The sequence below is a fragment of the Oratosquilla oratoria genome, chromosome 4 (assembly GCF_046742065.1).
Source record: "Oratosquilla oratoria isolate Oo_2021 chromosome 4, ASM4674206v1, whole genome shotgun sequence".
Lineage (NCBI taxonomy): Eukaryota > Metazoa > Arthropoda > Malacostraca > Stomatopoda > Squillidae > Oratosquilla > Oratosquilla oratoria.
Window position 1 is genome coordinate 56,388,777 of NC_134780.1, and position 72,089 is coordinate 56,460,865.

At 38.9% G+C, this 72,089-nt stretch overlaps 2 protein-coding genes across 2 annotated transcripts; both read right to left on the minus strand.

The window, feature by feature from the left end:
* Positions 1–2,091: 2,091 nt before the first annotated feature.
* LOC143024869 (macrophage mannose receptor 1-like) lies at positions 2,092–7,246 on the minus strand. The gene is made up of 5 exons (XM_076184205.1): positions 7,089–7,246; positions 6,392–6,568; positions 5,359–5,696; positions 3,962–4,070; positions 2,092–2,966 (listed from the first exon to the last, which is right to left on the minus strand). Exons 1-5 carry the CDS (start codon positions 7,168–7,170, stop codon positions 2,740–2,742), a joined length of 933 nt encoding a protein of 310 aa, XP_076040320.1. The 5' UTR covers positions 7,171–7,246; the 3' UTR covers positions 2,092–2,739.
* A 19,388-nt stretch (positions 7,247–26,634) lies between these two features.
* On the minus strand, positions 26,635–49,341 carry mRpL23 (mitochondrial ribosomal protein L23). Its single transcript, XM_076184206.1, has 4 exons — positions 49,202–49,341; positions 39,435–39,640; positions 37,822–37,895; positions 26,635–27,720 (listed from the first exon to the last, which is right to left on the minus strand). Exons 1-4 carry the CDS (start codon positions 49,213–49,215, stop codon positions 27,559–27,561), a joined length of 456 nt encoding a protein of 151 aa, XP_076040321.1. The 5' UTR covers positions 49,216–49,341; the 3' UTR covers positions 26,635–27,558.
* Positions 49,342–72,089: the final 22,748 nt, after the last annotated feature.

A 72,089-nucleotide genomic window follows, 5' to 3' on the forward strand; every position in this document is an offset into this window, starting at 1 on the left:
GGAGAGGACGGGGAGAAATCCCTTCGGGCTGCGTCAAAATTTACTCACACATACTACCCCACCCCCCACCCCCCACCCCCCGCCCATTTCTCCTCATGCAGTCACAACATCATCCATATATATATAATTAGATAAGTAAAGGAACAAATTAATAAATAGCTAAATAAATGTATAAACAAATAAATAATTAAACAAACAAACAAATAAATAAGTAAATAAATGAGTAAACAGAATACAAAGAGGAGCAACTAAAGAGGTAGATCGTATGAGGAGATACGAAAACAGCGGCTAGAGGAGAGAGATCTGAAAGAGGCATATTTGTCGTGCCCAAAACTATGAAAGGAGAGGCCAAAATAGTTAGAGAAGGGACCTTATTTCAGGACGAAAGACCAGCGACGTTTGCTGAATCACTTCGAAGATGAAATATTCCAAACAACAAATCCCAAGTCAGGATTAATCTGTGGAGACACAGGGACGGGGCCTCACGAGTAGAGCTCTTTTGCTGTACATTGATCATTATAAATGTGACCTCGAGGACTCTACGTGCTCCCAGACTATCGAGACATCTGCAATTTCCCATGACAGAATCAATGCTGATTCCCATCCTGGGAGTCCATCTGGGCGGCGGCGTCTCATCCGAATCTCTTTCTTCCCTCCATCGTCACTGATTGCATTTCAACTGAACAAAATGGTCAGGCGGGGAGGCGACCCAAATGTCGGGAAAAAAAGAGGCTTGCCGCAACTGGCAGGGCTTGTCCTACCAGGGGTTTCTTAGTTCCCACTTCGTGATGGTGGATGATGTGAGTGGGTTGGCAAACAACGATATATCTACAAAATGGCATTAGATTGAAGGAGTTCAACGAAACGAACCAAGTTCCTTCAATCCAGCATTAAAGGAAAAATAGCCCGGTATTGTTCCAGGTTCTGCTGGAATCCCCGTGAAGCCGTGGGCGGTGTTCTTACCTCAAAGAACGTGGAAGGCGGCCCAAGTTCGATCCCCTGGGCAAAAATTTCATGCCACGCTCCGATATCAAAGGTGCCGGATACCAGTGTTGCTCGACAGAGTTGGCTCCTCATCAGCGAGACTGAACTGATTACACTGCTTTAAGACCCCACTCACCATCGCAGACATACACACACACACACACACACACACACACACATATATATATATATATATATATATATATGTATATACATAAATATACTCTGTGACTCGAAAAACTTTCCAAACAACAAAGGATAACGAAACAAAAATATTCATAGATATAGAATATTTATATGTATATATATATATATATATGAAGACATCCTGACAGGTTGTAAGAGGAGTAGAGGGAAACACACAAGTAGAACAGGAGTTTATTCCTTGACTAGTTTCGCACAGTGATGCTTCTTTCTGAAGAAGCATCACTGTGTGAAACTAGTCAAGGAATAAACTCCTGTTCTACTTGTGTGTTTCCCTCTACTCCTCTTATATATATATATATATATATATATATATATATATATATATATATATATATATATATATATATATATATATATATAGATATATACAGACATATATTGCCGAAATGAAAGTTCATTCACTACAGTTTTTATTTATATTTTTTCAAAGATGACATTCTCGAAATTAAATCAAGCATATCAAAAGAAATTTTATTAAATTTATTTTGTTGTATTTCGTCTAATTTCATTCTATAATGTCTTATTATATTTTATTTGTTTATATTTTGTTTTGTGTTCTCTTATCCCTAGAATCTTTTGTCTTAGGGACAGTTCCTCTGGAGGTAGATTTTGTCCCAAGATAGATACTTCGGTTTTTGACACTTGGTCCCACCATGTTGACATCTCTCAATATATATTTTTTTTTTACCATTACTATACTCTCTTTTTTTAATGTCCAGTTTTTCATCATCATGTCCACTACCACTCCAACAAATTTATCTGTAATGTAGCACTATCATTCTGAAAAAGCTTGTAGCGAAACTAGTCAAGAATAAACTCGGATTAAGACTCCAGTCTTTCTTCTTCTCACCCACTTCAACTTGTTACAATGTCTCAACAATATATATATACATGTGTATGTGTGTGTGTGTGTGTGTGTGTGTGTGTGTGTGTGTGTGTACAGTATGTATAGAAGACTTGGTAGAATATCAAAACTGAATATGATTTTGAGACCAGATGGCGATATCGCCGCCGCCAAAGTCAGTGAGGAAGCTCAAATGAGGGTTAGCGCTTCTCCAAGTCATCTTCCAATGTCTAATATCCATATTTGGAAATATCCCATGCCCCGAGTAATTACATAACATGTATATGCCAAAATGAGAACACACTGCCACTGAGTAGTGCTCCAAAAACGGCCCATGATATATATATATATATATATATATATATATATATATATATATGTGTGTGTGTGTGTGTGTGTGTGTGTGTGTGTGTGTGTGTGTGTGTGTGTGTGTGTGTGTGTTCTTTTTTTATCTATTTTTTCTTGACTGTGTGGCCACCAACAAATACTGTGGCTCTTGGTGTCTTCACATGTTTTCCTAATCTCAGGTATGTCATGGACACATTAGTATCCAGGTATCTTGAGACGCTTGACATGGTTCAGTCAGCATCACTGTAGGATATACGAAAAATGACCTAAGGAACTCGCCGGCCTACAACACAAGGTCCACCAGGCACCGTCGGAACAGTACTTGTGCGTGCACCCTGTTCAAACGCTGATAGCATTTACTCTTCAGGTGGGAAGTACTGGCACACTGCATAGGAGACCTCGGAGCATTTCAGGTCCCTTGCATAAAAGTCGTTTCCGTAGAAGAGTTCGACACAGCCGTCAGCTAGTTTAGGAAAGCCGGGCTGCCACAGGGAAGGCCCCAACTTCACCGGCTCGCCCGTCACCCACTCGTAGAAGCTGAGGGCTCCTTTCGCTCCCACCCAGTAGGAGCCGTCGGTTTTCTCTGTGAGGAAAATCAGAGAGAGTAAAGATCATTTGATGAACTGTGCTTATACATTCTGCTTCGGCAAAGCGTATCTATATGTATGCATATTTGGATAATATAATGTCGTAGCACATTTGTAAAATGAGACTTGTTAAACCACTGTGGTCCTCTTTAGAAGGTGAAGAGGACCATAGATATTGGTCGAAATATACGGATCTTATGTTTTCCTTATTCTCCGACAGTGTATTAACAAGTCTCATGCATGCATATGTTCATACCTGGAGCCAGACATAAGACACGAGGTGAAACGGTTCCCCTCAACTGACTTTAATCGACTAACAAAAACAGCGCAGAGTATAGGGATTATCACAACGGACTATTTTTCCTCCTACATCCTACCTCCAACCTCCGTTTGAATAACTAGATTATAACTTAGCTTACAGAAATTTAGACTTCTCTTAGAAAAATTCAACAGTATGTCTGACATTGGTATATGTTTACAATCTCTTAGACCATCATTCATCTTTGCTATACATGACGGAAAGATTAATTATTTGACATTTGGATATTTGAAAAATGAAATATTGTAACTAAAATCGTATTTTACTTAAACGAACTCTGAACTGTCGGCGCTGGTGAAGCCCGTGGAAGCCCAGTGTGATAACTCCTTAAACACAATCAAATGACGTCACTTCAGAATGGACCAATCCTTTCTGTACTGACAAGTCTACAGGTTACTTCAAGCTGGCTGGTGCCCGGCAATTTCATTCATTTGGGTGGTACCCTTTCGGTTTTGAGAGGAGTCCGTATATAATAGAGGGCAGGATAGATAAGATGGGGGAGAGGGAGGGAGGGGGAGATTTGGGGATTTAGTGGAAGGAAAGAATGAAATGGAAGGAAGTTAGAGATATGATAGATGTGGGGCAGATCCACTTGCTCAGTTATTTTTGTAGTCTTATGGAGTTTTTTTTAGTTTTTTTTCTTTTTTTTTTTTTGGAGTCAGTCGCACTCACCTAGAGCTTTTATCCTCCTGACGATTTTGGCGTGTTCCTCACAGGTAGTAATGGCAGCAAGGTCACCTCCATTGTTCCTGCAGTACTCTCGTGCGCTCGCCCAGGTAGCCTGAAACAGTAGACAGGTGAATATATGAATAGATAAATAAGTAAATAAGTGAATAAAAACAATTAGGAACAAATAAATGAATAGATGAATAAATGAATAAATAGATAAATAAAAATAAATAAGAACAAATAGATAAATATAAAATAATTAATATATACATACAGAAATATATGAGTAAATAGATTAATAAAAAGTGAAAAAATAATAAATAAATAAGTAAATAAATGAATAAATAAATAGAAAACATGGAGAGCAGGCCAGGACAAAGTCCTATCCACTGCTGAGTCCAAATGAACGATTTTATTCGTCCGAGAGACACTCCCCCCCCTTTGACGTTCTACGAGGGTTAAGCCAAATTCTTTACATCCACTTCAACTGTTTTCTTAAATACCTCTGACTATTCACCCGTGGCCCCACGGCAGCCGCGCACGGTCACCTCTTCTAAAAAAAAAAAAAAACCACTTCCTGATTTCCCGAAAATTTCCCTGTCAGTGTTTCTATAGTTAGGAGGTCTGTATAGGACGCCAATAACATATTTCTTATTCTTGCATATAATCTCCATCCAAATAGATTCCGTACTTTCCTCTTGCTTAATCGAATTGTTGGTAATAAAATTAGCTGTGTTTTTAACTAAAAGTGCTACTCGTACGTGAAAAAAAAGATAAAAAAAAAAAAAAATGAATAACAGATACTGGAAGTAGACCGCGAAAGAACGATTTTGGTAGCATTCCGAAGACTGGGTGCCGACACTCTGTGGTCTGGGAACAGACAAAGTGAGGATCCTCTCTGACGTCTGTCCCCTGCAACCACCTCGAGCAGGTACCCGTCATTAGTTCGCTGGCGTCCTACCTCTCAGAGGAGTAAAATCATTTGGTGTTAGAAAGAACAAAACATACAAAGTGTTATTCGATCCTAAAAACCTGAGAAGGCCTTATTTTCGTCTAAACGGATATTGCAGGGAGTTATTATCGCGGCCAAAACTCAACATGAGAATTCATAAGGCCTGTAAAAAAAATCCCATTAAGCGATAAAATTCACTACATTATTGACCGTGCATCGATACCGGTAATGGCACGTTGAAAATATCAGTGTTTATGATTATAATCCCGTAATCAAAAAGGTGTTTGTCCCCACAATTGGAGCGACCGTTACCCATGTAAGTGTAAACATAACCGAGTGTTCATGTCGATGAGTGCTTTCCAGCTGGTGACATGTTTTACTCTATTCGCTCTAACTCAAGGAAAGGCCCAAAGATTGATGGAGTTCAATATATACAGATTGTACTTGCCTTTTCTTCGTGGAAAAGGATACAGATCCCTTGAAGATCGTGGAAAGGCTTTGGACACTTCGAAACCTTCTGCGACTCCTGTGACGCCCTCTGCTCGTCCTGGCGGGAATGTCCCTCTTCTCCTCTGGCGAAGGGTTCTTCGCAAAGGCACATGTGCGTGCTGGTTGGGCTCGCCTCGTAGAACTTGTAATTGTCCTTTCTGACCATTATGAGGCTAGTTTGGTCTTGGCCGGGGTGCCCGTATGCCCACTGGGGTGGGCCCAGGGGAAGTGGTGATCCGCTCACCCAAGACCACTGCTTGGTCTTTACGTCAAGCACGCCACCTACCATAATATTAGCTGAAATAGTAAGGTAGATGTATGTGAAAAAATACGACGGTAGTATACTTTTGGATTAAATAGACAATAAAAACACACACATATATGTGTGTGTGTGTGTGTGCTTGTTCTTCGCATGCAAATATACTGCACATTTGCTCAAGTTGTACGCTCAAAGTTAAGTGGTTAGATATAAAACAGGGACAGTTTTACCTCGTTCACTCGAATCACACTCGTTCCTTTCACTTCTTCCTATTTAAACAGCGTAAAAATTGCACCTCAGCATTGCTGGGGGGGGGGAAGGTGCAATTTTCATATGTTTAACAGACACTTTTTTAAGTCCACATGTACATACATCAAGGTCTTGGATGATTTTTCGTGTGAGACCATTTTCTGTGGGTGATTATGTGTGACATGCATTCGTAAAAATGCATCTAAAATGATAGCACACTCGCCGGTAAAAGTACAAATCTTTGAATATATGTGGACTCTGAATTTCATCATGCAAATGCAACTTTCGTTGCAGAGTATTTCGTGTATCTTTGTACATACTTCTAGACTCCTATCTAACACTTCGACAAGTGTTGGGACACCAATGTTGTGGAACAGAAAGTTATATATTAGCAGGATCTATGCATTATCAGAATTAACTTCGGGATGATTACAGGAGTTTGGTAGTGATGCGAACTTGCTAAAATTCAGACAGAGCCACCTACCTTCATTGGTGTTTAGGAGAAGGTAGTCGGCCAGGGATTCGTGTTCGGAACACGACTCAAGGCTTGCCATGCCTGTGTTCAGAGTAGCACAGTAGTCTAAGCAACTCTGGAAGTTCAATTTGATCCCGGTGTGGTAGCAGCTGTCGTATACTTTGTCGAAACCCGGCGAGCACAAGGCTGTGGAGAAGAAAATGGGGATGACAAAGTCTACAATGAACCACTAATATTTACGCGTAGAAAGACCATAAGGAGCTTCGCATCCTTATTCAATGCAATTCTTATTTTGTTTATAAAGTTACACTGATACAAAATGTCAGTGAAAACGTCTATTAGACTTTCGCAAGAAAATTTCAACATATTCGTATAGGTCTAATTCTCTTAATTCGTCATTCAGCTTCTCACATTATGGCACAAGAGTAATTTGACATTTGAAATTTGAAAAGCAAGAGATTTTAACCAGTCATTTATGCTAAAACGAAGTAGCAAAAGCAAGTAGCATGCTAGCGAGAAATGCCGAGTGTGCTGCCACTTTAACTCTTTTCCGTCACGCGTAAGGTAGTGTTTAGTATTAATTATGTGCAATCTGATATTAGCGCCTCCGATGAAACAGTCAAATCTGTGCATTCGTCTGCGGTGACTTGTGCTTACGGTATAGTTACATCGATTGTTTCGAGGAAATTGAGATAACTTTGCTCACCCGTTACTTCCCTCAACTGCAGCGCTACCAAGACGACGCCGACGACGACGACGCCGGGCGCAGTGATGAACAAGGACTTCATTTCGGACCGAGAGTCAGAGCTGCTGTGAGTCCTTACAGCAAGAGGACGCACACAAGCAGTTTTTATTTCGTGGCTACACGTTTCCACGTCACTGAGGCCTAGTGATAAGATTTTTTTCTTTCTCTTGGGAACTTTATGCCATTGTGTTTTCATTGGATTGGCTTAGTTTCAACAAAAGAATACACAAACACACAGTGGCATTTTTAAATCTACTATTATACAGTAGTTCTCCCTCCTTCCTGATTTTCTCTGACCGTTTTGTAGCTGCTGTTGCAGGCGGTCACCACTCTTCTTCTATGACTATAAACTCTGGCGTCTCAGAGTTCTGTTCTATCTCCTGTTATTTCTCCCTTGTTCAAAGACGATTTACTTCCCTGCACATCTTTCCCTATACACTCATAATGATGAAATTAAACTACATCTCGACCTGAGCTCCAGTCATGTAAACTCCAGCGTTTCCCAACCTAGGGGTGCTGAAATTAATTCTAGGGGGTTGTTGGGAAGCGATGCATACATACGTTTTCTTTTATCCTTCTAGTAATAAGAAATTAATTAGGGGATGCTGGACTGCTTAGACCTGACTACAGGGGGTGCTAGGTTAAGAAAAGGCTGGGAAATGTTATTTTAGAGGGATCACTGCAGAACACTTAACCTATGATGGTCACAATCTCCTGTAGTGTCTTTCACTTCCACCACGATTTAATTTCGCCACCTGTCTAGTCAACAGGCAAGTACTCAACATCCTCCTACTCTCTTCTTCAATGGCGCACAACTTTTTCCCTCTGATACGTTATATTATATTTTCCCTCTGGTAAATTCAACTGGAAGAATCGTATTACTGCTACTGTGTGTGTTTGCGATTATCAAATTGCATTTACCTAATTGCAGTATAAAGGGAGGGAGCAACGATCACCTGTTTCTTACTCTCCAATTTATCATAACTTGCTCAAATTGGTATTTCTCAGTTTTATTGATATTATAATTATTTTCTCTACGAGTTTTTATTTTTCATACGCTTTAGCCATCTTGTTTGCTGCTCATTGAAAAAATCTTAAAAATTAGACCTCAGAACGAAATATTTAAATCCTTGTCTCATTCCAAAACAGTATCATTCACACTATCTTGCGGCTTTTCTTTACCTTGTTGGCTGATATACATTGCACAGATGGTGTATATTTAAAAAATATTTCTTCACCTATAGATCAATAAATAACTGGAAATAAGCTCGGAGCGCCCACCAATATGGCGCCCAAACAAAGGCAAGGCAGCTGTTTGTCCGGGGTGATGACGTCACGTGCAATTCATCGATACTCTGCATCCGAGTAACCGTGTTGCTGTTGTACTACAGTACAATTCAAAGATGTGCCATTGTGCAATATCGCATTTGAAAAAATTCCCCCACTACATGAATGCATTCTCTCACCAAGAGGCAATGTCTTATCTGCAAGTTCACACAAAATACATACCGCCTTTTCTCGCCAGCTGACAGATTACGTGCACATGATATTTTTTTTAACAAAAATCGAATCCCATTTCCGCCATACTTCAAAACAGGGCCAGGGGCTTCTTTTATAGAAACTTTTAAAAGATATTTCTAACTGCATTGCCTGAAATTCCCCTATCTGTATATGGAAACGGGTATCCATTGAACGGATTCATCGAGATCTAACCTTCGCGCAGTAAAGCGCATCTTCCATCTTGTGCAATGGCGTATAGAGAGGAAAGGGCCGTAGGGACGGTAGCCCCGGGCATCCAATCAGATCATTTAGGGGGAAAGAACTTTAAGATCAGAGTGCAATAGGTGAAGTAATTTTTCTACACCATCCACTCCCTTTCAGAAATGGTTTTGTAAACTATCCCTGTCGATTCCACCATCGTAATAGTCATATTTCGATTAAAATTAATGTAAAGCGGATTTCCGAAGATTTACGAGGATTTCCGAGACGCGCATCTGTTCATCACGCATCGACGGAACGTCACAGGAGCCAACATTGTAACCAAGATCTAGATATAACAAGATCTAGATATACCAGGTCTAACCACTTCCGACCGAATTTCGAGAGAGTTGGCGCAGCGGGCCCGTGACATCACCTGGCTGCTCAAAGTGGGCTTCGCACGTCCCGTTGTTGTTAGTTGTAGCTGGCTCGTCGTACGGGGAGTGTTGCTGCCTCCGCTCGCACCGCTCCACGCAATTAGTTATATTCTGACAATGAAGATCTATATATACCGGTATATATAGATCTTGACAATATGGCTTATTGTACCATAAAGGGTTGTGGCTCAAACCAAAGAGGAATTAAGCCAAATGTTAATTTTCATCGTTTCCCTGCAAATACACGCACATGTGAACGTGTACACATATAAGCACACACGACGATATCTCCCCGTAAAATACAAGTATATAAAACACACACACACACACACACACACACACACACACACACACATATATATATATATATATATATATGTGAACGTGTACACATATAAGTACACACGACGATATCTCCCCCTTTCCGTAAAATAAAATTATACAAATACTATCCACTCTATCAAGTTTCTCGGTGGCGTAATCGGTGGAGAGTCAGATCTACAAAGTCAAAGTGTCGGCGATAATTGGTTCGAAACCAGTCCAAGTTTATTTTTTTTTTTTTTTTTCAGTCTCGCTGCGCTTCGAGTCGTTACTCCAACTCTCGTGGGCGGGGAGTTGGAGATATGTGTGCGTGTAAGTTCATAGATCGGACATACGAGCTCTGAGCTCTCTTCCGGGAGGGAGATAGCTGTCGATCACGAGTCCAGTACGTGATCCAAAAGACAAAGATGAATCACACACACATGTGAACATGTACACATATAAGCACACACGACGATATATCCCCTTCCAATAAAATACACGCACACACATATACACACACATACACACACACACACACACACACACACACACACACACACACACACACACACACACATATGTGAACGTGTACACATATAAGTACACACGATGATATCTCCCATTCCCGTAAAATAAAACTATATAAATACACACACACACAAATTAAAAATTAATAAATCGGTGGCGCAAACGGCTGAGAGTCTGACATACAATGGTAAGATATTGGCGGTACCTGGTTCGAATCCTATCCAGGATGATTTTTTTTTTCAGTCTCGCTGTGTTTCGAGTCGTTACTCCAACTCTCGTGGGCGGGGAGTTGGAGATATGTGTGCGTGTAAGTTCATAGATCGGACATACGAGCTCTGAGCTCTCTTCCGGGAGGGAAATAGCTGTCGATCACGAGTCCAACACGGGATCCAAAAGACCAAGATGAATCACACACACATGTGAACATGTACACATATAAGCACACACGACGATATATCCCCTTTTCATAAAACACACACACACACACACACACACACACACACACACACACACACACACACACACACACACACACACACACACACACACACACACACACTTCAACGAACGGACGGCTTAGAGGACGTTCTGAAGAAAAAGTGAAATTTCGTGGATCCCGAAGCAAAGGAAGTACCTATTGTATTTACAGGGTGGGGGGGAAATTGCTCGTGGTGTAGGGGATAGTGAGGAAAAAGGAGAAGGGGAGGGATTACTGAGGGAAATGGAAGGAAATGAGGAAGGAGAGGACTTGGCCCAGGCAGGCAGACGCCATGTAAACAAAAGAGGTCCCGACCAATTTAGTGACGACGAAATGTCTAACAAAAATGTAAAGATTAGAAACATAGATAAGAACAATTCAATGGAAGGTGAGGATAACAATTTCCAAGGATTTAAAGAGGGGGAGGCGGATACCAACCTCCCCCGACTAGCAAAACTGGAGGAAAGGCTTGAACAAATGACTGAACATTGGGAGGTTAGGTTCGGTAAAATGTCAAAACTTGCAAAAAGTTTGAAAGTTTGGAAGAACTAGAGAAGGCGAACAAAAACTTAACTGATGAAATAGAAGAACTAAAAAGACATTTAAGAGAAGTAAAAGAGGAGAATAAAGAATTAAAAAGGAACAATAAAGACAATAAAGAAACAATAGCAAAAGAGGCACAGGGGTGGAGAAAGATACAGGAAAATAGTAAAGTTGCATTTACTGATATAATTAAACAGCAAATGAAAGAACAAACTGAAGACTCAGTTATCAAAGTGATGAGACAGAAGGAGAATATTGTAAGAGACTTAGCAGATAAAAAGAAATGTATAATTATATTAGGAATGGAAGAGAAACATAACCCAGATAGAACCTCAAGAATCAAAGAGGAAAATGAAAAAAGTAAGCAGTTTACTACAATTAGTTCAGGAAGATGAACCAGAAATAATTAAACAAATCGAAGAGAAGTTCAGACTCGGAAAGTATAGTACAGATAAGACCAGACCAATTAAGATTAAATTCAGGTCACAAACGACGGCAGAGAATATCTTATCCAAAACAGGGAAACTAGCAACAAGTGAACAATATAAAAAGGTATGGATAAAAAGGGAAATGAATAAAGAAGAAAGAGAGGAAGAAAAAAAGAAAAGACTTGAAGCTAAGGAAAAAAACGAGAACAGAACAGAGTCAGAAAAAGAGAGATTCTATTGGAGAGTAGTGAATATGAAACTAAGGAAATTCGACACACAAGAGAAAAACAAAAGGGAAACAGAGAACACAATGGAAGTGGCAGAAAACTAAGAGTGTCTTACACAAATATAGATGGATTAATAACAGGATTGAATGAGCTGAATGATTATTTGAAGGAAAAAGAACCGGACATAATGGGAATTGTAGAAACAAAATTAAAAGGTCCACTACCACCCAACAGTGTAGGACACGATGCATATAATTATTGGATTAGAAACAGAGAGACAAAACAAGGGGGTGGAGTTATGTTCCTGACTAAGAAGGATATAAACGTGAAGTGTGTCACATATGGAAAGAATACAGTAGAGATGATTATGATCGAAGTGGAAGACAGAGATAAGAAGAGCAGAAAGTTTGTGATAAATTATGTGCCTCCGAAAACAGCCTCGTGGGAAGAGAGTGAACATAAAAGTATGTTAGAGGACACAAAGATAACATTAAATAAGATAATGGAAGATGGAGGAAGAATAGTTATGATGGGCGACTATAATTGCAAAGAAATCTGCTGGGAAGAGATGACAGTAAAGGGTGGAGACGGCTCATGGGGAAATGCTCTACTTGAGATGATTACTGACAATACAATGACACAGTGGATACAGGAGAACACTAGGTATAGAAATGAGGAAGAACCATCGAGACTAGACCTAATAATTACATCTGAACCTAGAATAGTGGACAAGATTGAATATAAAACACCAATAAGTAAAAGTGACCACATATTAATTGAACTGGAACTAAATGAAGAAAAATACATGAAAAGAAATTAACAATATAGAAAAGGAAGAATGATGTATGAAAAAACAAACTTTGATAAAATAAGAGAATTCTTTCAAAAAGAAAACTGGGAAGAAATATACAAAGAAGAAACAACAGTGGAAGAGAAATGGAATATTTTGACAAAAATTTACAAAAAAGGAGTGGAAAAGTATGTCCCAAGACAAAAACAAGAAAAGAATATGTAAAATGCTGGTACAATAGAAGTTGTAGGGAGTTAAAAGACAAAAGAGACAAAGCTTGGACCAGATGGAAAAAAGACAGAAGGCCTGAAAAATGGAAAATATATACTTGTTATAGAAATGAATATGTACAAGCATGCAGAGAGGAAAAGAGAAAATATGAAAAAGATGTCATAGAAAAGTGTAAAGATCAACCAAAATTATTTTACAGATTTGTAAACAACAAATTGAAAAACAAACAAGACTTGGAGAAATTAAGACAAGGAGGAGTTGAATACACAGAGGAAATAGAAATGGAGGAAATTATGAACAAACATTTTAAATCAGTGTTTACAAGGGAGAACATACAACCTGAAGAGATCGAATGGAAAGAGAAAGTCCCTCCCATGAAAGAAATAGAAGTAACAAAGAACGAAATAATGAAACACTTGAGTAATCTTGATGTCAGAAAATCGTATGGACCAGATGAAATAGCAAACTGGATTTTGAAAGAATGCAGGAATGAACTGGCAGACAAAATACATAGCATAATAAACAGTTCCTTGAAAGAAGGAAAAGTTCCAGAAGATTGGAAAAAAGCAAATATAGTACCCATATATAAAGGAGGAAATAAAGAAAACCCTAACAATTATAGACCAGTCTCCCTAACAAGTACAATGGCAAAAATTTGTGAAAGAATTGTCAAAAGTAGATGGGTAAAATATTTAGAAAAAAAAAGAACGTGTTAAATCCAAGGCAATTTGGATTCAGACAAGGACGATCATGCGTCACCAATTTAATATGTTTCTATTCAAGGCTAATAGATATAATACAAGAAAGAGATGGATGGGCTGATTGTGCATTTCTAGACCTAAAAAAAGCTTTTGACAAAGTACCACATAAGAAGTTGCTTAAGAAATTAGAAACTGAAGGAGGAATACAGGGCAAACTGCTTAATTGGATGGAAGATTTTTTGCAAGAAAGGAAAATGAGAGTAGTGATAAGAGACAAACACTCAAAATGGGATGAAGTAATAAGCGGTGTTCCGCAAGGAACAGTTCTGGCCCCAATAATGTTTGCTATATATATTAATGATATGGATGAAGGAATTGAAAGTTATATGAGCTTCTTTGCAGATGATGCAAAACTACTGAAAAGAGTGAACACGGAAGAAGACTGTGAATCACTACAGAGTGATCTAAATAAAGTACAGGAATGGAGTAGGAAGTGGGAGATGGAGTTCAATACAAAAAAGTGTAGTATAATGGAATTTGGAAAAAGCAAAAACAGAATAACAGGAGCATATAAATTGGGAGAAGAAGGAATAAAAAAAGTAGAAAATGAGAAGGACCTGGGAGTCATTGTTATGAATAATATGTCACCTGAGAAACATATAAATAAGATTTTTGGAGAAACTTATAATTTAATAAGAACAATCAAAGTCGCATTTACATACCTGGATGAAGAAATGGTGAAGAAAATTCTAATCACCCTGATAAGACCAAGACTGGAATATGCAGCAACGATATGGTCACCAACTACAAAAAAAATGTATAAAAAAAACTTGAAAGAATACAAAGAGCAATTACAAAATTGGCACCAACACTCTCAAAACTATCATATGAAGAGAGACTGGCAAAACTTGAACTACAGACACTAGAGCAAAGAAGAGAGAGAGGAGATTTGATAGCTATTTACAGAATCATGAAAGGCATAGAAATTACTGATAGGGAGAATCTGATAAAATGGGATGATAGAAATACAAGAGGACTTGGAAAGAAAATCAAGAAAGACAGCTATAGAAGAGATCTGAAAAAGAACAGCTTTCCTCACAGAGTAATAGACAGTTGGAACAAGTTAGATGAGAAAGTGGTGTGTGCAAAAACAATACATGAATTAAAAATAGTTTAGATAAAATGAGATATGAAGACGGGACACCACGAGCATAGCTCCCCTTCCCGTAAAATACAACTAGGTACAACTAGGTAAATACACACACACACTATAATTTAATAAGAACAATCAAAGTTGCATTTACATACCTGGATGAAGAAATGGTGAAGAAAATTCTAATCACCCTGATAAGACCAAGATTGGAATATGCAGCAACGATATGGTCACCAAGTGCAAAAAAATGTATAAAAAAACTTGAAAGAATACAAAGAGCAATTACAAAATTGGCACCAACACTCTCAAAACTATCATATGAAGAGAGACTGGCAAAACTTGAACTACAGACACTAGAGCAAAGAAGAGAGAGAGGAGATTTGATAGCTATTTACAGAATCATGAAAGGCATAGAAATTACTGATAGAGAGAATCTGATAAAATGGGATGACAGAAATACAAGAGGACACGGAAAGAAAATAAAAAAGACAGCTATAGAAGAGACCTGAAAAAGAACAGCTTTCCTCACAGAGTAATAGACAGTTGGAACAAGTTAGATGAGAAAGTGGTGTGTGCAAAAACAATACATGAATTTAAAAATAGTTTAGATAAAATGAGATACGAAAACGGGACATCACGAGCATAGCTCCCCTTCCCGTATAATACAACTAGGTAAATACACACACACACTGATAATAGCAATGAGCTAGAGAGAGAGATATAACAGGGGGAGGGGGGAAATATAATAATTCCAGTCTTCCTTAGCGCTTCACAGTTTTCTTCGGTGTTTCACAAAGAGAAAACGGAAACATCCAAATGACGTCAGAAGCAGCGCAGAACTGCTCAAGCGGTCAGACCTGGTATATTTAGATCTTGATTGTAACGAGCCTGAGAATTGATTATTGCGTACACATTCATCATGGTTTCTACTGAAAAAAAATACAAAATTTAATTGAATATAAAAAAGATGATTTAATCATTGGAGGTCGTTCATTAATTATCCTTCCAGCCATATATGTCTGAGGCCAAAATACGACGTCAAACGTCAAAAGATGACCAGGAAATGATTGAACATGCCGAAGACCTTGACAGTGGTGACGAAAATAGGAAATCCAACCAGAGCAGGGAAGAATGAGTGGAGGAACAGGATCAGGGAGAGGAAAACCGGGGATATAGGGCAGAAACAATAGGAAATACCGACTGGTATTATCTAAGGGTAGGCAGGGGCTAAGGCGAAACTAGATAATCTTATTCTTAGTATTATTTGTATAGGCTGCCATGCACATTTTGTGAATCTGCATGAGTATTAAAATGTGCGCCACCAATAATGAATTCATAATTAGGTGGACAGATAAGAACTTCATAAGACATGCACACATTATGAACCTAAGCTTTTTATTCATTTTCATAATGTGTGCATGCTTAAATGGATTTATCTATACGTCCAATTATAAATTCATTATTGGTGCTGCCCATTTTATGGATATTCATAATATGTGCAGATTCACAAACTGTGCGTTATTTAGGATACCTAGGCCTATAGTCTATTGGCTGGGGGGTGTTCTCGTGTGCGCAGAATGTCCTCTAAGCTACTCTTCAGAATCATGAACCCGTGAGAGATGACAAAAAAGTTTGGGTAGACTTTTGTTACCCCGGCAATAACTGAGAAAATTACTCTTTTTTATGTAGCCCTCTTATATTAAAAAATGCATAAATGTATGTAGATGAAATTAGCAGCCTTGCATAATTGAAAAATTCAACTAAATTATAATTTTGAGATATAAGATTTATGAGAAAGACATTTATAGTGCCATTAATGGATCACATTGGACTATTAAATGAGTCAGTATAAATGCCATAACCAAAAATCTAAAATATGTATTTTCCTGTCTTTGTAATATGCCTTGTCGAATATCCCGTAGTCATGTTGCATTTATGTCAGGATACTATATATTACAAGGGAGGATCCCAGAACATCAGAAATAGGATAGGGGCAGATCAACAGGTGTTGGAGCCTAGTCTTAAAGATGTGCAAATCCAAACTATTTACATTGTTGGATTTGTAGGTACATTTCTTAACCGTTTTTACACTCGGCAACCACACAACAGACCATAATTCATTATTTTTTCTTACAGCTATTCAATTGATTCATGTTTACAACGGCGCGTGAGTAGCGATGTACAACTTAAGCGTCACACTAACGATGTTTTCAGGACTTGTTTTCGGAGTGCACAATTATTTTTCCGCTGAAAAATAGCGGTTTTTTTTTTACATTCAATTTTAATAGAAAAATATTTCGTGGGAGAGGTCGGCAATGCTTTTTATTTACTTTGCTTGGAGTTTGGAGAAAAGTGTAGATTTCGTGCACTTTGACATATATTCTAATCGAATAAAGTGTTTATTTTATGTTTCATATGTGTTTACATATTAGAAATATATTCCTTTCTCATAATATATTTCTCATTATTAGGTCTTATCTTTGGGGCCTACAATCAAGGTGTTGTCCCCAGGCATAACCAGACCACTATACGACACTGGCACACCAATTGTGTGGTGATACTTTATCATATTTGAGTATAATCATCTTGTGACAGGCAGAACGACGTCGTCCTCCCCAAATAACTCAACTCTCTCGACATGTAAACTCAACTGTAAATATTTTGTTTAGACTACCGAAACACCCATTTGCCACAGCAGAGATTAGAATTCCAGATAGATTAGGGTATTATTCCTTTCATATATATATATATATTATATATATATATATATATATATATATATATATATATATATATATATATATATATATATATATATATTTGTGTAAGTGTGTTTACCTAGTTGATTTGGGGTTGAAACATTGTTTATTGTTTCTTTTTATCCACTCAAACTTTCATCCAATTTATTACATAGGAACACTTCCATGTGGAAAGATACATTTCCTACCACGTTTATTATTTTTTTTATTCTCCTACGACCTCATGGTAATCTTTCATCCCATAACAGCAAATAATCATGTCCGTTTTTTCTACACCTTTCTCTGATCTAGATTTATACTATCAATTCGCTTCTCTTCCCTTTTCTTATGGAAAGTGCTAGTGTATATGTGTGTGTAACTACTACGAGAATACTTATGTTGTTATTCAAATTAAATTTCTAGTTTGAAGCATGTATTGTGCAACATCACCTTAGCTTACCACATTACATCCGCCTACTTATCCTATGAGTCAAAATAAAATGTCAACAGGAAGCTCTTCTTTTTTCTCGTTTATCAGATAGCAATTCAAATGATAAATGTTTGCCCTGTTCTGATTGGAATTTAGGCCATATTTGCAGACTCACTATGATTAATGTGGAGGAAAGGCTGAGACAATGAAACTGGTTGGGAAGGAAAGCGTTGCAATGAACAGGTGTCGCCTTATCTTCTTACATGACTTCCTACGCGTGCGTATGAGACAGCAGGTAAACTAAAACAGGGGTATGCAAGGCCTCAGACACATCCGTCACACGTGTCAGTTCCTGGTTCTTGTAACTAGCTCCTCGTTCTCGTGATCAATGGCTCTACCAGATGTTGATGGGGAACGAAGGCAGCTCTCCCGTGTCTCCTATATTTGTCATGAATTTTGTTCAGAGGTCCTGAAATGCTCTCTTAACCGCACATCCCTGATACTGCGGTTTTCACACTGGGCTTCCACGGGCTTCACCAGCGCCGACAGTTCGTTTTAATAAAAACGACTTCGGTTACAGTATTTTGTTTGTCAAATATCTAAATACCAAATTAAATTTCCGTCATATATAACAAAGCTGAATGGTGACCTAAAAGATTGTAATCTCATACAAATGTTAGACATACCGTTGAAAGGTTCTTAGAGATCTCTATATTTCTGTAAGCGAAGTCATGTTCTAATTATTCAAACGGAGATTAGGGGTAGGATGTGGGAGGAAAAAATAGCCCAGTGTGATAATCCCTGAAGAGGAGAATAACAGGATCTCGAGGCGAGACTCGGGAACTGGATTTCTGGAAAATGAAGTGCTGTCCCTTACCACCTCTAAGAGGTGCTCGTGTCGGTAATGAGGAGAGAACGACGGAGGGAAAGGGTGGCTCTGTTAGTAAGTAATGAGATAGGAAAATGTGTGGTGGATTGAAGTATCTTCAAGGTTAATGTATATGAAGGAGAAACTGGGTAGGAAGATGTACAGTAGGTCTTCGTAGGCACATATGGGCCTGGTAGTAAGAAATGTAGAGGAAAGGGAGACTTTTTGGATAGATTTAAATGAGTGCTTGATGGGTTTTGGGTGTATTGTCAACATAGTATTACTCGGAGATCTCAATGCTAGAGTAGGAGATAAACCAATAGATGGAGTGGTTGGAAAGCTTGGAGTACGTACATATACCAATGGCTTTTTCTCCTTACAAGGTCGTTAAAAAACAAAGACATAAATTCTATTCCCACCCATTCCATCCCCACATACTCTACTCCCGCTCATCCCCCTCCCTCCCTCTTGGCTCCTCCTGGATGACAGGTCATCCCTGCATCTCACCCATTGCCCTTGGTGAGAACCAATGCAGCAAGACAGAGTACATCCACAGCAAGGACGCTTCATTTAATCAGCGACATCCTCTCCTCGTCCCCTCATGCAGAAAAAGACAGGGACAAATCCCTTCAGGGTGCATCAACAATACCATTCAAACATGCCCCCCCCCCATTCCCTTCCATCCATCACAGCAGCATCCATACACAACCATTCTCCACTCCTACCTTCTGTCTTCTCTCTTCCTTCCTCAACAGACATTTCCCTCTTTCCCAATGCCCCTTTTACCCCATCCATCCATCTCATCCTTGTTTGCCTCATGTTCACTCCTTCCACCTCTGCCTTCCACAATTTTTCTTTACTAATATTTCTTCACTCATTCTTTCTACATGTCCAAACCATCCCAATACTCTTTCATCAACCCTATCTCCCAACTTCCTTTCCACCCCCACTCTCCTCCTTACCTCATTTCTCATTCTATCCAACCTAGTAATCCCTACCATACTTCAGGCATTTCATCTCAAACACATTCAAATTCCTCTCTTAATCTTCCATGTTTCTGCTCCATACAGTGCTGTCAGTACAATCACTTCCTCTCCTAATCCTCTTAGCATCCATTCCTAAATGTCTATTTCTTATTACACTTTTTAATCCATCATGGCATTTACTTGCTTCTCTCAATCAACATTCTATCTCCACCTCCAATCCTCCCTTTCCTGCCACATTCACATCCAAGTATCTAAAGTTACCCACTTCCTCTAGTCTCTCTCATTTAATACTTCCAATTTGCTGCCACAGTTTCCCCTTGTACATCTCATCACCTTACTTTTACCCACATTTATCTTCAACTTCCTTCTTTTGCACACCTTACTAAACTCTGTCGCTAACTTTCCCTCCTCTGATCCTGCCACAAGCACAGTGTCATCAGCAAACAACTGGCTTATCTCCCCTTTTTCTCCATTTTCTTTAATCATCTCCAATCTCTGGCCCATTAACCTTATATTTACCTCTCGCACCACCTCATCCATGTATAAATTGAACAGTCAAGGTGACATAACATATCCCTGGCAAAGTCCCACCTTTACCTCGAAGCACTCACTCTTTCCATTTCCAATTCTAACACAGGCTATGCTATTGTAAAAACTCTTGACAGCTCTTAACAGCTTTCCTCCTATCTCATATATCTGTAATACCTCCCACAGTTCCTTCTTGTCTACCCTGTCATAAGCCTTTTCCAAATCCATAAAGGCCCAAAAACATCCCTACCTTTTCCTAAAGCTTTCTCACATATCTGCCTTACCACAAAGATTTGATCCACACAACCCCTACCTGTCCTAAACCCACACTGTTCCTCACCAATTACTCTCCCTTCCTCTCCTAATCCTCTCAATCAAAACCCTCTCATAAGCCTTCCCAACTACACTCAACAAACTGATACCTATAAAACTACTACACTCACACTTGTCCCTTTTTCCCTTGTAAAGTGGAACTATAGAGTCACTTCTCCAGTCCTCTGGCACTCTACCTTCTTTTTGACACACATTAAACAACCTCACCAGCCAGTCCACTGTCACTGTACCTATCTTTTTTAGACACTCCCCATGACACCTATTCAAACCAGGTGCCTTATCTGCTCTCATCATTTCAATAACTGCTTTCACCTCATCTTTCCTTATTTCTCCTTCACTTCTCATTCTGGTAAAAATCACAGGGGAGAGTTGATGGTGGCAGTGTGTTTAGAGAGCTGTTGATAGCTAACATAGTTTAAGAGGTCAAGCACAATTTCACATGGGAGAGGGTGGTGAATGGGTGGTTGATAAGGCATTAATGGACTATGTAGGCAGTATCCAAAGTAGGGATAGGAAGGTTTCTGGATGTCCATGTTCTTAGGGGAGTGGGGAAATATCAGATAATTTTTTGGTGGAAGGTTAGTTGAGATTGGGTGGATAGGTGGAGAAAAGAGGAATAGGGCAGAAGGTAGAGAGGTGCTTAGAATGAACTGTTTAAATGAAAAGGAAATGGAGCAGGAGTACAAGAAGCTGAAAGAAGTGTGGGAGATGGTGAAGGATAGAGTAGAGGTGGGAGTGGAAGAGGAATGAGGGTGTTTCATGGATGAAGTGACAAGGTGTGTAAAGATGGTATGTGGAACAAGAAGGATGGGAAGGAATAGAAGGAAGGGTAGTGAGTGGTGATAATAAAGTGAAGATGGTGGTAAAAGAAAAGAATTGAGCATTTAGGGATTGGTTGCAAAGTAGGACAAGAGAAACATATGAGAAGTACAAAGAAAAAGGAACAGCAAAACATAAGATAAAGGAGAGAAGTGCAGATGTATTCAACTCCTCCTTGTCATAGTTTCTCTAATCCTTGCTTGTTTTTCAGTTTATTGTTTACATATCTGTAAAATAGTTTTGGTTGATCTTTACATTTTTCTATATCTTTTTCATATTTTCTCTTTTCTTCTCTGCACACTTGTACATATTTTTTTTTTATAACTAGCATATTCAATTTTTCAGGTCGTCTTTTTTTCATTTTACCCTAGCTTTATCCCTTTTGTCTCTTAACTCACTACATCTTTTGTTGTACCAGCACTTTACATATTCTTTTTCTTGCTTTTGTCTTGGAACTTACTTTTACACTCCTTTATAAATTTTGGTCAAAATATTGCATTTCTCTTCTACTGTTTCCTCCTTGTGTATTCTTTCCCAGTCTACTTTTTGAAAGAATTCTCTTATTTTATCAAAATTTGTTTTTTCATACATCAATCTTCCCTTTCTATATTGTTCGTTTTTTTCATGTATTTTTCTTCATTTAGTTCCAGTTCAACCAGTATGTGGTCACTTCTACTTACTGATGTCTTATATTCAATCTTGTCCACTATTTCGGGTTCTGATGTGATTATTAGGTTCAGTCTCAATGGTTCTTCCTCATTTCTATACCTAATATTCTCTTGTATCCATTGCATCATTGTATGTTCTATAATCATATCAAGTAGTACATTTCCCCATAGGTCGTCTCCGCCCTTCACTGTCATCTCTTCCCAGCAGATTTCTTTACAATTAAAGTTACCCATTATAACTATTCTTCCTCCATCTTCCATTACCTTAACTAGTGTTATCCTTGTGTCTTCTAACATGTTTTTGTGTTCTTTCTCTTCCCACGAAGCCATTTTAGGAGGCACACAATTTACTACAAACTTCCTGCTCTTCCCATCCTTGTCCTCCACTTCCATCATAATCATCTCTAATTTATTCTTTCCATATTTGACATTCCTCACATTCATATCCTTCTTAGTCAGGAACATTACTCCACCCCCTTGTTTTGCCTCTCTGTTTCTAATCCAATAATTATATGCACCATGTCCTACACTGTTGGGTGGTAGTGGACCTTTCAATTTTGTCTCTGTAATTCCCATTATCTCCGGTTCTTTTTCCTTCAGGTAGTCATTCAGTTCGTTCAAGCCTGTTATGCCATCTATATTTGTGTAACACACTTTTAATTTTCTGCTACTTCCATTGTGTTTTCTGTTTTTCTCTGCTATGAACCATTTCGTCTTTTTCATATTCACTAACTCTCCCATAAAATTTCTCTTTTTCTGATTCTGTTCTTTTCTCATTTTTTTTCTTTAGCTTCTAGTCTTTTTGTTTTCTCATCCTCTCTTTCCTCTTTATTCATTTCTCTTTTTATAGATACCTGTTTATATTGATCCCCGTCTGCTAGTTTCCCTGTTTTTGCTAAGATATTCCCTGCTGTTGTTTGTGACCTGAATTTAACCTTAATTGGTCTGGTCTTATATGTATTGTATTTCCCTAGTCTATATATTTCTTCTATTTCTTTCCCTGTTTCTGGTTTATTTTCTTAAACTACTTCAAATATCTTATTTACTTTTCTTTTCTTCCTTTATTCTTGTAGTCCTATTTAGATTATACTTCTCTTCCATCCCTAATTATACATTCCTTTTTATCAGCTAAGTCTCTTACTATATTCTCCTTCTCCCTCATCACTTTAATAACTGTGTCCTTAGTTTGTTCTTTCATCTGCTGTTCCATTATACCTCTAAATTCAATTTTATTGTTCTCTTGTACTTTTCTCCAACCACTTACCTCTTTTGCTATGGACTCTTTATTCTCTTTATTACTCCTCTTCAATTCCTCATTCTCATCCTTTACTTTTCTTAACTGTCTTTTTAATTCTTCTATTTCTTTAGTTAGGTTTTGATTCTCCTTTATTTCTTCCAGTTTATCAACTCTTTGGGTAACTAGTTAATTAAACCTAACCTCCCATGTTTTGTTCATTTCTTTTAGTTTTTCCTTTAAATTTACTAGTCGGGGGAGGTTGTCATTTCCTCCCTCATTAAATCCATGGAAATAATTATCTTCACCTTCCATTGGGCTGCTCTTATCTATATTTCTAATTTTTATATTTTTACTAATCTCTTCGACATCGCCACTGTCGTCTGCCCCTCTCTTGTTGGCATGCCGTCTGACTTCCTGGACCTCTTCCTCATTTCCTTCCATTTTCCTCAGTAATCCCTCCCCTTCTCCTTTTTCTTCACCTTCCCACTACACAATGAGCTTTCCCCTTCCCTATTAATACAACACAGGTACTTCCTTGTCGTTGTGATCCTTGAAATTTGTAGATATCACCGGAGTCCAAACTTCGCTGCCACCCCGACCAACGTGTGTGTGTGTGTGTATTTACCTAGTTGTATTTAATGAGAAGGGGAGCTATGTTCGTGGTGTCCCGTCTTCATATCTCATTTTATCTAGACTGTTTTTAAGTTCGTGTATAGTTTTTGCACACACCACTTTCTCATCTAACTTGTTCCAAATGTCTATTACTCTGTGGGGAAAACTGTTCTTTTTCAGATCTCTTCTATAACTGTCTTTCTTGATTTCTTTCTGTGTCCTCTTGTATTTCTACTATCCCATTTTATTAGATCCTCTCTATCAATAGTTTCTATGCCTTTCATGATTCTATAAATAGAACAACGCAATGGATTCAAGAGAATACTAGGTATAGTAATGAGGAAGAACCTTTGAGACTAGACCTAATAATCACATCAGATCCTGAAATAGTGGACAAGATTGAATATAAGACACCAATAAGTAAAAGTGACCACATATTGGTTGAACTGGAACTAAATGAGGAAAAATACATGAAAAAAATGAACAATAAAGGGAAGATTGATGTATGATTTTTTTTTTTTTTTTTTTATAAAATAAGAGAATTCTTTCAAAAAGCAGACTGGGAAAGAATACACAAGGAGGAAACAACAGTAGAAGAGAAATGGAATATTTTGACAAAAATTTATAAAGGAGTGGAAAAGTATGTTCCAAGACAAAAGCAAGAAAAAGAATATGTAAAGGGCTGGTACAACAAAAGATGTAGGGAGTTAAAAGACAAAAGAGATAAAGCTTGGATAAAATGGATAAAAGACCAATGACCTGAAAAATGGAAAATATATACTAGTTATAGGAATGAATATGTACAAGCGTGCAGAGAAGAAAAGAGAAAATACGAAAAAGATGTCATAGAAAAATGTAAAGATCAAAACTATTTTACAGATATGTAAACAATAAACTGAAAAACAAACAAGTATTAGTGAAACTACGACAAGGAGGAGTTCAATACACACAGGCAATAGGAATGGCAGAAATTATGAACAAGCATTTTAAATCAGTGTTTACAAGGGAGAACATGCAACCTAGAGGTATAGAATGGGAGGAGAAAGTCCCCCCATAAAAGAGATAGAAGTATCAAGGAATGAAATAATGAAACACTTGAGTAATCTCAATGTCAGAAAATCGCATGGACCCGATGAAATGGCAATCTGGATTTTGAGAGAATGCAAGAATGAATTAACAGACAAAATACATAGCCTAATAAACAGTTCAGTGAAAGAAGGAAAAGTTCCAAATGATTGGAAAGGAGTAAATATAGTACCAATATATAAAGGAAAAAAAAAAAGACCCTACTAACTATAGACCGGTCTCTCTAACTAGTACAATAGCAAATTTTTTTTAAAGAATTATCAAAAGTAGATGGGTAAGGCATTTGGAAAAAAAACAACATACTAAATCTAAGGCAATTTGGATTCAGACAAGGATGATCATGCGTCACAAACTTAACGTGTTTGTATTCAAGGCTAATAGATGTAATATAAGAAAGAGATGGATGGGCTGATTGTGCATTTCTAGACCTGGAAAAAGCTTCTGATAAGGTGCCACATAAGAAGTTGCTTCAGAAATTAGAAACTGCAGGAGGAATACAGGACAAACTACTGAAGTGGATGGAAGACTTCTTGTATGAAAGAAAAATGAGAGTAGTGACAAGAGACACTTTAATTGGGATGAAGTGATAAGTGGTGTTCCACAAGGAGCACTTCTGGCCCCAATAATGTTTGTTATATATATTAATGATATGGATAAAGGAATTGAAAGTTATATGAGGTTCTTTGCGGATGATGCATAATTGTTGAAAAAAGTGAACATTGAAGAAGATTGAGTTGCTACAGAGTGATCTTAATAAAGTATGGGAATGGAGTAGGAAATGGGAGATGGAATTCAATATTAAGAAGTGTAGTATATTGGAATTTGGAAGAAGCAAAAAAAAGAATGGTGGGATCATATAAATTGGGAGAAGAAATAAAAAAAAGTAGAAAACAAGAAAGACCTAGAAGTCATTATTATGGATAATATGTCACCTGAGAAACATATAAACAAGATTTTTGGAGAAACTTATAATTTAATAAGAACAATCAAAGTGGCATTTACATACCTGGATGAAGAAATGGTGAAAAAATACTAGTCAATTTGATAAGACCAAGATTGGAATATGCAGCGATGACATGGTCACCAAGTACAAAAAAAATATGTAACAAAACTTGAAAGAATACAAAGAGCAATTACAAAATTGGCACCAACACTATCAGAACTATCATATGAAGAGAGACTAGCAAAACTTGAGCTACAGACATTAGAGCAAAGAAGAGAGGAGATTTGAAAACTATTTATAGGATCATGAAATGCGTAGAAACTATTGATAGAGAGGATCTAATAAAATGGGATAGTAGAAATACAGAGGACACGGAAAGAAAATCACGAAAGACAGTTATAGAAGGGGTCTGAAAAAGAACAGCTTTCCCCACAGAGTAATAGACATTTGGAACAAGTTAGATGAGAAAGTGGTGTGCGCAAAAACAATACATGAATTTAAAAACAGTCTAGATAAAATGAGATATGAAGACGGAACACTACGAGCATAGCTCCCCTTCCCGTAAAATACAACTAGGTAAATACACACATACATATATGTATATATATCTTTTTTAATATAAACTTGAAGCTAGATATGATAATTGGAAAGTAAGAGACAGCCCCAGAAACATTGTTCCTTTCTTGTATACTACAATTCAGTAAATACATACAAATTATCTACTGCATTAAATCACACAACATTACTTGAAAAAACATTTATTCACATCTATTTACAAGTTCCATCTTACTCATGAAAATAATATACAATATTTATAAAAAGAATTAACAATCTGACTTCTTTCACCTGCTGAACAATATTAACTGAAAGCAATCCTAGCTTCCTCTGAAAGGGGGAGCTCATGATATTCAACCAAATCAATCGTAATCACTATACTCTCTGAAGTACTCAGCAGAGAGGCTTATTTTGAGCATCTTGCTGTGAATATGTTTCACAATTATATTTGCAAAAGGAGAGCCCTACACAATGAAAACATCAACACTATCATGATTAACCTGTTCAGCATGAGAATAAATTCTGATGATTTTGAAGATCTATCCATCCATATATACCAAGTGCTTCTTCCCCGTATAGGGGATGTAACCAAGCCAAAGGCATGTAACCACTCCCATCCATTTCACTCCCATCCACCTCCCTTGTTTCCTTCTCTAGTAACAAAATTATTACATGGTATCTAGCAATTAGGCAGATTTGCAAATATGTTAATTTAAAAAACTTGTTCTGTATCATAACACCATTACAAATTAAATAACCAATAACCAAAGTTTTCTGCTTATTCAGTAAACACAAATAAAAAGTATTATGATAAACCAATAAGCTAAATTGAAAAAAGAACTAATGTATGAAAAACTAAAATAATTTCAGAAAGAAAGAGAGAGAGAGAAAACATTCTCAGAGCGATATAAATAAATAAAAACTAGGAGAAATGAACTGAAACAACAAACCAAAAGTCTTCCATTTTTTCTTTTTCCACTGTAAATGCATCTTCCTTTTTTGCAAATACAAAATAAAGGAAAAACATAGTAGCAAGTGGGAGTGACCTTGAAAGGAAGAATGGGGATTTAAGAGAGCTTTAGTATAGTGGAATAAAAGAAGACAGTAGAAATCAAATCCCAAACCAGGATGGTACATCTTTCCTGTGTGCATTCTTCCCAACAGATTTGTTCCATTCTTTTTTAAGGGTGTCTAATTGTTCCAGCTGCTTATCTTGCTCCTTTTGCTTCTCTTCTGGGAATAGGTCAGGAAATTCAAATGTTTGGTCGCCAGCCTGAAATTTGAGAAAACACAAATACACTTCATATGCAGGTCCTAAAGTTACGACAAAGTTCCATTCCTACACCACATCATGAATGTAATTTGAGCATAGGTTGGAACCAGCCTCACCTACAGTATGTCATTTATACTAGTGTTATAGCATATTCATAATATAGGGCATAAAAACATAGCTACTGTTCATGTATCTCTCAGAAAATAGAAGTAAAACACAAAGTAGAGGAGACAAAGAGGAGAGCAGATGTGAAATGGGGTAAGGGTATGACAGAAAATTTTGAAAGTAATAAAAAGATGTTTTGGAAAGAAATTAAGAGAGGAAGAGGAGCCGAATCAAGTAGAGAAGAAAAGGCAAAAGGTGCAGATGGAGAGATGACAATGGAAGAGAAGGCAGTAAGGGGAAGATGGGCAGAATATTTTAGGGAGTTGCTAAATGTGAAGGAGGATAGGGAGGGAAAGATAGTTGCAGTGAGAAATGCTAAGAAAATGACCGTGATGAGTGAGGATAATGGAGGAGAAATAAGGAAATATGAAGTGAAGGCAGTTGTTAAGATGATGAAAGCAGGCAAGGCACCTGGTCTGGATGGATGCCATGCAGAATGTCTAAAAAAAGGAGGTACAGAGATGGTGGACTAGCTGGTGAGGTTATTTAATGTTTGCTGGAGAGGATGGGTAGAGGTTGTGTAGATCAGATTTTTGTGGTAAGACAGATATGTGAGAAAGCTATAGGAAAGGGGAAGGATATTTTTTGGGCTTTTATGGATCTGGAAAAGGCTTATGACAGGGTAGACAGGAAGGCACTGTGGGAGGTTTTGCGGATATACAGGATAGGAGGAAAGCTTCTAGGAGCTGTCAAGAGTTTTTATGAGAGTAGTAGAGCATGTGTCAGGATTAGAAATGGAGAGAGTGAGTGGTTCGAGGTAAAGGTGGGACTTCGTCAAGGATGCGTTATGTCTCCCTGGCTGTTCAACTTATACATGGATGGGGTGGTGCGAGAGGTAAATGCAAGGGTGGTGGGTCAGGGATTGGAGATGGTAAAAGAAAATGGAGAAAAGTGGGAGGTGAGTCAGCTGTTGTTTGCAGACGACACTGCGCTTGTGGCAGGATCGGAGGAGGGATTGTGTGAGTTGGTGACAGAGTTCGGGAGAGTGTGTGAAAGAAGAAAGCTGAAGATAAATGTGGGTAAAAGTAAGGTGATGAGATGTACAAGGGGTGAAAGTGGCAGCAGACTGGAAGTGAGCATTAAGGAAGAGCGACTGGAGGAAGTGGATAGTTTTAGATAGTTGGGTGCAAATGTGGCAGGAAAAGGTAGTGTGGAGGTGGAGGTAGAATGTAGATTGAGAGAAGCGAGTAAATGCCTTGGTGGATTAAAAAGTGTAATGAGGAATAGACATTTGGGAATGGATGCTAAGAGGAGACTGTATGAAGGAATGATTGTGCCAACAACACTGTATGGGGCAGAAACATGGAACATAACGAGAGGAAGAGAGGAGTTTGAATATGTTTGAGATGAAGTGTCTGAGAAGCATGATGGGGGTTACTAGGCTGGATAGAGTGAGAAATGAGGTGAGGAGGAGAACAGGGGTGGAAAGGGAGTTGAGAGATAGGGTTGATGAAAGAGTATTAGGATGGTTTGGACACATGGAAAGAATGAATGAGGAAAGACTAGTAAAAGAGGTATGGAAGGCAGATGTGGAGGGAGTGAACATGAGGGGATGTCCTAGGATGAGATGGATGGGGTGAAGGGGGCTTTGGGGAAGAGGGGAATGTCTGTTGAGGAAGGACGGGAGAGGACAGAGGACAGAGGACAGGGGTGAATGGAGAATGGTTGTATATGGATGATGTTGTGATGCATGAGGTGGAATGGGTGGGGGGATGGAGGGTGAGGTAGTATGTGTGAGAAAAATTTTGACGCAGCCCGAAGGGATTTCTCCCCATCTTCTTTTCTGCATGGGGGGATGGAGAGGGGGGTCGCCAATTTAATAAAGTGGCCTTGCTCTGGATGTGCTGTGTCTTGCGACACTGCCTCTGACCCAGGGCAGTGGACAGGGTGCAGGGATGACCCGTCATCCAGGAGGTGCTAAGATAAGAGGGAGGGTGGAGGGGAGTGGAGTGTATTTAGGGATGGAATGGGTGGGAATATTTTTATGTCTTTTTCTTTTTGGCTACCTCCCTTGTAAGGGGGAAAAAGCCTTGGTATATGTATGTTTGTATGTACTGTTCATGGATGCATTCTTTATCCTTAATAATTGTAGCAACATTTGTCTGGCTTAGGCCATGCAGCTAGCCAATGTTCATTGGTGTTTCTCCCTTTCATGATATTTAACTTAACTTCTATGGTGACTGCTTTCCTTTTTTTTTTTGATGCACTGCCATCAGAAGAATCTGTCTTTTGCTTGGGAGCCATAATGATGGGCGAAAAGTAAGCAACACAAATGATCACGTGAATGGTAAGTTGTAATACAGCACTGCCAGCATCATAACTACAAAACAGCTCCTCATTCCTCACTCTATCCATCTTCATAACTTCCATCATACTTAACACTTCATTTCAAACCTATTTAAGCTCTTCCTTTCTGCCTCCTCTAAATTCCAAGTCTTTGCCCCACACATTGTCATGGGCATGATCACCCCTTCATTCAGTCTTCTGTTTACATTTATCCCCAGATAGATACCTATTTCTCATGACATTTTTTACACATCCATGGCATTTATTTGCTTCTCTTACTCTATAATTTAACTTCATCCCAACTCCTTCATTCCATGCTACATGTGTCCATGAGTATCAATTCTTCTCCTTCTTCAGTCTCTCTCTTTTAAGACTAATCTCCAACTCATGGCCACCCTCTTCACTTATACATCTCATCACATTATCTTTGGCCACTGTTACTTTCAGCTTTCTCCTCTCACATACCCTTCCAATCTCTACCACTAGCTGCCTCAGTTCCTCCTCTGACCCAGCCATATGTGCATCATCATCAACAAACAACAAATAGCTCACCTCCCACTTGCCTAAACTCTATTTACCAACTCCAAACCCCCACCCACCACCCTTGTAATTACCACCCATACCACCTCATCCATGTACACTTTGAACAACCATGGTAGCATTACACAACCCTGGTACAGCCCAACTTCACCTCAAACAATTCACTCTCCCCGTTCCCTACCATCACACAAGCTCCACTTCTCACATAAAAGCTTCTGACTACCCTCAACAGCCTTCCACTTATCTCATACATCTATAACACATTCCACAATGCTTTCCTATCAATCCTCACATCCCTTCTCCAAATCCAAATCCATAAGACTAAAAGACATCTTTACCTTTTGCCAAATACTTCTTGCATATCTACCTAACTACAATATTTTTATCTATGTATCCTTTTTTTTCCTGTATCCACGCTATTCTTACTCAATTACTCCCTCTGTTCCCCTCTTAATCCTGTCAACTAATACTCTCCCATATATTTTTCTCACTACACTCAACAGACTGGTCCCTCTAAAGCAATGGTTCTCAACATGGGTCAATTTCATTTTTTTGGGGGGCAATTTGATTTTTAGGTGTTTTGGTAATCAAAGTCTATGTTCTTGTGATCTATTAGCCGTAACATCACTAAACGAGGAGATCTGAGACTGAAGCTAACTAAATTAGTTCCTAATATAAAATCTCTTTGCAGCAGGCATGAAGCACAAGGGTCTCACTGACTGGCTTTATTGTACTTATCTTGAGATGAGCTCAAATAATATTTGTATTTGATTGATACCTTTACTTCACTGTACATTGTACAATTTAATTTAAAGTACTGATCAAAGTATTACAGAAAAGGCTTCCTTTGAAATTAGTTTGTGTTTATATTATAAATTTCAATTCTCTATTACATGCTTTGAAACCTTTTTTTTTTTTTTGTATAAAAAAAATAATATAAGACAATCCACATATATTTCAGCATTCTAGTTTTTTTTTTTCTTTTTACTACCTGTGAAGACAGGGGTGAATGAAGAATGGTTGTATATAGATGATGTTGTGATGCATGAGGTGGAATGGGTGGTGGGATGGGGGGTGAGGTAGTATGTGTGAGAAAAATTTTGACGCAGCCCAAAGGGATTTCTCCCTTTCTGCATGAAGGAACAGAGAGGAGGGTCGCTGATTTAATGAAGTGGCCTTGCTGTGGATGTGCTGTGTCTTACGACACTGTTTCTGACCCACGGCAGTGGACACGATGCAGGGATGACCTGTCATCCAGGAGGTGCCAAGATAAGAGGGAGGGTAGAGGGTGGAGGGGAGTGGAGTGTATCAGGGATGGAATAGGTGAGAATGGTTTTTATACCTTTATTTTTTGGCTACCTCCCTTGTAAGGGGAAAAAAGTCTTTGGTATATGTATGTACTACCTGTGAATACTCTTTTATTATTAAATTTAACTTTTTTATTACAGTATTTTAATACCACAATGTTTTTTTTCATTTTCTTTTTTAGCAATTTGTTGCTCAGAACTTTGTCTTTTGTTTATTTAATTTTTCTTTTCCATGGATGCCATATTGTTTTTAAGTTTGTTTATACCTATGATTTAACAAACTTTAACTTTAAATTTTAAGTAGAAAATAAAAGTTTAAAAATTAAATCAAGGTATTGGTGTTTTAAGCTTCTTCACCTGAAACAGAGATAATTTTTTAAATAAGAATTACATATCACCACATGGGGGGCATCTGGATTCTAGAGGTGATTAGTTGGGGCATGGCCAAAAAAAGGTTGGGAAACACTGCTCCAGAGCTACTACATTCATATTTGTTCCCTAGTGTTTGTGCATATATGGTGGCACACTTCCTCCCCTTAACCACATATGAAACAATCCCAATAGCCTGCCCATTATAATTTCTCCCTTTGTCACTCTATGCGACATCCACCTAATCCAGGTGCCTTACCAGCTTTCATCACTTTCAACACTTTTTATGTCTCATTTATTCTTATAGCCCTATCATTCTCCTTTCCCATCTTAGTCACTTTCCTGGCATCTCCTATTGCTACAATCAAATTCACCCTGGCCTTCACATTCAATAAATCCCTCCCATGTCTGAACCTCAAAAACATCTAAACAAACCCTAAACAGGTCCCATGAATCCAAATAGGGCCCACAAAGTAATTTGAACTGCTTGTGCACTGTGTAACGGTGACACAGAAAGAAATACGGGACCAAATAAAAACCTTGATGTCAGAAAGTCATACGGGCCCAATGGAATTGCGAATTGGATATTGAAAGAATGTATAGATGAACTAATAGACAAAATACATAAGATTTGACTTCCCACTCAAAGAAGGAAAAGTACCACAAGATTGGAAAAATGCAAATATTATACCAATATACAAAGGAGGAGACAAAGAAAATCCAACAAACTATAGACCAGTATCCCTTACAAGCACAGTAGCAAAAATATGCAAAAAAGTTATTAAAAATAAATGTATTAAACACTTGGAAGAGAACAAAATACTAAATCCTAAACAATTTGGTTTTTTGAAGTGGAAGATCATATACTACAAACTTAATATGCTTTTACTCAAGATTAACAGAAATAATACAAGAAAGAGACGGATGGGCAGATTGTGCTTTCTTGGACTTACAAAAGGCTTTTGACAAAGTACCACAACAAAAGCTACTATGAAAGATTGAAACAATAGGTGGAATACAAGGAGAGTTATTGAGCCAGACCAGTGCTTGATAAAGTGGTATTGACAGCAACATGCTCATGGTGTAATGGTGCAATATTAAGCTCCAGGGATCCAAAACTTCAAAATGTGTAGCTTTTCCAATTTAAACTACAATATAGCTTACCAAACATGAAAGTGTATGGTGAATATCTTGATGCCAAATAGGAGGTAACTGACCAGTATTCCAAAGAAATAATGGATCTGATCAAGAAAAGAGGACTTTTACTTGATCATTTGTATAAAATATATGAAACTGGTTTGTAACCACTCAATCCCAGAAAACACATTATCAAGTAAAAAAGAAAAACAGTGCCTGACAGAAAACTGTGTAAAGTGAGACACTAATGGGTGGTGCAGATGCACTAGGTTCCCACCATCTGAAACTTCTTGTCACAGGTAAGGCAAAACAATCTTTTTGCTTGCATGGCCTGATGGATTCTCTGCCAGTTCATTTGAGTTCAGCCAATCCAGTGGCTATTGCTAGTTACCTGGGACCCATGGGCCCACTGCAAGAAAGACCTGGGGCAATGGATTGATTGACTGAATAAGATATTGGTCAAATGTAATGTGCAAAGATTGAAATATGTCTTTTTATCAAACTTAATATCATACAAAAACTTTATGTGTATAGTATCATAGTGCCTCTTCCACAACCACCAGTCTCACCAACTTGAAAATACAAAAGTAAAGAAAGCACATATATCTTACTCTAATGCAAGACACAACTACACATACATACATACATATACCAAAGGCTTTTTTCCCCATTACAAGGGAGGTAGCCAAAAGAAAAAGGCATAGAAACCACTCCCACCCATTCCATCCCCTACATACTCCACTCCCCTCCACCCTCCCTCTTATCTTGGCACCTCCTGGATGACGGGTCATCCCTGCATCTTGTCCACTGCCCTGGGTCAGAAGCAGTGTCGCAAAACACAGCACATCCACAGCAAGGGTGCTTCATTAATTCAGCAACCCCCCTCTCTGTACCTTCATGCAGAAAATGAGAAGACAGGGAGAAATCCCTTCGGGCTGCGTCAATTTATTTCTCATACATATCCCTCACCCCCCATTCCCCACCCACTCCCCCTCATGCATCACAGCATCATCCATACACAACCCTTCTCCATTCACCCCTATCTTCTGTCCTCTCCTGTCCTTCCTCAACAGACATTACTCTCTTTCCCAATGCCCCTTTCACCCCATCCATCCATCTCATGTTCACTCCTTCCACCTCTGCATTCCACACCTCTTTTACTAATCTTTCTTCACTCATTCTTTCCATATGTCAAAACCATCCTAATACTCTTTCATCAACCTTACCTCCCAACTCCCTTTCCATCCCTGTTCTCCTCCTCACCTCCTCATTTCTCACTCTATCTAGCCTAGTAACCCCTATCATACTTCTCAGGCATTTCATCTCAAACACATTCAAACTCCTTCTCTCTTCCTCTCTTATGTTCTATGTTTCTGCCCCATACAGTGCTGTTGGCACAATCACTCCTTCATACAATCTCCTTTTAGCATCCATTCCCAGATGTCTATTTCTCATTACACTTTTTAATCCCCCAAAGCATTTACTTGCTTCTCTCAATCTACATTCTACCTCCACCCCCACTCCTCCCTTTCCTGCCCCATTCGCACCCAAGTATCTAAAACTATCCACTTTCTCCAGACTCTCTCCCTTATTACTCACTTCCAGCATGCTGCCACTCTCTCCCCTTGTACATCTCATCACCTATCTTCAGCTTCCTTCTTTCACACACCTTCCCAAACTTTGTCACTAACTTCCTCAATCCCTCCTCTGATCCAGCTACAAGCACAGTGTTGTCAGCAAACAACAGTTGGCTTATCTCCCACTTTTCTCCATTTTCTTTAACCATTTCCAACCCCCTACCCACTACCCTTTCATTCACCTCTCGCACCACCCTATCCATGTATGGATTGAACAGCCAGGGCAACATAACACATCCCTAACAAAGTCCCACCTTTACCTTGAACCACTCACTCTCTCCATTTCTAATCCTAACACAAGCTCTACTACTCTCATAAAAACTTTTGACTGCTCTTAACTGCTTTCCTCCTATCCCATATATCTGCAATACCTCCCACAGTGCCTTCCTGCCTACTTGTCATAAGCCTTTTCCAGATCCATAAAAGCCCAAAAAACATCCTTACCTTTTCCTATAGCTTTCTCACATATCTTACAACAAAAATCTGATCTACACAACCCCTACCTGTCCTAAAACCACACTGTTCCTCACCAATTACTCCCTCTGTTCCTCTCCTAATCCTCTCAATCAAGATCCTCCCACAAGCCTTCCCAACTACACTCAACAAGCTGATCCCTCTGAAACTACTACACTCATACTTGTCCCCCTTTCCCTTGTAGAGTGGAACTATACAGGCCCTCCTCCAGCACTCTACCTTCTCTTAAACAAACATTAAATAACCTCACCAGCCAGTCCACCATAACTGTATCTCCTTTTTTCAGACATTCTGCATGGCATCCATCCAGCCCAGGTGCCTTAACTGCTCTCATCATCTTAACAGCTTTCACTTCATTTTTCCTTATTTCTCCCCCATTTTCCTCACTCATCACTGTCACTTTCTTAGCGCTTCCCACTGCAATTACCTTTCCTTCCCTATCCTCCTTCACATTTAGCAACTCCTAAAATACTCTGCCCACCTTCCTCTCACTGCTTTCTCTTCCATTATCATGTCTCCATCTGCACCTTTTACTTTTTCTTCTCTACTTGATTCACCTCCTTTTCCTCTTTTAATTTCTTTCCAAAACATCTTTTTATTACTTTCAAAATTTTCTGTCATACTCTTACCCCATTTCACATCTTCTCTCCTCTTTGCTTCCTTTATCTTATGCTTTACTTCTCTTTACTTTGTACCTCTCATATGATTCCCTCATCCTAATTTGTAACCAACCTATGAAAGCCTGCCTCTTCTCTTCTACACTCTTCTTTGCTTCCTCATCCCACCACTTATTACCCTTCCTTCTATTTCCTTCCATCGTCCTTGTTGCACACACCATCTTTGCACACCTTATGACTCCCTCCTTGAACCATCCCCATTCCTCCTCCATTCCTAGTTCTACTCTATCCTTCACTACCTCCCACTCCTCTCTCAGCTTCTTCTTATACTCTTTCTCCTTTTCTTTCTCATTTAAGCAATTCACTCTAAGTACTTCCCTACCTTCTGCCCTTTTCCTCTTTCTCCATCTATTCTCCACTCTCAACTTACCTTCCACCAGAAAATTATCTGATATTCCCCCACACTCTCCCCTTAGAACATGTACATCTTTAACTCCGCCTACCATACTTCTGGTCACCACTATATAGTCCATTAATGCTCTATCTGCCACCCTTCCATCCACCACCATCTCCCATGTGTACTTATGCTTGAATTTCTTCCTAAACACTGTATTTGCTATCATCAATTCTCTTTCGAGACACATCTCCACCATCAACTCTCCATTACGATTTTTTCCTGGAACTCCATACTTCCCAATCTGGGGTATTTGCTGCAAGTTATTGATACTTTAGGGTCTATATGGGGTGCCCCTATGGACCAGAGCCACACATCATTTTGTCTGTGATAGTGATAGACTCTGTTCATAAAGAAATGATGACACTTTTATTATACTGCGACTGTACCTCCGTTATGCTGTCCCCCAACCCCTTGTTACTGTCCTGTACCATTTCTCTGAAAATCTAATTTCCTTTTTTCACCTACCCTGTGGTGAGGGAAAAGAATGCTACCACCAAGTCTTCCCACTTGAGTTGTAAGAGGCGACGGGGATAGGACTAGGAATCCTTCTACCTGTAGCCCCACAAGGGACATTCCTAAAAAAAAGTAAAGGCATAAGAGGGTCTAGGAGTTTTCCAACCAGTACCCTAAGGTTTGGGTCTTTTAATGTGTGTGGATGTGGTACAGATAAGAATAAAAGGGAAGAGATAGGCAGTATGTTTGTGAGAAGAAAGATGGATGTGCTGGCATTGAGTGAAACTAAGTTGAAAGGGAGGGGTGAGTGTGAGTTTGGGAGTGTAGTTGGGAGGTTCTCAGGAGTGAAGAAGGGACAAGGGAGAGAAGGGGTGGCTATACTAGTAAGTGAAGAGATAGGTAAGCATGTGGTGGAGTGGAAGGAGGTTTCTTTAAGGTTGATGTGGATACAAGTGAAGCTGGGAAGGGAGATGTGGGTCTTTGTTAGTGCATATGGGTCTGGTAGTGAGAAGAGTATAGAGGAAAGGGAGGCTTTTTGGATAGATTTAAATGAGTGCATAGAGGGCTTAGGAAGAAATGTCAATGTAGTTGTATTGGGAGACCTTAATGCTAGGGTAGGAAATGAACCAATAGGACACAACTAAAAGCAAATAACTTACCAGAGTGACATAGGCAATTTTGTAATCATCGTCTTTGACAACGTACCCTCGTACAGCATTCCTTTTAAACTTGCCTGAAAATGATGATTCATTATGTTTAATAGTTTCATGACACATATAGACAGAGTCCATTTCTAGCCTTACCACAAGAAACAACAGCTTAGTTCTACTACTTTTACATTACAACTTACAACTGAAAAGGATCTAGTATATACCATAGAATTTACCACCTATGAACACCCCAACCATCCTCACCACCTTAACACATACACACTCATATGACTGCAAAAGAATAAATATAATTCTGCTGTTCCTGCATTTGTCTCCACTGACAAGATTCCACATCCACTTGCCATCTTCGATCCTAAGCTCCTTTAATGTTTTGCATTTCCTCATCTTCCCCATTCTCTCATCTTAATCTTCTACTTTTTATTCCTTCCTTCCCCTCTTCAAGCATCCCTTTACCAAATAATGTTTCTCTATCTTTCAGATATTTCATATACATTGCTTAAGAATGTATAATGCACCATAAATTGCCCCTAAACTTTACCTATGAAAATGACCCTAACATGATTCAGACTATACATACTGTACACATATATAATATTTTGTATCCAAAAAATAATCACCATCATCTTTACCATGCTCTAATTATAACTGTACAAAAAAAAAAATTAAAACCATACCATTATGCTATCAGACATTTACATTGCTGCATTGTGAAGTGATTCTTTGCCACTGTTGTCTTTGGAGTGACCCCACAACTAAAATACAATTCAGTAGGATGCTCATTGACTGAATAGGTTAGAATGTCACTACTTGCAGGAGAGGTTGAGGTGACAGCATGTTTGAAATATACCACTAGTGAGTTGGACCAAGGGCATGTTTGAAATATACCACTAGCGAGTTGGACCAAGTGTATGTTTCATTAAATTCCATGCTAGAAATTCCTATGTAAGGGGAACTGTCCTAGCCTCCTGATAGGGGGGAGTCTGTGATGTTAAACCAAATCAATCATCAACCACAATTCAGTAAATACATTCCACTGCTAGTAATGAGCATTCATGGTAATAAATAGGGTCAAACATACATATGGGTGATGTTCACCGCCACCAATGGCCAGTTCTGGACTAAGAGAAAATAGGAGACTAGATGCATTGAGTATCTTCTCATAAAACTCAGCTAGGTAAATACAAAATCATCAGCTCACAATTAAGGTAACACCACTTATGAATTTAACACTACACATCATTTGTATCCATTTTCTAGTGCATAACAGGGTGGCTGAATAAATAGTACTGGAATTGTAATCTACTAGCCCTGAGCATTAAGAAGATAGAAGAAAGAGGAAAGAAGTAAGTAGAAGAAAATGAAAGAAGAAAGAAGTACAAACAGAAAAAGAAAATGAAAGAAGTACAAGCAGATAATGAAAGAAGCAAATGATAAAAGAAGAAGAAAAAAAAAAAAACTGATGATAAGTAAACAGATCTGAATAATAATGACAATTAAAAGGTAATCCATAGTAAACATTTTACTCATTCCTATGAAGGCTATCTAGATTAATGAAAGTAAATACATTAAAAATGCATCTTCAAAGATACAAGACAATTTACCCATGTGAATTCTGGTGTGAACAGCTGCTACTGGCACATTGTAGATTTGTTCCAGGTAATTTTTTACATCAAATTTGCTCATTTGCATGGAGCACTCAAACTGAACAACATTTGGAGGCTGAGAGTAGCGTGGTTTAACCAATTTCATGATGAAGTTTGGGAGAAAAACTCTTAACTGTGGGTTACCTCGTTGGTACAGGGGATACCTGAAAAAGCGAGAAAACAAAAATAATAATAATACTTCATTATACTGTAAGTACTTCCAGCTAACGACTCTTTCATAATTTTTTAATTTTGATATTACACACTGGCTGTTACTTTCTGGTTTTCTTACAAATAGACTGAGTAAAGTTTCTGGTGAAAATGAGTAAGAGAACAGGCAGGCTTTAGAATTGGACTTAGAACTAAATCATCTGTTAATTATGAAAAGGCCACTGACTTGGAAGAACAAATAGCAATATATGTAAACTGGGTGCAAACAAATACACTGTAAGACTTCTACAGCTTTCAGAAATGGGACAGCATTTACAGAAAAGGTACTATTGAATTCAAGATTTGTGAGATATGCTGAGTGATCCTAACAAAGAAAGTCTCAAAGTAGGTCTGAAAAGGAGTAAGAATAAACAATAACTGCTGCCTCAAGTTTAATGACTGGAAACCTGTAGTCTCACAGTGGCTGGGAAGTCCTTAAGCCCTTCCACAGATCCCCATATGAAGAAACTTTGGGCTCCTGTATGTGTTGGATCAATGTGGGAGTACTTCTATATCACAAGTTGAAAATACAGTAATATATATATATATATATATATATATATATAAAATAATTCCAACAGTTGCTCCGGGGTTCAAACCAAGGTCCTGCTCTAAACTGAGGTGATTGTTAGAATTATTTCATTGGTACTTACTTCATATATATATATATATATATATATATATATATATATATATATATATATATATATATATATATATATATATATATATATATATATATATATATACACACATATACAGTAAGTCCTCATTATATGGTACATATCCATTCCTAAAATCCTTACCGCAAATTGAAATTACCGTATACCGTACCCATTATAACATGTAATAATAGGATATGGCAGACGTACCTTCTCCCTGCTCTTTCCTCTTCAAAACATGAGTGGATAACGTATCTGAATTTTTCTTAACGTAAATAGAATCGGGGGTAGTAATTACCAAATACCGTAACTGTGAACTTACCGGATAAAGAATTACCGTATAAGGACTCACTGTGTATATATATATACAGGAATACCTCACTATATGACCAAGTGCTATAAAATAGGTAAAACAAATGTTAGGTGTATGTGAAAGCCCCAGGCAATTTTTTTTTTTTTTTTTTTTTTTTTTTTTTTTTTTTTGACAGGGTCCATGAATACTACCCCTTATTTACATGTAAAAATGTAAAACCCACTTCAATATACAAATTTTCACATTGCAACCAGTCAGCTGGGAACACAACTTTGTTGTATAGTAAGGTATTCCTGTATATATAAATATATACTTGACCCTCATTTTTCAGGATTAAATGGTGCAGGAACTGGTTCTGATAATGAAAAAATCTGGATAACACAATTGTATATATATAATGCAAATAAAATTAAATAACTGTCCTGAAAAAGATAAACGATAACAGAACTAAAGTTTTGCTTGCCTTAACAATATGGACAATATATTTACACAATTTACAGGACCAAGAAAATGTGTTATTCTTGGTCCATGGCCTCACTATCTGAAGTAAAGTCCTCAAAGTCACTGCAGGCCCCAGGTTCAAGGATGTCTGGGGCTGTAGGACCAAATGTACCAGGTTCAGGGCTGCCTGGGGCTGGGGACATAGGATGGCGAACTGGGGAGAAGTTGGTGACTTTTGTTTGATGGCCACCTTGGTACTGCTCTTTAATAATTAATTCCCTCAGCATCCTGAGAGACCCTTAGTGTGAGCTGGCTTCTGAAATGTTGCTGTACGTTCTGTAGTCAAGCAGAGCATCTATGTAAGTTCTCAGAGTAGATAATTTAACTTTCTTGACCAGTACCTCATCCTCATCTTCACTGCTGTTCGCCTCAGTATTAGTAACAGAAGCCACAATATCATCCTCAGTCATCACCTAGTACCCTGGATTATCATCTTGTTCTTCCAGCCAATCTCAGACATCATCAACACTAGGACCTGTCTCTCCACCATGCTGCAGCAACCTGTGTATGTCCTCAGCCTCAAACCCTTCAAAGTTCATTTCCATATCTTTGTCCTGCAGGAGTGTTTTCCAACAGTCTATTGTTGACACCTTCATTGCATCCCCATCATGACATAATGACACAGCCTTCAGATTATATTATAGCAAGCCGCTCAGGTGAGGGTTTGAATCCCAGTAGGATAGTTTATTTCCATATATAGACATACAGTGGTACCTTGAGATACGAATTTAATTCGTTCTGTAACCATCGTCGTATGTCAAAAAAGTCGTATCTCAAAGCAAATTTTCCCATTTAAAATAATGTAATATGTATTAATGCGTTCCAACGATATGAAACCACTCCAAAATACAGTTAAATTACATATAATATAACAATTTGTATATAAATAAACTAGTAATAACACACATAATGATAAAATAACATATTGATGTATGATAAATGTCAATAAAATCAATAAAAAAGAAAGGAGTTTTACTGTACTGTACTTACCATAGTGACAGGTGAGGTGCGGCCTGGAGGAGGAGGAGGAGGGAGGGGTGGCAGGGAATGATTTTATCTCTTTTTATTTACGTACACTTAATAACTAAACAAACACTTAATAAATAAACAAACACAAATGAAAACATTGCTAAACTAATTTATATATATATATTTTTTTTTCTAGCTTTTATTTTATTTTATTTTATTTTATTTTTTCAATTTTGTAATCATCACTTAGGCTAATCATCACTTTCATGTCGTGCCTTTTTGACCTCACTTTCCTGACTTTCATCACTTTCAGGTCTGGCCCTTTTGGTCTGACTTTCTGAGACCTTCACAAAGAAACGATCAAGAGAGGTTTGTTTCAGCGTGAGCCTATCTTTCATAGGCTTGTGTCCGGGCAGCTTCTTTTCTTCTGCCGTGATAAATGTACGCTTAGGCATTTTTTTCCAAAATAACCCAGTCTCGTCACAATTAAACACTTGATGCGGTAGGTATCCTTCGTCACTAACAAGCTTTTCAAACACCTTCACAAAGTTTTCAGCCGCCTTAATATCAGCACTAGAGGCTTCGCCATGACGAATTACTGAATGAATGCCAGTTCTTTTCTTAAAATTGTCAAACCAGCTACGACTGGCTTTGAACTCCTCACAACCTTGCGACGATTCTCCCTCGGTCTCGGCTGCATCACGCTTAAGGTCATTGAAAATGGTGCTAGCCTTCTCACAAATAATACTTTCAGAAACAGAGTCACCAGCAAATTCCTTTTCCTTAATCCATAATAAAAGTAACCGTTCCATTTCATCATGCACATCAGTTCGTAGCTTCGAAATAATGGTGACGCCTTTGGAAGGCTGCAGCTTCTTTATAGCATCCTTCTGCTTGATGATCGTGGATATTGTAGAAGGATTGCGGCCATATTCATTTGCTTAGTCGATGATACGAACACCACGCTCATGCTTCGCTATAATTTCATGCTTATCTTCCATCGATATCATTTTCTTAGGCTTTTTCTTTTCACCACCTTTGTCTTTAGCCTTGGGACCCATGGTTGATAACAAAATAAGGGTATATAATCCAAAATAAAACAAAACACAGGCACAAAACACAACGAATAAGCAAGCATGTGTGAACGAAGCGGCGGCGACAACCAAACTGGCTGGCTGAGTGAACGCACTGCTCCCTAGCGGCGCTCACGGCAATCATCGATTCGTATCTCAAATTTTTCGTCGTATGTCAGAACAAAATTGTTAGAAATTTTCATGTCGTATCTCAAAACATTCGTATGTCAGGACAGTCGTATCTCAAGGTTTTAGTGTACTGTATATATATATATATATATATATATATATATATATATATATACATATTATATATATATATTTAGTGTTCAGTTGGTTGTGCTTGTGTAATGTAATGATATGGGTGAGCAGGATTGAGGACACTTCCATAGAACTGTGTACCTATAACACTGGTCAACAGCAATTTTTCATCAGGGATTTTATGTGGTGTTTAATATGTAGTTTTGTCCGCTGATTTCGAAAATGTAATCGGTTTCCTTCTATCAGGCACAATTTTTCTGATGAGATAAGAGAGGCATATAACGCCGATCAGGATCATCGCTACATGTAATCGTCTTATACAGGCAAGTTCTGATTGGCATTTCATAACCAATTGTGTACATTATGTAATTTCATGTTCATCGTTATGATTTTAGATAGCTGAGTTGAGCATTTTTCACAAAATATTTTCACAAACTACAGGTGGAAAATATGTGGAGACTTGAAGGTGATTGGAATGTTGATGGGAATGCAATCAGGATTCACGAAATATTGTTGCTTTTTATGCCTATGGGACAGTCGTGCAACTGCTAAGCACTATGTGCAATCAGAGTGGCCCCTGCGAAAATCATATGAACCGGGGGTTTCTAGCGTCCAGAGTAAGCCACTTGTAAACCCAGAAAATGTTCTCCTTCCCCCTCTTCACATAAAGCTTGGCCTCATGAAACAATTCGTGAAGACACTTGCCAGGATAAACTCTGAAAGTTTTGAATACGTGAAGGCTAAGTTTACAAAAATCACTGAGGTAAAACTGAAGGAAGGCGTATTTGTAGGTCCGCAGATAAAGGAACTCCTGAAGGACAACAACTTCCTCACAACACTGGATGAGACTGAGCTTAAAGCCTGGGAATCTTTCAAATGGCTCTGTGAAAACTTCCTAGGCAACAAGAAATCTCCAGAGTTTAGAAATGGCGTGAAATGTCTTCTAGACTCCTATGCTGCAATGGGCTGTCGGATGTCACTGAAAGTACATTTTCTTGATTCACACCTGGACTTTTTTCCAGAAAACCTTGGGGCAGTATCTGATGAGCAAGGGGAACGCTTCCATCAAGATATTGCATCAATCGAACAACGGTATCAAGGATTTTGGAATGCAGGAATGTTAGCTGACTACTGCTGGATGTTATACAGGGATGATCCTCAGAAAAAACACCAAAGAAATTCCAAATCTCAAAATTTTTAAGTGGTAATCCTTTAGAGTACATTCTAACTTTGTTTTGTGCAAAACAGTTTTGATTTTGTACAATAAAATGCCATGGAAGTGTCATATCTTGTATTCAATATACCTTATAGATATGCTTTACATTCCCTGTACTTTAAAATAACAGGTATCTGTAACATTTAAATGTGACCTGATAGGGAAAAAACGGACTTCAGATTCTTAATCAGCATAAAAAATTAACACAAAAAAGTTAGTTTGCAACTCTGATGATTAAAAAAAGTTTCATTTTGTTGACTAGTGTAATCTTCATGTAAATGATATTCATACCATTATGATATCATTATAATATATAATATTTATTGTAACACCTACTAATCATGTTGCAATAGTATATCTTTAAATCCTGACCATGATAAATATAAAGACAGTTCAGATTTAATTCACACATTTACAGATGGAAGAGTACCTAAGAGAGGTCCCTCAGAGATTAATGAAATAGCTTGGCAGCAGCCAGAATTAAAGGAAAAGTAAGACTTGGAATGCATAGGAAGTAGTAGCTCTGACACCAACCCCAACAGTCAAAGTGCATAGGGTAAAAGTGATGGCTTCAGTCACAGCTATGTGCCTCCTGATGTAAGCTCCTTACCACCTTTTCTTGATCAACGAAGACACAGTCCACTCACCCCTCCCTCTCTTGTAGCAAATCAATCACTCTTGAGTAGAAGCTTTAAATGTTAGACATACATCTTCCAGATATAAAGCAAAACTGCGTGTCTGTCAAAATGTTCATTTCTTGAAGATACTTGACCTAATAGTCTTTCATAATTCTTTCACATAATTTAGCTATTATCCTGGTCAATGATACAGCTCTGTAATGTCGTGGTTATGAGAATGGACATAATGAGAAATAAGAGGGTGAGGGGGAAATCTGGAGTGGAAAGGGAGCTGGCAGATAGGACTGACCAAAGAATACTGGGATGGCTTGGGCATATGAAAAGAATGAGTGAAGAAAGACTAATATAAAGAGTGTGGAGGTCAGGCAGATGGAGTGAACTTGTAGAGAGGACTGAGAATGGGATGGATGGGGTAAAGTGGTGCCTTGGGTAAAAGAAGAATATTGAGCAGAGAATGGTGAGAGCTAGATATAGGTGTGGGTGGATAATGGTTAAGAACAGACAATAAACTGATGCAGCCTGAAGGTTTTCCTTATCTTCTCTAATTTACTTGCAAGTGGACAAAGAGGGAGGGCCACTATGTAACAAAGCAGTAGTGTTAAACAGCTTCAGCTGCTGAGTTCTACTGTGGTGCTATGTCTTGCTGCATTGCCTTTGACCCAGGCAATGCATGTGTGTGTGTGTGTGTGTGTAGGGATGGGATGAGGGTAGGGAATGATCCTCCATCCACAAGGAGCTAAGATAAGTGGGAGAAGAAATGGACATGGATGGATGTTGGTTGAGTGCGAGATGGGGGATGGTTGAGCACATACCCCCTTATAAGGGAGGGTAGAGGCTTTTTGGGATATCGATAAATATCATATTCCACAATGATCAACAGTAAGCCCCATATGACTCACCCAGTATGGGTTGACTGTGAATACCAGCCATTTCACTGTGCAAGAATAATAACTGTAGATTCATATCACATTACCATGGATTAGATTGTTATGGTCTGTGTTTTCCCAGCAGTTCAATCCTTGTGAATAATCTCTCACCACCATTATGTGTTATTTCATCCAGTATTTCATATACAGTATTGATCTAGTCAAGGGTGTTTATAGTTTGGTTAAAATACCTGTTTTTTGTAAGAAGTTGTGGAAGGATGACATATTGATATTTTACCACCCAAGAATTTTGTAATGTCATTGTTGTTTGATGGGGTAGATAAGAGAGGTGGTTGTTGTATAAATTGGATATTCTGGTGTGTTAGTGTGAGGAAAGTTTTGCATTGACAACCATTCAGGGTATTTCCTGTAATATGGTGGTCATGTATGAAAAGAGAATTTCCTGTAATTAGACATGCTGGTGCAATTTCAAAATGCAGGTTAGGCTGATATGAGGCCAGCCATGGATGTGTGTGGAGCTTCATTATTTTTTGGTGGTTTGTTGAGTGTTGCTTCCAACATTTTTGCCATGCTGTGGATTAGAGGTTGAGCTTCAAAACAAAAAGAAAATTATCTCCAATTATTCTTGATTTCCTTTTTTCACATAACAAAATTCTGGCTTAAACTGTCATGAAATCCCAGAATTTAGGGCAGCAAGTAATTTTTGGTGTTTTAACAAATTTTGTTTTGGGTAATGCCAGATGATTTCATCAGTATATGGAGAGAGATTCAAGAGATTCAAAAACAAATCACTCCTGGAGTATGGTTCTACATGGCAACATGATTTGCTCCCTATCCCACTGCTAAACATGGCAAATAGATACATGCCCTGGTTAACCAAAGATGCTCTCAGGGATCTGTGCCACTTTCAGGAGTGGTAAGGGCTTCTTTTGGCAGTTTGGCCCCCAACACTTTTATTCTTGGGATTGGGGAGTTGGTCCCATGACATAGATGCTGCCACATCAAAACAACACCCAAATGCCTATATCAAACATAAAATACTCTCTTCTCTTCCTCCACAACTACCAGACACCAGCCTCCTGAAGCATATACATAATCACATCACTCACTGCACCAACAAACTGAAAGATAATACATGACAGTTCCCCCCCCCCTGATATCCCTCCCTCCAAATCCTCTCTTCCCCAAGAGTCCAACTGACCAAGCCACAGGGCAGTTGCCAGCTAGGCTTTCTAAGTTACCAGAAGAGGTTGGACGACCGCGTCACTGATAGCTGTCCAGGATGTGACACTTCACCCCATACTATACAACATATTGTGGGTGATTGCACTGTACACATCCATGCGTGCCAACAACACAATATACACTATAAGGGATTTATGGGAACACCCTGTTACAGCCATGGCATTCGTCAGGGTGATGACACTGCTTGGCCAGTCTAGGGAAAGACTACAACAACATGGCAAATAAATTACCAACAATGTATTCCATCACCAAATATTTGAATTACCATCTGAATATTCAACTTAGCTTCATGAAAACTTCAGTCTATTATGTCAATGACAATCAGCAAACCAGTAAAATTCTAGAATCACACACAGATACTTAATTCTAAATATAGGTATTATTCCAGAAATGCACACCTAAGCGATATATAAAAAAATATGTTAATTTTATTCAATTAACATATATCATTGTAATATAAGTTTTTAGGGGCCGGAATCAACAGCAAAAAAGGTTGCTAAAAGCGATACATTAGCTACAACTCGGATGTCAGCAAGCTTCAAGATGCCATGTTTGTTGTTGAAAACAAACTAAAGGAAATCTAATAAATTAGTATTATCTAGTCTAATGACCCCTGGAGATGCTAAATGCATATATCATAGGAGGTTAGGTTAGCTTAGACCAATTTATTAAATTTCCATTTGTTCATCTTCAACAACGAACATGGCCTCTCATAGCTTGCCAACATCTAAGTTGTAGCTTATGAGTTATGTATCGCTTTTAGCAACTTTTATTGTGTTAATGATGTCTGTCACTAAAATTGTATATTACATTGATGTATTACGATTCACAAAATTAATATTTAATTTTCTATTGATATATCGCTTGGGTGTGCACTTCTGGAGATTTACCCTAATATAATATATCCTATCCTGACAACCTTTTTCCATAGAAAAAAAAAAAAAAAAAAAAAGGTCTTTGAATTGAAAAAAAAAATGAAAAGTGAAAACTATGCATGATACTGGAATAATACCAGCTAGCCCCACACTTGATGAAGGTGTGGGCAATTTTAAATTCATTTTGCCTTGTTTAGCACCAGGGTGAAGTGAGCATGTCATGAGGCTGGATTCAATTACTATATTTGTGCTAAAAACTAAATAATCAAATCTACCTTGATTATACTCTTACGGCATTCTTGGAACATTTAATGATTTTGTTCTGGATACTGCTTGACAATTTTTATCTTGGGTAAACTTCTAGTTCAAGATAGGTCATGTTACAGTTGTAAGTTGACCAAAACTTCTTTGCATTCCATTCACAAAAAGGGTGCCACAGAACTGAATAAAATTGCCTGGTTGCAACTTTGATAATGATAAATATAAACTATTATCAATTATGGGATGTTTTTTAACTAAATACATTCAGTCTCCAAGAAAGGTGTGCATTTTCTTTTTTCAATGTTAGGTGAATAAGTAGATAAACAACAATCTGTACATCAGTAGATTATGGAATTTATTTGCTGCCACATTTCCTGCCTTTACAGATAGCTATACTTTAATAACCTGATAATCTCCACTTTCTCATTCAACAGTACAACAATTATTGTCACTACAATCAGCTGTTGCCTGTACCACATTTAATTCTAAACTTCTCGTTATTATTTTTCATGACCAATCAATACTCTCATTGTATATAATGTATATGTCGACAACCAAATAAGAACATGAAATAGATGCATAGTGATTATTACATAAAATCGAATTATACTTACCACCTCGTCGACATTTTGATAATAAAGTAAAACCAACCGGTGATCGATGTCGGCAAGTAAATAAACAAAGACAATGATGATAAAATGCAAATTATATTGGACCAATAGAAACAACATCGTAGTTCTCCATTATTTAATCATATATATAAATAGTAGACAGCACAAGCACACACGAGCAATGAATAAACATTCCTTATGCATTAGGGCCCTAAAGCATGATAGATAATGAACCGCTTGAGTTTGTAACTGTAACTTAGTCATTTAATGTATAACTGTAATAACTGTCAGAACTCGATATGTTTCACAAAATGACCTTGGCATCTTCACCAATATCTAATTGAAATATAGATTTAAATACCACTGAAATTAATACAGTCCCTCAACAACTTCAGTTTTGAACAACACCAGAAGTAGTGAAGTGTTATCAAATTCTTTCATACTAACGAGCTTCACTGTACTGTCTATTTTTTTCACTCAACTGTAGTACAATACAGGGTTGTAGCTAGGTTCATGGGGTCCCATATCTATATTTCTATTCAATCTGTATTGTTGGCCTTGATTTTCCCCACAAAATAACGCAGATGTATTGAAAGTTATGCGTCTATAACATCTTGAGCAGTCTGTTGTTGTTGTTTTTTACCTCTTGTTCCTTTGTCCCAAACTAATATATCCTCTATCCATTAATCTGTTCCTTTCTGTGTTCTAAACATAATTCCTATATCACCTTTCCAGTCCTCATTTGTCTTGTCAGCCAGATTAAATATCATTCTGGTTGCTGCCTTTTTTGTATTCCCCGTTTTCCTATATTTTTCTTTTCTCATGTGACAATATCGCTGTTGCATAGGCCAGTCCGGACCGGTTCAGATTTTAATTTATTCGCCATATCCTCATCCGTGTCATGAAGTCCCAACCTAATGTTTAATACAATTTATGTCTCTCCCGTTATTCTAAATATACCAAGGACTTTGTAGCCGCAATCGAAGGCATACACTCCCACCCATTTCCTCCCCACAATACTCCACTCCCATTTACCACCCCTTCCTCTTTTCTGGGCTCCTCCTGGATGACGGGTCATCCATGCATCTTGCTCACTGCCCTAGGTCAGAAGTAATGCAGCAAGACACAGTACACTCGCAGCAAAGCAGCTTCATTTAATCAGCGAACCCCACTCTCCGTCTCCTCATGCAGAAAAAAAGAGAGAGAACACGGGGATAAATCCCATTGGGCTGCGTCAAAATATCATTCACACATACTCCCTAACCCCCCCCCCACTCCCTTCCATGCATCACAGCATCATCTATACACAACTATTCTCCATTCAACCCTATCTTCTGTCTTCTCCCTTACTCAACAGATGTATTCCCCTTTTTCCCAATGCCCCTTTTACCCCATCCATCCATCTCATCCTTGGTCGCCCCCTCATGTTCACTCCTTCCACCTCTGCCTTCCACACTTCATTTAATAATCTTTCTTCATTCATTCTTTCCATGTGTCCAAACCTTTCCAATACTCTTTCATCAATCCTATTTCCCAACTCCCTTTTCAGCCCCGCTTTTTCACTCTACCCAGCCTAGTAACCCTTACCATACTTCTCAGGCATTTCATCTCAAACACATTTAAACTCTTCCTCTCTTATGGTCCATGTTCTATCCCATACAGTGCTCCTAATTTATACATTTTCCCCGCGACGGATCCTCTCAACTTTAAAAATTTCATAAAAATATCCTTGTTTGCTTTTTGTGGTTATTTCGTAGCCCATGACAGTCTATTTTTATTTTGGCCTATTTTAGATATTTCATGTTTCTTCGTAGTGAGTTTCATTCATAAACCTTACCTCATTCCATAGTTTGGGATCATTACCAATGAAGTTTATATAGTTAAAATATACCATTCACCATATCGTACTGGCAGTTTCTACTCTGTTCTCAACCATACTATTGTTTCGTTTGGCACATCTTTCTCTATCCAGACTTTTGCTTTTGGCCCAACTGCCTTTCATGAATCCAGATTTCAGCGTTTCATTACTTCTGCCTCATGCAACTCCTAGAGAATTTATCACATGGAGTGAGTGAAAGGCAGCGCCGACCGTTGAGAGTTCGTTTGAGTAAAAACAACTTCGGTTGCAATATTCTATTTTCAAATCTCCAAGTATCTAATTATCTTTCCGTCATATATAGCAAAGCTGAATGATATAATAAGAGATTGTAAACCAATACGAATGTTAGACATATTGTTGATTCTTTTTAGAAAAGTCTAGATTTCTCAAAGTGAAGTCATATTGTTGTTATTCTAATGAGGGTTGGAGGTAGGATGTGGGAGGATAAATAAACTCAGTGTGATAATCCCTTATGTACCCAATCATTCTTTTTTTTTTATATACCAAAGGTCTCACCATTCTTTTTCTTACAATGAACCGGTGTAAACGGGTTCATCACAGTCGAACGATAACATGTTTAATGCACATATCTTTACCCGGATATGAGGAAGACACATAGGCATGCAAATGTACTGGCTACACTGACCTCCCATGACTCCCTAACATCCTGGTTCCTCCTGAACCCCCCCCCCCCCCCCGAGGACCAAGGCTTCCAGTTTGACAATCACTTCAACTCTTGACCACCATGATTCTTGTAGAATATATATATATATATATATATATATATATATATATATATATATATATATATATATATATATATATATATGTGTGTGTGTATTTACCTAGTTGTATTTACCTAGTTGTATTTTACGGGAAGGGGAGCTATGCTCGTGGGGTCCCGTCTTCATATCTCATTTTATCTAAACTATTTTTAAATTCATGTATTGATTTTGCACACACCACTTTCTCATCTAACTTGTTCCAACTGTCTATTGCTCTGTGAGGAAAGCTGTTCTTTTTAAAATCTCTTCTATAGCTGCCTTTTTTTATTTTCTTTCCGTGTCCTCTTGTATTTCTGTCATCCCATTTTATCAGATTCTCTCTATCAGTAATTTCTATGCCTTTCATGATTCTGTAAATAGCTATCAAATCTCCTCTCTCTCTTCTTTGCTCTAGTGTCTGTAGTTTAAGTTTTTGTAGTCTCTCTTCATATGATAGTTTTGAGAGTGTTGGTGCCAGTTTTGTAATTGCTCTTTGTATTCTTTCAAGTTTTTTTATACATTTTTTTGTACTTGGTGACCATATCGTTGCTGCATATTCCAATCTTGGTCTTATCAGGGTGATTAGGATTTTCCTCACCATTTCTTCATCCAGGTATGTAAATGCTACTTTGATTGTTCTTATTAAATTATAAGTTTCTCCAAAAATCTTATTTATATGTTTCTCAGGTGACATATTATTCATAACAATGACTCCCAGGTCCTTCTCATTTTCTACTTTTTTTATTCCTTCTTCTCCCAAATTATATGATCCTGTTATTCTGTTTTTGCTTTTTCCAAATTCCATTATACTACACTTTTTTGTATTGAACTCCATCTCCCACTTCCTACTCCATTCTTGTACTTTATTTAGATCTCTCTGTAGTGATTCACAATCTTCTTCAGTTTTCACTCTTTTCAGTAATTTTGCATCATCTGCAAAGAAGCTCATATAGCTTTCAATTCCTTCATCCATATCATTAATATATATAGCAAACATTATTGGGGCCAGAACTGTTCCCTGCGGGACACCGCTTATTACTTCATTCCATTTTGAGTGCTGATCTCTTATCACTACTCTCATTTTTCTTTCTTGCAAAAAGTCTTCCATCCAATTTAGCAATTTACCTTGTATTCCTCCTTCATATTCTAATTTCTTAAGCAACTTCTTATGTGGTACTTTGTCAAAAGCTTTTTTTAGGTCTAGAAATGCACAATCAGCCCATCCATCTCTTTCTTGTATTATATCTATTAGCCTTGAATAGAAACATATTAAATTGGTGACGCATGATCGTCCTTGTCTGAATCCAAATTGCCTTGGATTTAGTACGTTGTTTTTTTCCAAGTATTTTACCCATCTACTTTTGATAATTCTTTCACATATTTTTGCTATTGTACTTGTTAGAGAGACTGGTCTATAGTTGGTAGGTTCTTCTTTATTTCCCCTGTAGTGGTTTGGTTCGAACAAGCCAGGGAAAATGAAATTCACTTTGGTCTCTTATTCTAATCTCTTTGGTAAAACCACAAGTAATAGCCACTGGTTAGTGGATCTGATCAGTCGTAGCTGGACGGTGAGCCTAACGTCAGAGGCGGTGGCGGCTGATGACGGAGAGGCTCGATGGAACTGCTACAAGACTGGACGAGATGTTGTTGCTGCTGCCGTGGCTATTACCATTCTGTCCTGACTAGCCGCCGCTGCCCTATTTAAGGGTCGCTCGCGGCTCAGCGTAGTTGGCAAGAGAGGTCGCTAGCCGCTCGAGAACCATTTGCTGGCTCCTGATTGGCTAGCTCATATTCACCTCTTGCCAACTATGGGAAGTGTGTGACCGCCTGTGGCTGCGTCACTACACCACTCCCCCCTCTCTTCGAGAGCGGGCGTCGAGGGAGATAGGGAGCGACGCGCGCGACGTGGTTGAATCGGTGTGGCCTTCGTATCACTCGCCCAAAACGTGTGGTCATTCCATCAGGGGGCATGTCTGGCGAGGAGGGCCTTGATGGAGGGGGGCTCGAATGCAGGGTGGTGTGGTCGAAGTCAGATGCCTGGCGAGGTGGGGTCGGTTGAGTATGGAGCTGTGGAGACATAAGGTTGGGTGAGAATTGTTGCATTGCATGGTAGAGTGGGGGCGTAGGGTGGGGAGGATCTTGCGGGGTGCCGGGAACAGTTGTAGAAGGATGTGGTTGCGGGGTGGGAGAAGGAGAAGGGTTCGCTGTCGTGTGCGTGTGATCTGTGTATGGTGAAGAGTCAGGGGCAGGAGGGGAGTGTTGGTTTGGAAGGGAGAGTGTTTCGGGGGGTGAGGAATGACTTGGTTCGGTGGTGAGGATGGGGTTAGGACCATGTTGTAAGATGTATTGTAGTGGCCCTGGAGGGGAGTGTTGGTTTGGAAGGGAGAGTGTTTCGGGGGGTGAGGAATGACTTGGTTCGGTGGTGAGGATGGGGTTAGGACCATGCTGTAAGAGGTATTGTAGTGGCCCTGGAGGTTTGGTAGGGGGATTGATGGGGAGATGGGCCGGCTTGAGCCTGTCGATGGAGACGCTATCCGGTTTGGCACCTCGGTTGATCACGAAGTACTTTGGTGATCTGCTGATGACTCGGAAGGGGCCGTCGTATGGGCGCTGAAGAGGAGCTCGTGTGGAGTCTTTCCTGACGAAGACGTGGTCACTTGTAGACAGGGCCGGGGGAAGGTGCTCCGGCTGTGGTTGTGGTGGACGAGGGGGTGTTGGACGGGTGTTGGCGAATGTGTCCTTGATGAGTTGGAGGAGGGCGTGACGATCCGGATCGCCGACGGCAGGCGTGGCAATTTCCCCAGGGAGGCGAAGGTTCTCAGCGTAAAGTAGCTGCGATGGGGAAATGTCATTGTCGACCTTAGGTGTGACGCGGATCGTGAGAAGCACCAGGGGAAGGGCGTCGACCCAGTCGCATGAGGGTTGTGCCTTCAGCGACTCCTTCAGTTGGCGGTGGAACCGTTCCACGAGTCCATTGGCTTGGGGGTGGTAAGCGGTGGTCCGGTTACGTTTGGTGCCAAGGAACTTGAGGAGGCTGGACCATAGGTCAGATTCGAACTGGGAGCCCCTATCGGTGACAATGATGTGAGGTGCGCCGAATCTGGATACCCATCCAGAGAGGAAAGCACGGGCGGTCGTCTCGGCGGATATATCCGGAAGGGGGATCGCTTCTGGCCACCTGGTGTACCTGTCGATACACGTAAGGAGGTAACGCATGCCGCGAGAAGGCGGAAGGGGGCCCACAATGTCCACATGAACTGACTGGAAACGTGCCGTTGGTGCAGGAAAACGCTGGAGTGGTGCGTGGACGTGGCGCGTAACCTTGGCCGTCTGGCAGGGGAGGCAGGTCCGGGTCCATTGTCTGACATCCTTGTTGATGCCTGGCCAGACGACTCGATCCGTGATGAGGCGTTGTGTCGCGCGGATGCCCGGATGACTGTGGTCATGGAAGGAGGAGAAGACGTCCTTACGGTGACAGGCGGGGATGTACGGACGGGGTTTGCCTGTGGAGATGTCACACCACAATGGTACGGGGTTGTTGGGAAGCTGTCTTAGCTGTAGGGACGAGGTGTCGTGCATACGTAGGAGGCGGAGTTCACCGTCGTTGTTCTGAGATGCGGCGATGCGTGTGTAGTCTATGTTGTGGTTAGGGAGGATGCTGGAGGTGATTCTAGACAAGGCATCGGCTACCTGGTTATCCTCTCCCTTGATGTATTCAATGCGAGTATCAAATTGGGAGAGGAAGGACAGCTGCCGGGAGACTCTTGGGGAGTGATGGTCGGAGACTCTGTCTAGGGCATGGGCGAGTGGCTTGTGGTCTGTAAGGATAACGAAAGGCCGGCCTTCCAGGAAGTAAAGGAAGTGCTTGACAGCCGAGACTATGGCTAGCAGTTCCCTGTCAAAGGCGCTGTAGCGAATTTGAGGAGGGTCCAGACGTTTGGAGAAAAAGGCGATAGGCTGGAGCTGGCCGTTGATCTTCTGTTGGAGGACGGCGCCAATTGCTGTGGAGGAGGCATCAGTGGTAAGGAATGTGGGTGCGTGAGCTACTGGGTAGGACAAGCGGGCGGCTTCAGCGATTGCCGCCTTGGCTTGTTCGAATGCCTGGGTCGCTTCGGAAGACCATCTCACAGGTTTGACCGACCGCTTGGAATGGTTCTTGGTGAGGTCGTTCAAGGGAGCGAGTTTTGCAGCTGCGTTGGGGATGAATCTGTGGTAATAATTGACGATTCCTAGGAATCGTCGGAGCATCTTGATGGTTGTTGGCTGTGGGAAATCTTGGATTGTGTCTACTTTCTGAGGGAGAGGATACAGACCTGCTGTTGAGATGCGGTGTCCGAGGAAGTCGAGAGATGAAACTCCGAGGAGACACTTGGACGGATGTACCCGGAGGCCATAATCTTGGAGGCGGCGGAAGAGGAGGCGGAGGTGTTGGCGGTGTTGGTCGTGGGTATCGGAGGCTACGAGGATGTCGTCGATGTAAACGGTGATGAAGTCGAAGTCTCTGAGGGCATGGTCTATGAACCTCTGGAACGTCTGGGCGGCATTCCGGAGGCCAAAGGCCATCATCTTCCACTCGAAGAGGCCGAACGGAGTGGCTATGGCTGTCTTCTGGACGTCTTCCGGCGCTACAGGGATTTGATGAAACGCCCTGACCAGGTCAATTTTGGAGAAGACCTGCTTCCCGTGAAGCTTGAAGTGGAAGTCTTGAGCGTGAGGGATGGGGTAGCGGTCGGGCTTCGTGATGCGGTTAAGTTGACGGTAGTCACCGCAAGCCCGCCATTGGTTGGGCGGTGGGGGTGGCTTGGGAACCATGTGGAGTGGTGATGCCCAAGCACTCTCCGATGGTTGGATGATGTCCTGGTCTAGGAGTTCTTGGAACTCCTGTTTGGCAGCGGCCAACTTCTCTGGGGAAAGTCGTCGAGGCTTGCTGTGTACTGGCGGTCCAGATGTCTGGATGTGGTGCATGATGTTGTGAGGGGTGGTGGTGGTGTTGGTCTTGTCTGGCGATATTAGCTGGGGAAACTCCTGCAGGATGCGTACATAATCGCCAGCGGACTGGAGGGACGATATCTGGTGGGATTTGGCGTTAGTGGTGGTTCCCGGTATGCTTGTCGTGCCGTGGTACAAGCAGTTATCCTTGGCGTTTACTACCATATTGTAATGCTGGAGGAAGTCGTAGCCAAGAATGGGGTGCTGGACCGCTGCTATGACGAATGTCCAAGGGAACTTGACATCGTGGAGGTCCAGGACGCTGTGGTGGCTGCCGTACGTTGCAATGGGCGTACCGTTGGCTGCAAGCAGGTCGTAGGATGGCCACCGTGTACCGTGGTTGGGTTCTTCCGTCGGGGGTATGATGCTGACGGCTGAGCCCGTGTCTACCAGGAAAGAGAGGCCAGAGTGGCGATCACGCACTGAGAGGAGGGTGTGAGTATGGTTAGCGGGGGTAGGAGTGCTTACCGACCCCCGCGTTTGGCGTTTCCCTGCGACCAGCTGCATGGTTGTGTGCATCTGAGCGCCTTGGCTCCGAAGCGGGTATGGTACCAACAGGAGGCAGTATCCTGTCGTGGAGCGGGGCTAGGTGGTGGTTGAGGGGGGGTTCCCTTCTCGGCAAGCAACTGGTTGAGCAAGGTCTTCATGTCGGCGACTTCCTGCCGTAGTTGCTGCATACTTTGGTCACTGGCACTATATGACATGGGAATGTTTTCACTCACAGCACTATGGTCGGTAACACCTGGGTTGTCACTACACTTTGCACGAACACTATGCACTGGTTTGTGTACCGAGGTATGTCGCTGGAACAACCTATCTGCTATTTCGCAGTATTGTTCGTCGTCCTTATCGCCGGCTAAAGCTTCCAGGTGTAAGTGGAGGGCGTCCGGCATCTTGGAGAGGTGAATGGAGCGGAGGAGTTCCTTGGGCAATGCCACCTTTGCACGGGTGTTGAGGTTGGCCATACGGGTGTATAGCTGTGAGGGGATGGTGTCGCCGAGTTCGCTGTGCTGGATATCTCGGTAGAGCTGGTCGTCAGGCCTGGCGCATAGCTTCCGTAAGGCAGTCTTGAGGGCGGCACACTTGCCTTCTTCCGGAGGAGAAGAGACGGCGTTACGGACAAGGGAGATGACGTCCGTTGGTAGAGCGGCGATGTACGCGCCGAAGGCTTGGTGGTCTGGAACGTCACCTTGAGTGGCTAAATAGGCTTCTGTGTGAAGTAGCCAGCTCTCCAAGTCACGGGAGAAACTGGGAAGTTTCACTTGTGAATTTTCCATAATCCTGGTTGTCTTTCACCGGGGTCACCAATTTGTAGTGGTTTGGTTCGAACAAGCCAGGGAAAATGAAATTCACTTTGGTCTCTTATTCTAATCTCTTTGGTAAAACCACAAGTAATAGCCACTGGTTAGTGGATCTGATCAGTCGTAGCTGGACGGTGAGCCTAACGTCAGAGGCGGTGGCGGCTGATGACGGAGAGGCTCGATGGAACTGCTACAAGACTGGACGAGATGTTGTTGCTGCTGCCGTGGCTATTACCATTCTGTCCTGACTAGCCGCCGCTGCCCTATTTAAGGGTCGCTCGCGGCTCAGCGTAGTTGGCAAGAGAGGTCGCTAGCCGCTCGAGAACCATTTGCTGGCTCCTGATTGGCTAGCTCATATTCACCTCTTGCCAACTATAGGAAGTGTGTGACCGCCTGTGGCTGCGTCACTACACCTCCTTTATATATAGGTACTATATTTGCTTTTTTCCAATCTTCTGGAACTTTTCCTTCTTTTAAGGAACTGCTTATTATGCTATGTATTTTGTCTGCCAGTTCATTCCTGCATTCTTTCAGAATCCAGTTTGCTATTTCATCTGGCCCATGCGATTTTCTGACATCAAAATTACCCAAGTGTGTCAATATTTCATTCTTTGTTACTTCTATTTCTTCCATAGGGGGGACTTTTTCCTTCCACTCAATCTCTTCAGGTTGTATATTTTCCCTTGTAAACACTGATTTAAAATGTTTGTTCATAATTTCTGCCATTTCCATTTCCTCAGTGTATTCAACTCCTCCTTGTCTTAATTTCTCTAAGTCTTGTTTGTTTTTCAGTTTATTGTTTACAAATCTGTAGAATAGTTTTGGTTGATCTTTACACTTTTCTATAACATCTTTTTCATATTTTCTTTTTTCCTCTCTGCACTTTTGTACATATTCATTTCTATAACCAGTATATATTTTCCATTTTTCAGGTCTTCTGTCTTTTTTTCCATCTGTTCCAGGCTTTGTCTCTTTTGTCCTTTAACTCCCTACAACTTTTGTTGTACCAGCATTTTACATATTCTTTTTCTTGTTTTTGTCTTGGGACATACTTTTCCACTCCTTTTTTGTAAATTTTTGTCAAAATATTCCATTTCTCTTCCACTGTTGTTTCTTCTTTGTATATTTCTTCCCAGTTTTCTTGTTGGAAGAATTCTCTTATTTTATCAAAGTTTGTTTTTTCATACATCATTCTTCCTTTTCTATATTGTTCATTTCTTTTCATATATTTTTCTTCATTAAGTTCCAGTTCAATCAATATGTGGTCACTTTTACCTATTGGTGTTTTATATTCAATCTTGTCCACTATTCTAGGTTCAGATGTAATTATTAAGTCTAGCCTCGATGGTTCTTCTTCATTTCTATACCTAGTGTTCTCTTGTATCCATTGTGTCATTGAATGGTCAGTAATCATCTCAAGTAGAGCATTTCCCCATGAGTCATCACCACTCTTTACTGTCATTTCTTCCCAGCAGATTTCTTTGCAATTAAAGTCGCCCATCATAACTATTCTTCCTCCGTCTTCCATTATTTTAGTTAATGCTATCTTTGTGTCCTTTAACATACTTTTATGTTCACTCTCCTCCCATGAGGCTGTTTTCGGAGGCACATAATTGATCACAAATTTTCTGCTCTTCCTATCTCGGTCTTCCACTTCTATCATAATCATCTCTACTGTATTCTTTCCATATATGACACCTTTCACGTTTATATCCTTCTTAGTCAGGAACATAACTCCACCCCCTTGTTTTTTCTCTCTGTTTCTAATCCAATAATTGTATGTATCATGTCCTACACTGTTGGGTGGTAGTGGGCCTTTTAATTTTGTTTCTACAATTCCCATTATGTCCGGTTCTTTTTCTTTCAAATAATCATTCAGTTCATTCAATCCTGTTATCAATCCATCTATATTTGTGTAAGACACTCTTAGTTTTCTGCCACTTCCATTGTATTCTCTGTTTCCCTTATGTTTTTCTTTAGTATGTCGAACTGCTTTATTTTCATGTTCACTACTCTCCAATAGAATCTCTCTTTCTCTGACTCCGTTCTTTCCTCGTTTTTTGCCTTAGCTTCAATTCTTTTCTGCTTTTCTGCCTCTCTTTCCTCCTTATTCATTTCTCTTTTTATCCATACCTTTTTATATTGATCATTTGTTGCTAGTTTCCCTGTCTTGGATAGAATTTTCTCTGCTGTTGTTTGTGACCTGAATTTAATCTTAATTGGTCTGGTCTTATCTGTACTATATTTTCCGAGTCTGAATTTTTTCCTCAATTTCCTTTATAATTTCTGGTTCATCTTCCTGGACTAATTTTAGTAAACTGCTTACTCTTTCATTTTCCTCCTTGATTCTTGCAGTTCTATCTGGGTTATGTTTCTCTTCCATTCCTAATATAATTATACATTTCTTTTTGTCAGCTAATTCTCTTACTATATTCTCCTTCTGTCTCATCACTTTAATAACTGAGTCTTCATTATGTTCTTTCAATTGCTGTTTGACTATGTCAGTGAATGAAACCTTATTCCCTTCTTGAGTTATTCTCCAATTTTTAGCTTCTGTAGCTAGTTTCTCTCTGTTTTCATTACTATTCTTCTTCAATTTCTCATTCTCCTCCTTTACATTTCCTAACTGTCTTTTTAGGTCCTCTATTTCTTCAGTTAAGTTTCTGTTAGCCTTCTCTAGTTGTTCCAACCTTTCAATTCTTTTAAAAATGGAGTCTACGTTACCTAACTTACGCTCCAAGTCCTCGATCACCTTATCAACTCTCTCCTCTAGTCTTATCAGTCGGGGGGGGGGGGGGGTTGTGTCCCCCCCACCCTCTTTAAATCCCTGGAACATATTCTCGTCACTTTCTTCTGTATTGCTCCTCTCTATACTTCTAATCTTTACATTTTTATTAGACATTTGATCCTCACTCAGTCGTTTGTTTACCTTCCGCTTGTCTGGCTGGTCAAAGTCTACTCCCTCCTCATTTCCTTCCATTTCCCTCAGTAATCCCTCCCCTTTTCCTCTTTCCCTACGTTCCCACTACTCCACGAGCAATTTCCCCCCCACCCTGCAAAAACACTAGGCACTTCTCTTTGCGTTGGGATCCACAGACTTCACTTTTCTTCAGAACGTCTTCTAAGCCGTCCATTCGTTGAAGTGTGTGTGTGTGTGTGTGTGTGTGTGTGTGTGTGTGTGTGTGTGTGATTCACCATGATCTTGGATCACGTGTTGGACTCGTGATCGACAACTATTTCCCTCCCGGAAGAGAGCTCAGAGCTCGTATATGACCGATCTGTGTGTGTGTGTATTCACTTGGTCTTTGGATCACGTGTTGGACTCGTGATCGACAGCTATTTCCCTCCTGGAAGAGAGCTCAGAGCTCGTAGGTCCGATCTATGGGTAATGCTATGACCTTGCACACACACACACACACACCCAACTCCCCGCCCACGAGAGTCAGAGTAACGACCCGAGGCACAGCGATACCGAAATAATTTCGGCCCTGGGCAGGATTCGAACTGGCTACTGGGAGCACTTCTGCTTCCCAGTTCAGCGCTCTACCAACTGTGCCACCGAGTCGGTGTGTGTGTGTGTGTGTGTGTGTGTGTATTTACCTAGTTGTATTTACCTAGTTGTATTTTACGGGAAGGGGAGCTATGCTCGTGAGGTCCCGTCTTCATATCTCATTTTATCTAAACTATTTTTAAATTCATGTATTGTTTTTGCACACACCACTTTCTCATCTAACTTGTTCCAACTGTCTATTGCTCTGTGAGGAAAGCTGTTCTTTTTCAAATCTCTTCTATAGTTGTCTTTTTTTATTTTCTTTCCGTGTCCTCTTGTATTTCTGTCATCCCATTTTATCAGATTCTCTCTATCAGTAATTTCTATGCCTTTCATGATTCTGTAAATAGCTATCAAATCTCCTCTCTCTCTTCTTTGCTCTAGTGTCTGTAGTTTAAGTTTTTGTAGTCTCTCTTCATATGATAGTTTTGAGAGTGTTGGTGCCAGTTTAGTAATTGCTCTTTGTATTCTTTCAAGTTTTTTTATACATTTTTTTGTACTTGGTGACCATATCGTTGCTGCATATTCCAATCTTGGTCTTATCAGGGTGATTAGGATTTTCCTCACCATTTCTTCATCCAGGTATGTAAATGCCACTTTGATTGTTCTTATTAAATTATAAGTTTCTCCAAAAATCTTATTTATATGTTTCTCAGGTGACATATTATTCATAACAATGACTCCCAGGTCCCTCTCATTTTCTACTCTTTTTATTCCTTCTTCTCCCAAATTATATGATCCTGTTATTCTGTTTTTGCTTTTTCCAAATTCCATTATACTACACTTTTTTGTATTGAACTCCATCTCCCACTTCCTACTCCATTCTTGTACTTTATTTAGATCTCTCTGTAGTGATTCACAATCCTCTTCAGTTTTCACTCTTTTCAGTAATTTTGCATCATCTGCAAAGAAGCTCATATAGCTTTCGATTCCTTCATCCATATCATTAATATATATAGCAAACATTATTGGGGCCAGAACTGTTCCCTGCGGGACACCGCTTATTACTTCATTCCATTTTGAGTGCTGATCTCTTATCACTACTCTCATTTTTCTTTCTTGCAAAAAGTCTTCCATCCAATTTAGCAATTTACCTTGTATTCCTCCTTCATATTCTAATTTCTTAAGCAACTTCTTATGTGGTACTTTGTCAAAAGCTTTTTTTAGGTCTAGAAATGCACAACCAGCCCATCCATCTCTTTCTTGTATTATATCTATTAGTCTTGAATAGAAACATATTAAATTGGTGACGCATGATCGTCCTTGTCTGAATCCAAATTGCCTTGGATTTAGTACGTTGTTTTTTTTCCAAGTATTTTACCCATCTACTTTTGATAATTCTTTCACATATTTTTGCTATTGTACTTGTTAGAGAGACTGGTCTATAGTTGGTAGGTTCTTCTTTATTTCCTCCTTTATATATAGGTACTATATTTGCTTTTTTCCAATCTTCTGGAACTTTTCCTTCTTTTAAGGAACTGCTTATTATGCTATGTATTTTGTCTGCCAGTTCATTCCTACATTCTTTCAGAATCCAGTTTGCTATTTCATCTGGCCCATGCGATTTTCTGACATCAAAATTACCCAAGTGTGTCAATATTTCATTCTTCGTTACTTCTATTTCTTCCATAGGGGGGACTTTTTCCTTCCACTCAATCTCTTCAGGTTGTATATTTTCCCTTGTAAACACTGATTTAAAATGTTTGTTCATAATTTCTGCCATTTCCATTTCCTCAGTGTATTCAACTCCTCCTTGTCTTAATTTCTCTAAGTCTTGTTTGTTTTTCAGTTTATTGTTTACAAATCTGTAGAATAGTTTTGGTTGATCTTTACACTTTTCTATAACATCTTTTTCATATTTTCTTTTTTCCTCTCTGCACTTTTGTACATATTCATTTCTATAACCAGTATATATTTTCCATTTTTCAGGTCTTCTGTCTTTTTTCCATCCGGTCCAGGCTTTGTCTCTTTTGTCTTTTAACTCCCTACAACTTTTGTTGTACCAGCATTTTACATATTCTTTTTCTTGTTTTTGTCTTGGGACATACTTTTCCACTCCTTCTTTGTAAATTTTTGTCAAAATATTCCATTTCTCTTCCACTGATGTTTCTTCTTTGTATATTTCTTCCCAGTTTTCTTGTTGGAAGAATTCTCTTATTTGATCAAAGTTTGTTTTTTCATACATCATTCTTCCTTTTCTATATTGTTCATTTCTTTTCATATATTTTTCTTCATTAAGTTCCAGTTCAATCAATATGTGGTCACTTTTACCTATTGGTGTTTTATATTCAATCTTGTCCACTATTCTAGGTTCAGATGTAATTATTAAGTCTAGCCTCGATGGTTCTTCTTCATTTCTATACCTAGTGTTCTCTTGTATCCATTGTGTCATTGAATGGTCAGTAATCATCTCAAGTAGAGCATTTCCCCATGAGTCATCACCACTCTTTACTGTCATTTCTTCCCAGCAGATTTCTTTGCAATTAAAGTCGCCCATCATAACTATTCTTCCTCCGTCTTCCATTATTTTAGTTAATGCTATCTTTGTGTCCTCTAACATACTTTTATGTTCACTCTCCTCCCATGAGGCTGTTTTCGGAGGCACATAATTGATCACAAATTTTCTGCTCTTCTTATCTCGGTCTTCCACTTCTATCATAATCATCTCTACTGTATTCTTTCCATATATGACACCTTTCACGTTTATATCCTTTTTTGTCAGGAACATAACTCCACCCCCTTGTTTTTTCTCTCTGTTTCTAATCCAATAATTGTATGTATCATGTCCTACACTGTTGGGTGGTAGTGGGCCTTTTAATTTTGTTTCTACAATTCCCATTATGTCCGGTTCTTTTTCTTTCAAATAATCATTCAGTTCATTCAATCCTGTTATCAATCCATCTATATTTGTGTAAGACACTCTTAGTTTTCTGCCACTTCCATTGTGTTCTCTGTTTCCCTTATGTTTTTCTTTAGTATGTCGAACTGCTTTATTTTCATGTTCACTACTCTCCAATAGAATCTCTCTTTCTCTGACTCCGTTCTTTCCTCGTTTTTTGCCTTAGCTTCAATTCTTTTCTGCTTTTCTGCCTCTCTTTCCTCCTTATTCATTTCTCTTTTTATCCATACCTTTTTATATTGATCATTTGTTGCTAGTTTCCCTGTCTTGGATAGAATTTTCTCTGCCGTTGTTTGTGACCTGAATTTAATCTTAATTGGTCTGGTCTTATCTGTACTATATTTTCCGAGTCTGAATTTTTCCTCAATTTCCTTTATAATTTCTGGTTCATCTTCCTGGACTAATTTTAATAAACTGCTTACCCTTTCATTTTCCTCCTTGATTCTTGCGGTTCTATCTGGGTTATGTTTCTCTTCCATTCCTAATATAATTATACATTTCTTTTTGTCAGCTAATTCTCTTACTATATTCTCCTTCTGTCTCATCACTTTAATAACTGAGTCTTCATTATGTTCTTTCAATTGCTGTTTGACTATGTCAGTGAATGAAACCTTATTCCCTTCTTGAGTTATTCTCCAATTTTTAGCTTCTGTAGCTATTTTCTCACTGTTTTCATTACTATTCTTCTTCAATTTCTCATTCTCCTCCTTTACATTTCCTAACTGTCTTTTTAGGTCCTCTACTTCTTCAGTTAAGTTTCTGTTAGCCTTCTCTAGTTGTTCCAATCTTTCAATTCTCTGGAAGATGGAGTCTACCTTACCTAACTTACGTTCCAAGTCCTCGATCACCTTATCAACTCTCTCCTCTAGTCTTATCAGTCGGGGGGGGGTTGTGTCCCCCCCACCCTCTTTAAATCCCTGGAACATATTCTCGTCACTTTCTACTGTATTTCTCCTCTCTATACTTCTAATCTTTACATTTTTATTTGCCATTTCGTCATCCGGTGGTCGTTTCATGTTGACCTTACGCCCGTCTGCCTGGGCCAAGTCCTCCACATCCTCATTTCCTTCCATTTCCCCAGCAATCCCTCCCCTTCTCCTCTTTTCCTACTTACCTACTGCCTCACGAGCAATTTCCCCCCCCCCCCTGCAAACACAAAAAGGCACTTCTCTTTGCGTTGGTATCCACAATCTGCACTTTTCTTCAGAGCGTTCGTCAAGCCGTCCGTTCGTTGAAAGTGTGTGTGTGTGTGTGTGTGTGTGTGTGTGTGTGTGTGTGTGTGTGTGTGTGTGTATTTACCTAGTTGTACCTAGTTGTATTTTACGGGAAGGGGAGCTATGCTCGTGAGGTCCCGTCTTCATATCTCATTTTATCTAAACTATTTTTAAATTCATGTATTGTTTTTGCACACACCACTTTCTCATCTAACTTGTTCCAACTGTCTATTGCTCTGTGAGGAAAGCTGTTCTTTTTCAAATCTCTTCTATAGTTGTCTTTTTTTATTTTCTTTCCGTGTCCTCTTGTATTTCTGTCATCCCATTTTATCAGATTCTCTCTATCAGTAATTTCTATGCCTTTCATGATTCTGTAAATAGCTATCAAATCTCCTCTCTCTCTTCTTTTCTCTAGTGTCTGTAGTTTAAGTTTTTGTAGTCTCTCTTCATATGATAGTTTTGAGAGTGTTGGTGCCAGTTTAGTAATTGCTCTTTGTATTCTTTCAAGTTTTTTTATACATTTTTTTGTACTTGGTGACCATATCGTTGCTGCATATTCCAATCTTGGTCTTATCAGGGTGACTAGGATTTTCCTCACCATTTCTTCATCCAGGTATGTAAATGCCACTTTGATTGTTCTTATTAAATTATAAGTTTCTCCAAAAATCTTATTTATATGTTTCTCAGGTGACATATTATTCATAACAATGACTCCCAGGTCCCTCTCATTTTCTACTCTTTTTATTCCTTCTTCTCCCAAATTATATGATCCTGTTATTCTGTTTTTGCTTTTTTCCAAATTCCATTATACTACACTTTTTTGTATTGAACTCCATCTCCCACTTCCTACTCCATTCTTGTACTTTATTTAGATCTCTCTGTAGTGATTCACAATCTTCTTCAGTTTTCACTCTTTTCAGTAATTTTGCATCATCTGCAAAGAAGCTCATATAGCTTTCAATTCCTTCATCCATATCATTAATATATATAGCAAACATTATTGGGGCCAGAACTGTTCCCTGCGGGACACCGCTTATTACTTCATTCCATTTTGAGTGCTGATCTCTTATCACTACTCGCATTTTTCTTTCTTGCAAAAAGTCTTCCATCCAATTTAGCAATTTACCTTGTATTCCTCCTTCATATTCTAATTTCTTAAGCAACTTCTTATGTGGTACTTTGTCAAAAGCTTTTTTTAGGTCTAGAAATGCACAATCAGCCCATCCATCTCTTTCTTGTATTATATCTATTAGCCTTGAATAGAAACATATTAAATTGGTGACGCATGATCGTCCTTGTCTGAATCCAAATTGCCTTGGATTTAGTACGTTGTTTTTTTCCAAGTATTTTACCCATCTACTTTTGATAATTCTTTCACATATTTTTGCTATTGTACTTGTTAGAGAGACTGGTCTATAGTTGGTAGGTTCTTCTTTATTTCCTCCTTTATATATAGGTACTATATTTGCTTTTTTCCAATCTTCTGGAACTTTTCCTTCTTTTAAGGAACTGCTTATTATGCTATGTATTTTGTCTGCCAGTTCATTCCTACATTCTTTCAGAATCCAGTTTGCTATTTCATCTGGCCCATGCGATTTTCTGACATCAAAATTACCCAAGTGTGTCAATATTTCATTCTTCGTTACTTCTATTTCTTCCATAGGGGGGACTTTTTCCTTCCACTCAATCTCTTCAGGTTGTATATTTTCCCTTGTAAACACTGATTTAAAATGTTTGTTCATAATTTCTGCCATTTCCATTTCCTCAGTGTATTCAACTCCCCCTTGTCTTAATTTCTCCAAGTCTTGTTTGTTTTTCAGTTTATTGTTTACAAATCTGTAGAATAGTTTTGGTTGATCTTTACACTTTTCTATAACATCTTTTTCATATTTTCTTTTTTCCTCTCTGCACTTTTGTACATATTCATTTCTATAACCAGTATATATTTTCCATTTTTCAGGTCTTCTGTCTTTTTTCCATCCGGTCCAGGCTTTGTCTCTTTTGTCTTTTAACTCCCTACAACTTTTGTTGTACCAGCATTTTACATATTCTTTTTCTTGTTTTTGTCTTGGGACATACTTTTCCACTCCTTCTTTGTAAATTTTTGTCAAAATATTCCATTTCTCTTCCACTGATGTTTCTTCTTTGTATATTTCTTCCCAGTTTTCTTGTTGGAAGAATTCTCTTATTTGATCAAAGTTTGTTTTTTCATACATCATTCTTCCTTTTCTATATTGTTCATTTCTTTTCATATATTTTTCTTCATTAAGTTCCAGTTCAATCAATATGTGGTCACTTTTACCTATTGGTGTTTTATATTCAATCTTGTCCACTATTCTAGGTTCAGATGTAATTATTAAGTCTAGCCTCGATGGTTCTTCTTCATTTCTATACCTAGTGTTCTCTTGTATCCATTGTGTCATTGAATGGTCAGTAATCATCTCAAGTAGAGCATTTCCCCATGAGTCATCACCACTCTTTACTGTCATTTCTTCCCAGCAGATTTCTTTGCAATTAAAGTCGCCCATCATAACTATTCTTCCTCCGTCTTCCATTATTTTAGTTAATGCTATCTTTGTGTCCTCTAACATACTTTTATGTTCATTCTCCTCCCATGAGGCTGTTTTCGGAGGCACATAGTTGATCACAAATTTTCTGCTCTTCTTATCTCGGTCTTCCACTTCTATCATAATCATCTCTACTGTATTCTTTCCATATATGACACCTTTCACGTTTATATCCTTCTTTGTCAGGAACATAACTCCACCCCCTTGTTTTTTCTCTCTGTTTCTAATCCAATAATTGTATGTATCATGTCCTACACTGTTGGGTGGTAGTGGGCCTTTTAATTTTGTTTCTACAATTCCCATTATGTCCGGTTCTTTTTCTTTCAAATAATCATTCAGTTCATTCAATCCTGTTATCAATCCATCTATATTTGTGTAAGACACTCTTAGTTTTCTGCCACTTCCATTGTGTTCTCTGTTTCCCTTATGTTTTTCTTTAGTATGTCGAACTGCTTTATTTTCATGTTCACTACTCTCCAATAGAATCTCTCTTTCTCTGACTCCGTTCTTTCCTCGTTTTTTGCCTTAGCTTCAATTCTTTTCTGCTTTTCTGCCTCTCTTTCCTCCTTATTCATTTCTCTTTTTATCCATACCTTTTTATATTGATCATTTGTTGCTAGTTTCCCTGTCTTGGATAGAATTTTCTCTGCCGTTGTTTGTGACCTGAATTTAATCTTAATTGGTCTGGTCTTATCTGTACTATATTTTCCGAGTCTGAATTTTTCCTCAATTTCCTTTATAATTTCTGGTTCATCTTCCTGGACTAATTTTAATAAACTGCTTACCCTTTCATTTTCCTCCTTGATTCTTGCGGTTCTATCTGGGTTATGTTTCTCTTCCATTCCTAATATAATTATACATTTCTTTTTGTCAGCTAATTCTCTTACTATATTCTCCTTCTGTCTCATCACTTTAATAACTGAGTCTTCATTATGTTCTTTCAATTGCTGTTTGACTATGTCAGTGAATGAAACCTTATTCCCTTCTTGAGTTATTCTCCAATTTTTAGCTTCTGTAGCTATTTTCTCACTGTTTTCATTACTATTCTTCTTCAATTTCTCATTCTCCTCCTTTACATTTCCTAACTGTTTTTTTAGGTCCTCTACTTCTTCAGTTAAGTTTCTGTTAGCCTTCTCTAGTTGTTCCAATCTTTCAATTCTTTGGAGAATGGAGCCTACATTACCTAACTTACGTTCCAAGTCCTCGATCACCTTATCAACTCTCTCCTCTAGTCTTATCAGTCTGGGGGGGGTTGTGTCCCCCCCACCCTCTTTAAATCCCTGGAACATATTCTCGTCACTTTCTACTGTATTTCTCCTCTCTATACTTCTCATCTTTACATTTTTATTTGCCATTTCGTCATCCGGTGGTCGTTTCATGTTGACCTTCCGCCCGTCTGCCTGGGCCAAGTCCTCCACATCCTCATTACCTTCCATTTCCCCAGTAATCCCTCCCCCTCTCCTCTTTCCTTACTTTCCCACTACCTCACGAGCAATTCCCCCCCCCCCCTGCAAATACAAAAAGGCACTTCTCTTTGCGTTGGTATCCTCAATCTGCACTTTTCTTCAGAGCGTTCGTCAAGCCGTCCGTTCGTTGAAAGTGTATTTACCTAGTTGTATTTACCTAGTTGTATTTTACGGGAAGGGGAGCTATGCTCGTGAGGTCCCGTCTTCATATCTCATTTTATCTAAACTATTTTTAAATTCATGTATTGTTTTTGCACACACCACTTTCTCATCTAACTTGTTCCAACTGTCTATTGCTCTGTGAGGAAAGCTGTTCTTTTTCAAATCTCTTCTATAGTTGTCTTTTTTTATTTTCTTTCCGTGTCCTCTTGTATTTCTGTCATCCCATTTTATCAGATTCTCTCTATCAGTAATTTCTATGCCTTTCATGATTCTGTAAATAGCTATCAAATCTCCTCTCTCTCTTCTTTGCTCTAGTGTCTGTAGTTCAAGTTTTTGTAGTCTCTCTTCATATGATAGTTTTGAGAGTGTTGGTGCCAGTTTTGTAATTGCTCTTTGTATTCTTTCAAGTTTTTTTTATACATTTTTTTGTACTTGGTGACCATATCGTTGCTGCATATTCCAATCTTGGTCTTATCAGGGTGACTAGGATTTTCCTCACCATTTCTTCATCCAGGTATGTAAATGCCACTTTGATTGTTCTTATTAAATTATAAGTTTCTCCAAAAATCTTATTTATATGTTTCTCAGGTGACATATTATTCATAACAATGACTCCCAGGTCCCTCTCATTTTCTACTCTTTTTATTCCTTCTTCTCCCAAATTATATGATCCTGTTATTCTGTTTTTGCTTTTTCCAAATTCCATTATACTACACTTTTTTGTATTGAACTCCATCTCCCACTTCCTACTCCATTCTTGTACTTTATTTAGATCTCTCTGTAGTGATTCACAATCTTCTTCAGTTTTCACTCTTTTCAGTAATTTTGCATCATCTGCAAAGAAGCTCATATAGCTTTCAATTCCTTCATCCATATCATTAATATATATAGCAAACATTATTGGGGCCAGAACTGTTCCCTGCGGGACACCGCTTATTACTTCATTCCATTTTGAGTGCTGATCTCTTATCACTACTCTCATTTTTCTTTCTTGCAAAAAGTCTTCCATCCAATTTAGCAATTTACCTTGTATTCCTCCTTCATATTCTAATTTCTTAAGCAACTTCTTATGTGGTACTTTGTCAAAAGCTTTTTTTAGGTCTAGAAATGCACAATCAGCCCATCCATCTCTTTCTTGTATTATATCTATTAGCCTTGAATAGAAACATATTAAATTGGTGACGCATGATCGTCCTTGTCTGAATCCAAATTGCCTTGGATTTAGTACGTTGTTTTTTCCAAGTATTTTACCCATCTACTTTTGATAATTCTTTCACATATTTTTGCTATTGTACTTGTTAGAGAGACTGGTCTATAGTTGGTAGGTTCTTCTTCTTTATTTCCTCCTTTATATATAGGTACTATATTTGCTTTTTTCCAATCTTCTGGAACTTTTCCTTCTTTTAAGGAACTGCTTATTATGCTATGTATTTTGTCTGCCAGTTCATTCCTGCATTCTTTCAGAATCCAGTTTGCTATTTCATCTGGCCCATGCGATTTTCTGACATCAAAATTACCCAAGTGTGTCAATATTTCATTCTTTGTTACTTCTATTTCTTCCATAGGGGGACTTTTTCCTTCCACTCAATCTCTTCAGGTTGTATATTTTCCCTTGTAAACACTGATTTAAAATGTTTGTTCATAATTTCTGCCATTTCCATTTCCTCAGTGTATTCAACTCCTCCTTGTCTTAATTTCTCTAAGTCTTGTTTGTTTTTCAGTTTATTGTTTACAAATCTGTAGAATAGTTTTGGTTGATCTTTACACTTTTCTATAACATCTTTTTCATATTTTCTTTTTTCCTCTCTGCACTTTTGTACATATTCATTTCTATAACCAGTATATATTTTCCATTTTTCAGGTCTTCTGTCTTTTTTCCATCCGGTCCAGGCTTTGTCTCTTTTGTCTTTTAACTCCCTACAACTTTTGTTGTACCAGCATTTTACATATTCTTTTTCTTGTTTTTGTCTTGGGACATACTTTTCCACTCCTTCTTTGTAAATTTTTGTCAAAATATTCCATTTCTCTTCCACTGATGTTTCTTCTTTGTATATTTCTTCCCAGTTTTCTTGTTGGAAGAATTCTCTTATTTTATCAAAG

Coding starts and splice junctions, on each gene's coding strand:
- LOC143024869 (XM_076184205.1), bottom strand. CDS start 7,170: ATGAAGTCCTTGTTCATCACTGCGCCCGGCGTCGTCGTCGTCGGCGTC. Junction 6,569..7,088: donor GCAGTTGAGGGAAGTAACGG/GTGAGCAAAGTT, acceptor TCTTCTCCACAG/CCTTGTGCTCGCCGGGTTTC. Junction 2,967..3,961: donor CAGGAGGATAAAAGCTCTAG/GTGAGTGCGACT, acceptor TTTTCCTCACAG/AGAAAACCGACGGCTCCTAC.
- mRpL23 (XM_076184206.1), bottom strand. Junction 37,896..39,434: donor TCACACCAGAATTCACATGG/GTAAATTGTCTT, acceptor CATCATTTTCAG/GCAAGTTTAAAAGGAATGCT. Junction 27,721..37,821: donor AAATTGCCTATGTCACTCTG/GTAAGTTATTTG, acceptor CTCAAATTTCAG/GCTGGCGACCAAACATTTGA.